Consider the following 70,224-nt stretch of genomic DNA (forward strand, 5'->3'; position numbering starts at 1 on the left):
TTGCAACATATTTGTAGTTGAAATTAAAGTCCAAAACAAACAGTAATATACAAGTTGCATTGGAGGTCATCCCTATCATAACCAATAGCTTCCTCCCAAGGGATCGGATCATCAACTGGCAATGCTGCACCTTCTAGGTCTACATCACCAGCAACTTCATTCTCCTTTTCTGCTGCTACCTTTTCTTTCTCTGCCCTCTCATCCTCTGCTCTAAGACCAAGAAATTCATACGTAGCATCTTCATCCATCAATGTAACTGCAGATTCTATATGCTCTTCTGCAATTGGAACTATCTCAAGACTGTCCCAATCAATTACATGAGGCTCACTGCTTGAATTTACTTGTCCACTAACAGCATCTATGACTGCATCGCCCATTACTACCTCTGAAACACACGACATAGAAACCAAATCCAGAGGTCTGTCCTCAACATCCACAAACAAAAATAGCTTATGATCTGTCATCCATTAAGAGAAAGCACATGCTAAAGCATTATCATCCACCAATTCCCTTTCTCCACCACTGCCCATGTCAAATTCACAAATTCTAAGCCACTGGCAGCTTCCCCAATCCACCCTTTCTGCCACTTCCTTCTCTATCATCTCCAAGTTACAATAGCGATAGTCAACAAGCCACTCATGATATTTCCGTGGCACATCAACACAGTTTCCATCAACTAGCTTGGCTGAGAACTAAGAAATCTAAACACACAATCTAAATGCTGCATCCAGATCGATCATAACGAGTACCAACAAAAAACACAAGCATACGTATCATTCAGCCGTATCCTAATCGTCTATTCGATCATGGATGCATCTTCCCAATTCAAATAGACAACTTGAGAGGAAAGGGATTAAGGATTGCTGCATTACACAGGAGGGATCTTGAAGAGGATCATCGTGCTCGTTCACGCTATTTTGGACACCCAAAGTTGCCATTCCAGTTCGGCCGGCCAAGCACTAGCGGCGGCGGCGGCTAGGGTTCTTCATTGAGAGAGACAGAGGACGGGCTCGGATGCATGAGAGAGAGGAGAAGATGCGTGTGGTTAAAGAGATGAGCTAGGGGTATTTTCGTCACGCGACTTGTGACAATAGGCAGAAATGAAAAGGAAAAGAGAGAAAATGAAGAAAATAGGAGTCCCTTGGATTGAATGAATTCGTGTGCTTGGTGTCAAATTTCGAAAGGCTCACAAATTAGATGTCAAGAGTAGTGAGGTGCTCGAATTAGGTCTCAAATTTTGAAATTTCTCATGAAAGTTAGAAAGTGACAATCCCCCATCGCCAGAGCCCGATGACGGATGAGCTGGATCAGGATGGGGCAGTCGACGGGTGGAAGAAGAGGATCTTGTCGAGCTCCTAGCCCTCCTGCTGCCCTCTCTGGAGGTCGACGATGCACAGCTGCGCCCTGTCGCCCGCGACCGCCCTGTCACCCGCGGCCGCCGTCAAGAGCCCCATCCCTGGAACTGCGAGCCGCCGGAGGGGGGATCACCCGTGGGATGGGGAGGAGCGGCCGCAAGCGAGCGGCCCGAGGAGAGCTGGGGGTGACCGTGTGACCCCGAGCTTATCCAATTGCGGGGGTGGGTTCATCGCTGGGGGAGGTTGGGAGATCCGACGAGCTAGGGCCCACGCCCCGTGATGGTGGGTGGGCGTGGCCGATAGGGTGGTTGGGGGTGGCGTGAGGTGGCGGTCGAGGGAGAGGAAGGGAGGGGAGGCGGGCGTGGACCGGTCGGTTGGGGGTCGGCGACTTGGGCGCGCGGCGCGGTACAGTGTGGGTAGTGGGACCACACCCCCTACCCCCAGTTCCAATCACTGCCGCCGCTAGCTAGGTCACGCTTCCTCTCCCCCCGCTCCGATGATGCTGCCGCCCGAGGATGCCCGCACGCTATCATCCACCTCCCCGTCGTTGCCAACTTCCTTCGCCACCGCACCCGCAGGGACCTCTCTAGGATGTTTGGGTGCCTGGTTGGGACGCAGCATGGGTGGAAGGTGGAGATCATCGACAACTTCAACCTGCCGCTCGACTCCATCTCCGGATCCTTCGATCCAACCGTGCTGGAGAAGGGGCAATGCTGTAGGGTGTTGTAGGATGATATATGTGTATTTTAGGATGTATTTATCTTTTCCTTGTACACTTGATTATTCCTTTTACTCCAAGCCATATTGGCCATGTATATAGAGGTCAAACCCCCTCATTAGGGTGCGTGGTGTTTTCCCATCGATTTCTCTATATGGTATCACGAGATTAAGATCGTGGGCCTCCTCTCACTGCGTCTTCCCCCTACTCCGCGCAACCCTAGGTGGCACCCCCCTGCTACGCTGCCGCCACCCACCCTCCGCTGCACCTCCCCGACCGGCTCCTCCCTCCCCCCGACCGGCTTCCCGACCGGTCCCCTGACCGGCTCCCCCTCCAGTCGTGCGCCATGTCCTCCACCGACTCCTCTGTGTCCGGCGGCACCACTGCTCCTGCTACTAATCCTGTGCTGCCTCCTAGACCGCCCCTGCTGCCAACAGTGGTGCATCTATGCCGCCACCTAGCACCAACGGGTCCTCTGGCGGTGTGTCCCAAGCTCCTCCTGCCGGTGACGCGCCCGACAATGGTAGCGGTGGCTTCATCGTGTACCCGGCGCCGCCGCCCGCCGTCCATCCCTACACCACCGTCTCCATCAAGTCTCACATCCCCGTGACGCTGACGATGAAGTCTAATGCCTACTCCAGATGGGCGTCCTTCTTCAAGTCCATATGCGACAAGTTTGGCCTCAAGTTGAACATTGATGGCACGGTGGTGCCCCGTCCCTAGGACCCTGATTGGGATCAAGCGGATTGGTGCGTCCGCTCCTGGTTCTTCGGTTCCGTCGATGACTCCGCCCTCGACCTCGCCATGACCGACGACGATCAGACCTCCCGGGATTTTTGGCTCGCCGTCGAGGGCCTCTTTCGTGCCAACAAGCAGTCCCGGGCGATCTTTCTCAGCCATGACTTCCACTCCATGGCGCAGAGTGACTCCTCCATGGCCAAGTACTGCAGCCGCATGAAGACCCTCGCGACACCCTCCGCGACGTCGGCCATCCCTTTCAGGACTTCCAGCTTGTCCTGAACCTCCTCTGCGGCCTCAACCCTTGCTTCTCCAACACCACCGACGACATCGCCAACTCCACCACTAGCATCCCGTCCTTCGCCCAGGCGCGGGACATGCTCGCCCTAAAGGAACTTCGCCTCACCAACGACGAGAAGATCTCCAACTCCACCACCCTCCTCGCCAGGACCTCCTCATCATCTTCGTCCTCCGGTTGTACGGGCGGGTGTCGCCCGGCGTCTGGTTCTATCCAGACTGGCGGCGGTGGCGGCAAGAAGAAGTGATTGAAGAAGGGCGGCGGCGGCTTCCAGGCGCCCCCTAGCGGTGGCAGCTCTCACGGCGGTGGGCCCTCATGGCCCACCAGCCCGTGGTTCTATTTCAGTCTAGGGGCCGGCTCCTACGGCACCACGGGCTTCCAGCAGGCTAGCGGTTAGCATCCGTCGGGCGGTGGGGCCTAGCACCCTAGTGCCCCTGGTCTCCTCGGCCCCCCTCCATAGGCTCACACCACCTACGCCCCTGTTCAGGTGCCCACTCAGGCATCAACCTGGGACCAGACGGGTCTGGTTGCTGCCCTGATCCAGATGGCACTGCAGAACAGTGGTTGGGTGGTTGACTCAGGTGCCTCCGGCCATATGTCATCCTCGGATGGTATTCTTCTTTCCCGACTCCCTCCCTCTCACTCCTCCATTACTATTGGTAACGGTCATACCCTTGCTGTCACGTGCCGTGGCAACTCCACCCTTACCACCCCCACCTCTCACTTTCATCATAATAATGTTCTTGTTGTTCCTTCTCTGATTCATAATCTGCTTTCTGTTCGTCAGTTTACTATGGACAATAACTGCACCATAGAGTTTGATGCTTTTGGTTTTTCTATCAAGGATTTTCCGACCAGACGCGTGATTCTTCGCTGCAATAGCGCCGACGATCTTTACACCATGCCTCTATTGGGATACGAGGTAGGCTATACTAGCGCAAAACAAAATTTCTACCGCATAAACCAAGAGAAAAACTGTCATTATAGATCATGGGATTACCACTCAACGCACAGGTGCGGAAGTTGTAGATACGCATCGAGGCAGCGAAGTCGATCACACGTCGATGCAGTGTAGTTGAACACGTCGACATCGAGCAGCTCCTCAGCAGCTCGTCCACGTGTAGCGACTCCCTCCTCATGTCGTGGCTCATCAGGCTTGTCGCCGGCTCGTCAGGTTCCTCGTCGGAGCTCTGGTGCAGCAGCTCGTCCAAGTGTTGCAAATGCAACACCTCCAAGGTATCCACACGTGCGGGGAGGAAGCGTCGCAAGCCGGACTGCTAGGTCCGCGAGTTGCAACAAGGCGAGTGTGTGGGAGGCGCGGCTGCTGCCGGTGTGAAAAGGGATTAAACCCTAGGGCGCCCCCCACCCCTCAATATATAGGGGTTCCTAACGGGCCTCTGGGTTCGAGGCCCATTAGTACTCCTAAACCTGGTCAAATTCAGATCATATCCGAATTGGGCTTCCAGCCCTTTAAGTGTGTGACCCTATAGGTTCATATACGTATAGATATGGCCCGAGTACTCCTACTCGGCCAATAGTTAGTAGCACCCTCTAGCAAGACATATTAACTCCTATACGCACACGAAGATCATATCAGGCGAACCATCACAACGTCACATACATGCTATTCCCTTTGCCTCATGATATTCGGTCTAGCTCCAAGCCGACCACTCTTTCCCGATGCTGTGATTCGGAATCCCTTTCTAGGTTAACTCTTAACCTCACGTAGCATGGTCATGCATTTCCGGATCCGATCACTCGAGGGGCATAGAGATATCTCTCTCAAATAGAGAGGGGCAAATTCCATCTTGACTGACCATGCCTCACAACATGCTTCTTGACAAACCCGAAAGCTACCTTTATAACTACCCAGTTATGGTGTAGCGTTTGATAGCCCCTAAGTAAGTCGATCCACATCTTGAGTACATGCGACAGTCTTAGGTCTAAGGACAAAGTGTACACGTTGTGTAAAGATAGAACTATGTAACTCGTGTTGGGTCAGTCCTAGCACATGTCTCTACACGTGCCCACATTATTAGTTTGACATCTCCATGTCCATGTCATGTGAAACATAGTCATCAACTAATACATGTGCTAGTCTAATATTCATGTGTGTCTTCACATGAATTCCGACTAGGGACAACTTTTAGAATAACCATACAAGTAAAGAGTTTCACACACAATTCATATAATTGCAAATCAATTCAAGTAGCCTTTAATGATATTCAAGGAATACATATAAAACATGGATGCAATGGAATATCATCATCTCTATGATTGCCTCTAGGGCATACCTCCAACAGTCTTCCACTTGCACTAGAGTCAATCTAGAAGATATCTAATACCCATAGCTCTTATGTGCGCATCATGCTTAGACTGCGGGAGAGGCTTTGTCAACGGATCAGAAATATTCAAATCCATCTGTATTTTGCACATCTTCATCTCACCCTGATTAATGAAGTCTTGAATGAGATGAAATCGCCGCATTACGTGTTTGTTCTTCTGGTGATTCCTTGGCTCCTTTGCTTGCGCAATAGCCCCATTGTTATCACAGTAGAGATTCAATGTGCTAGACGCATTCGGGAACACACCAAGCTCAATAAGGAAATTTCTTATCCAAACACCCTCCTTCGCGGCTTCTGAAGCCGCGATGTACTCGGCTTCTGTCGTAGAATCAGCCACCGTCTCCTGCTTGGAACTCTTCCAGTTAATAGCACCACCGTTTAGCGTAAACACAAATCCTGATTGTAATTTTGAATCGTCTTTGTCGGTTTGGAAACTAGCATCGGTGTAACCTGTTACAACGAGCTCCTCCTCACTTCCATAGATGAGGAACATATCTTTAGTCCTTCTGAAGTACTTAAGAATGTTTTTTACCACCATCCAGTAACTCTCACCCAGATCAGACTGGTGTCTGCTTGTCATACTTAGCGCATATGAAACATCTGGGTGAGTACTTATCATTGTATACATGATAGATCCGATATCTGAAGCATATGGCACTCTACTCATGCGATCCCGCTCATCAGTAGTCGAAGGATACTGAGTCTTGCAAAGGTGTATGCCATGTGACATAGGCAAGAACCCTTTCTTCGCCTCTTCCATGTTGAACCGTTTCAACACTTTATCAATGTAAGTATCTTGGCTTAATCCTATAATTCTTCTCGATCTATCTCTATAGATTTTGATGCCCAGAATATATACTGCTTCCCCTAAGTCCTTCATCGAAAAACTATTTTTCAGTGAAGTCTTTACGGACTCAAGCATAGGAATGTTATTTCTAATCAGTAATATGTCATCCACAATAAAGATTAGAAATACTACAGAGCTCCTACTAACCTTCTTGTAAACACAAGACTCTTCTTCATTCTTAATGAAGCCAAACCCTTTGACCACTTCATCAAAACGAATGTTCCAACTCCTAGATGCTTTCTTCAACCCATAAATGGATTTCTAAAGTTTGCATACCTTTCCAGCATTGTTCGAATCGATAAAACCCTTGGGCTACATCATATACACGTCCTCAGTTAGATTTCCATTCAGGAAAGCTGTCTTGACATCCATCTGCCATATCTCATAATCGAAATATGCAGCTATAGCTAGAATAATCCGAATAAATTTAAGCATCACTATGGGTGAGAAGGTCTCGTCGTAGTCAACTCCTTGAACTTGTCAAAAACCTTTTGCGACAAGTCGTGCTTTATAGATGTGAACATTTCCATCCATATCTCTCTTCTTTTTATAGATCCATTTGCACTCTATGACTTTAACACTATCAGGCGGGTCAACCAAGTTCTAAACTTGATTATCTTCCATGGACTCTATTTCGGATTGCATGGCACTCTACCATTTTTCGGAGTCTGGGTCCATCATTGCTTCTGCATATGTTGTAGGCTCATCATTGTCCAACAATAATATTTCTCGCATTTCACGAAGCCTTGCCAACCTTCGTGGTTGTGGTGATGCTTCTCTTGCCATGGGTATCTCAACTTGTTCTGCTACGCAAAAAAAAGCATCACTCGTTGATTCTTGCCCGATTGGCTCATTCTGAACTTTTTCAAGATGCACTGTCTTTCCACTCTTCTCCCCTTTGAGAAACTCTTTCTCTAGGAAAACACCGTTCCAAGCAACAAACACTTTGTCCCCTGATCGGTTGTAGAAATAGTATCCTAAAGTTTCCTTTGGATATCCCATGAAAATGCACTTATCCGACTTGGGTGTAATCTTGTCCGACTGAAGTCGCTTAACAAATACTTCACATCCCCAAATCTTTAGAAAAGAAAAACTTGGAGTCTTTCCAGTCCACATCTCATATGGTGTCTTAACTACGGATTTAGACGGTACCCTATTAAGTGTGAAAGCTGCTATTTCTAGAGCGTATTCCCAAAATGATAACAGTATGTCCGATTGGCTCATCATTGATTGAACCATGTCCAACAATGTTCGATTATGTCGCTCGGATACACCATTTCTCTGAGGTGTTCCAAGTGGCATAAGTTGTGGAACAATTCCGCAACTCTTTAGATGATCGCTAAACTCGTGGCTCAAATACTCGCCTCCGCGATCAGATCGTAAGGCCTTAATTTTCTTGCCACGCTAATTTTCAACTTCATTTTAAAATTTTTTGAACTTTTCAAAGGTTTCAAACTTGTGCCTCATCAAGTAGACATACCCATATCTACTAAAATCATCAGTAAAAGTTATGAAGTATTGAAATCCTCCTCTAGCTGTCATGCTCATTGGTCCGCATACATCAGTATGTACGAGTTCCAACAAGTCTAATGCTCTCTCAGGAAAACCTGTGAAAGGCGTCTTGGTCATCTTGCCTAGCAAGCAAGCCTCACATGTCTCGTATGATTTAAAATCAAACGAAGTTAAAAGTCCATCAGAATGGAGCTTTTTCATGCGTTTTTCACTTATATGACCCAAACGACAATGCCACATGTAGGTAGGACTCAAATCATTAGGCCGAGGCCTTTTAGCACTTATGTTATAGACAGGTGAATCATCAAGATTTAAAAGAAACAATCCATTCATAATAGGTGCAAAGGCCATAAACATATCATTCTTAGAGATCACACAACCACTGTTTTCACTCGCAAAAGAATAACCATCCTTCATCAAGCATGAAGGAGACATAATGTCTTGACTTAAACTAGGAACAAAATAACAATTATTCAACTCCATAATAAATCCTGATGGGAAGGTGGAGTTGCATCGTCCCGACGGTCAATGCAGCAACTCTTGCATTATTGCCCATGCGAAAATCAACTCTCCTCTTTCCATGCTTCTACTTCTTAACAGTCCCTGCATCGAATTGCAAATATGAGCAACCGATCTGGTATCAAATACCCAAGAATTAATAATTGTATCAGCGAGAAATATGTTGTATATAACATTAACAACAAGTGTACCTGAGGAGGAAGTACTCTTACTTCCGTCATTCTTCAACGAAGCTAGGTACTGCTTGCAATTTCTCTTCCAGTGACCGAGTTCGTGACAATAAAAGCACTCTTTGTCTGGAGCAGGTCCAGCTTTAACCTTGGGTGCTGGGTTTGGCTTGGTAGCCTTGGCTTTCTTCTTCCAAGAATTGCCCTTCTTCTTAAAGCTAGGCTTGTTCTGTATAGCCATCACATGGCTGCTACTAGCACTTTTCTTAATGTCAGCCTCTGCTGTTTTAAGCATGCCACACAGTTCATTCAGACCCTTCTTCGTCCCATGCATATGGTAGTTCAAGATGAAGTTCCCATAGCTAGACAGAAGAGACGAAAGAATAAAATTAGTAGCCAACTCTTGGCCTAGTGGGAAGCCCAGCTTCTCCAACCGTTGAGTGTAACCAACCATCTTTATTACGTGTGGTCCTACTGCTGCGCCTTCTGCTAACTTGCTTTCCACAAAGGCCTTAGACACATTGAACCTTTCAGTCCTGGCCTGTGTCTGGAACATGTCTCTAAACACCACGATCATATCGTGTGCCTCATGGTTTGTTTCGAACTGCATCTGCAGCTCGGGTTCCATGCAAGCAAGCATAAGGCAGCTTACTTCGAGGTTAGCATTACATGCTTTCTTGTAAGCATTCTTAACAGCAGCAGGTGTATCATCAACAGGTTCTTCTGGTAATGGGGTGTCCAGAACATCTTCCTTTTTCTCAGCCCTAAGAACAATTCTCAGGTTACAGATCCAATCCGAGTAGTTTGTTCCATTCAACTTGTCCTTCTCAAGGACTGAACGCAAAGCAAACGATGTGGTGTTGCTAGGTGCCATCTACAATAAAATAATAATGCAAAATACTAAGACAAACATAACCATGATACAGCAAATCACATTAAACTATTTAACAGAATCTACTCCCATTAAAATCAATATCCTTCTATTGATACTTAGTGATTCAAGATCCACAACTAACAAGTCTACTAGTGAGTTTTAGCATCACCGCTAGCAGGCAAGGTAGATCGGTAAGCAAACTTCTTGCTAATCATATCACATATGACTCCTGTTGTTGGGTGACATCTCCATATCTCGGCACCCAACCTTTATGCCCCAAGGTCCTTAACCGTTAAGATGACCTTATTAAGCAAACCAACCCTTATGCGTGTAACTATTCGATACAAACCCATCTAGTCAAGGAAAACTAGTGGCACCCTAATTTCATAGACCCACCACCAATTGTACAAGACATGTGACGGTGCAAGTTTTAATTGGGAGGGCATACTAACTTCAAATTTGTGAGGGATCGTTCTACTTCTAACATCACAGCATGTAAAAGTAAAACAAAACAGAATAGCATGCACACAGTTGTGACACAGTATGGCCCGATTTCTATTGGTGATCTCCATCTCCATAGAACTCGTTCACCACAATGATCTCCATCTCCATGATCCATGTGCGCCATCCTTCCAGTGATGAGTCCTCCAAACTAGTACACGCTATTACATCTAATAGCTAGTAAAGAAGATTACATAGTTGCTCGGATCATCACAGATTGGCACGCAGGCCATTAAATACATTAAGGTGACTATACATATAGCTCCAGCCGTATTGCCGTACGCGTGACACGCAGGTCACGAATTAGTTACACACATGCATCACATACACAGGGGCCATACCGATTACAAAATCCTGCAAAACAGAGTTAGGCATTCTAACGTTCCAAACTTAAAAGGCCCAAAACTCCATCTTCCAAGCCAAATTTGGGAAATCTAATTTCACCAAAAATGATGAAGCGGTTGAATTTGATGTGTAACTTTTTCTGTAGATCAATTTTCACATAAAATTCACCTCGATTCGAGATCATACCAAAAAGTTACGGCCGTTTTGCCGAAACGCATGATCTCGGTGAATAAACCGATCTAGTAGTTGATCTAATCGACTACTGCGCATCATATGTGTCTGGCGTATGAACCTAGGTTTTGATTGGACCAATCACATTGATGACTCGACGGGTGGACAAATCAAGGCAGCAGTACCCCTTGTGAGAGGAGGGATAACCGAGGAAGACATAGGCTGCGGAGCGAGGAGCAAGCTTATGGCCTGCTGTGGCTGAGAGGTTGGGGTAGCAAAGACAACCGAAGACATACAAGTGAGAGTACTCGGGAGGCTGGGAGTATAGGAGGCGGTAGGGGATGTCATTTTGAATGGCAGAACAAGGGCGCTGGTTCAGGAGATAGGTGGCAGTGGCGAGCGCCTCGGCACAGTATGGGGCGACCATGGAGGCGTGAATGAGCAATGTGCGAGTAACATTATTAAGGGTGCGTAGGACACGCTCGGCTTTCCCATTTTGGGGAGAAGTGTAGGGACACGAGAGGCGCAAGTGGATACCTCGAGAAGTCAAAAGGGATGTGAGAGTCTTATTGACAAATGCAGTCTCGTTGTCAGCTTGGACACTTCAAACAGGAAGACTAAACTGTGTGTGAGCATAGGCGCAGAAATCAGTGATGTGTGAGGTGACTTCAGACTTGTGAACTAGAGGAAACGTCCAACAAAAATGCGAGAAGTCATCCAAAATGACTACGTAGTAGCGATAACCAGGGATGCTAGCTACGGGAGAAGTCCAAACATCATAGTGAACTAACTCAAAAGAAGCAGAACTACGAGAGCTAGAATGTGAGAAAGGTAACCGCACATATTTCCCTAACTGACATGAATGACATAGAGTATGACAATCTTTATTACACGCAATGGATGAAGTTTGTCTAAGTGTGGTGATGGTGGCAGGACCAGGATGACCAAGATGGAGATGCTACAAACTAGAGGAGATGACAAGGCCGACGTGGTGCGCTGCAAAGCTAGCTGCTGGAGGCATGGTGTAAAGATCGCTGGTACTATTGCAGCGAAGAATCACGTGTCTGGTCGGAAAATCCTTGATAGAAAAACCAAAAGCGTCAAACTCTATGGTGTAGTTATTGTCCTTAGTAAACTGACGAACAGAAATCGGATTACGAATCAGAGAAGGAACAACAAGGATATTGTTAAGATGAAAGTGAGAGCTAGGGTGGTAAGGGTGGAGTTGCCACGGCACGTGACAGGAAGGGTGTAACAATTACCGACGGTTATGGAGGAGTGAGAGGGAGGGAGTCGGGAAAGAAGAATACCATCTGAGGATGACATGTGGCGAGATGCACCTGAATCAACCACCCAACCGCCGTTCTGCAGTGCCATCTGGCTCCGGGCTGCAACCAGACTCGCCTGGTCCCAGGTTGACGCCTAAGTGGGCACCTGAATAGGAGCGTAGGTGGCGTGGGCCTACGGAGGGGGGTCGAGGAGACCAGGGGCACTGGCACGCCAGTCCCCACTGCCCAAGGAATGCTGACTGCCAGCCTGCTGGAAGCCCGTGGCGCCGTAGGAGCCGACCCTTGGACTGAAATGTTGGAGGTATGCCCTAGAGGCAATCATAGAGATGATGATATTCCATTTGTATCCATGATTTGTATATTGTGTTCATTGAATATCCATTAAAGGCTACTTGAATTGATTTGCAATTATGTGAATTGTATGTGAAACTCTTTACTTGTATGGTTATTCTAAAGTTGTCCCTAGTCGGAGTTCATGTGAGGACACACATGAATATTAGACTAGCACATGTATTAGTTGATGACTATGTTTCACAAGTCATGGATATGGAGATGTTGAACTAATAATGTGGACACATGTGGAGACATGTTCTAGGACTGACCCAACACGAGAAGTAGTTCTCTCTTTAAACAACATATACGCTTTGTCCTTAGACCTGAGATCGTCGCATGTATTCTAGATGTGGATCGACCTACTTAGGGGCTATCAAACGCTACGCCGTAACAGGGTAGTTATAAAGGTAGCTTTCGGGTTTGTCAAGAAGCATGCTATGAGACATGGTCAATCAAGATGGGATTTGCCCCTCTCTGATTGAGAGTGATATCTCTGGGCCCCTCGAGTGATCGGATCCGAAAATGCATGGCCATGCTACGTACGGTTAAGAGTTAACCTAAAAAGGGATTCCGAATCACAGGATCGAGAAAGAGCGGTCGGGTTGAAGCTAGACCAAATATCGTGAGGCAAAGGGAATATCATGTATATTATGTTGTGATGGTTTGTCTGATATGATCTTCGTGTGCGTATAGGAGTTGGCACGTCTTGCTAGAGGCCGCTACTGACTATTGGGCCGAGTAGGAGTACTCGGGCCATGTCTATATGTATCCGAACCCATAGGGTCACACAATTAAGGGGCTGGAAGCCCAATTCGGATCTGATCCAAGTTGGATTAGGTTTAGAAGTACTAATGGGCCTCGGACCCAGAGGCCCGTCAGGAACCTCTATAAATAGAGGGGTGGGGGCGCCCTAGGGTTCACACCTTTTGGCGAAACATATCTGCCGCGCCTCCCACGCCCTCGCCTGTTGCAACTCACGGATCTAGCAGTCCGGTTTGCGACGCTTCCTCCCTGCACGTGTGGATACCTTGGAGGTGTTGCGCCTGCAGCACTTGGACGAGCCGCCGACGAGCCACGACGAGCCGACGACGAGCCGCGGCACGAGGGCGATCTTGCTGCACGTGGACGAGCTGCTGAGGAGCTGCTGGACGTTGACGTGATCGACTACGTACGACTACGTTGATCGACTACGTACGACTACGTTGATCGTCTTCACTGCATCAACGCAAATCTACATCTTCCGCACCAGTAGTGAGTCGAGTGGTAATCCCGTGATCCTTATACGACAGTTCTTCCTGGTTTTACGCGGTAGAAATTTTGATTTGCGCTAGTGTAGCGTACCTCGTATCCCAACATGAAACAGAACCACAGGCCGGTAGGCCGTGGGGGCCCACTGCCATGAGAGCTGCTGCTGCCAGGGGGCGCGTGGAAGCCGCCACCGCCCTTCTTCTGCCACTTCTTCTTGCAGCCGCCAATCTGGACAGAACCAGACGGCGGGCGACACTTGCCCGTACAGCTGGAGGACGAAGACAACGAGGACCCTCGCCGACGCCCTCTACAACATCGGCCATCTCATTTAGGACTCTGAGCTTGTCCTGAACCTCCTCCGCGGCCTCAACCCGCGCTTCTCCAACATTGCCAACGACATCGCCAACTCCACCGTTGGCTTCCCATCCTTCGCCCAGGCGCGGGACATGCTCGCCCTGAAGGAACTTCGCCTCGCCAACGAGGAGAAGATCTCCAACTCCACCATCCTCCTCAGCCGGAGGACGAAGACGACGAGGAGGTGCCACGATGAGGACGGTGGAGTTGGAGATCTTGTCCTCGTTGGCGAGGCGAAGTTCCTTCAGGGCGAGCATGTCTCGCACTTGGACGGAGGATGGGAAGCCAACGGTGGAGTTGGCGATGTCGTCAATGGTGTTGGAGAAGCGCGGGTTGAGGCCGCGGAGGAGGTTTAGGACAAGCTGGGAGTCTTGAACGGGATGGCTGATGTCGAGGAGGGCGTCGGTGAGGGTCTTCATGTGGCTGCAGTACTCGGTGATGGAGGAGTCACCCTATGTCATGGAGTGGAAGTCGTGGCTGAGAAAGATCGCCCGGGACTGCTTGTTGGCGCAAAAGAGGCCCTCGATGAGGAGCCAAAGATCCCGGGCGGTCTGATCGTCGTCGGTCATGGCAAGGTCAAGGATGGAGTCATCGACGGAGCCGAAGAACTAGGAGCGGATGCAACAATCCGCTTGATCCCAGTCGGGGTCCTGGGGACGGGCGCCACCGTGCCATCGATGTGCGACTTGAGACCGAACTTGCCGCACATGGACTTGAAGAAGGACGCCCATCTAGAGTAGGCGTTGGACTTCATTGTCAGCATCACGGGGACGTGAGACTTGACGGAGATGGTGGTGTAGGGGCGGACGGCGGGCAGCGGCACCGGGTACACGAGGAAGCCACCTCCGCCGTTGCCAGACGCGTCGCCGGCGGGAGGAGCTTGGGGCGCACTGCCAGAGGAGCCGCCAGTGTCAGGTGGCGGCACTGGATTAGCAGCAGGAGTGGTGGTGTCGCCAGACACAGAGGAGTCAGCGGAGGACATGGCGCACGACCAGGGGGGAGCCGGTCGGGGAGGTGCATCAGAGGGTGGGTGGCGGCGATGTAGCAGGGGGGCGCTGCCTAGGGTTGCGTGGATCAGGGGGAAGGCCCAAGGTGAGAAGGCCCACGATCTAATCTCATGATAACATGTAGAGAAATAGATGAGAAAAACACCACACACCCTAATGAGGGGGGTGACCTCTACATATATGGCCAATATGGCTTGGAGTACAAGGAATACTTCAAGTGTATAAGGAAAGGATAAATACATCCTAATATACACATATACTTCCAAATAGTGAGACTTTCCTAATTTGTAAACTATTAAGCATAGCACTTAACATCTTATTGAATTGCTACACTCATTAACTTCATTGTTTAGAGCAGCAAATGATTTTTTAGTGGCCTAACCTAGCCTTGAAATCATGAAGTTTGTCAGTTAATGTGTATATAAGTTAAATCCTCTTTCTACCTTGTTATTACGATACACTGCCTTTTTCTATAGATGTTTATTTATCTATTTGCTAAGTTCCTTTCCGGATGCTATTAGTTAGCCACTTGAGGTTCTATATGATACTTATAACACTAAGTTATTACCTCACAAGAGTTTTTTTTTTGCTGTAATAATGTTCTTTATATAGATTAGTTCCCTTTTGTGTATTTGTGGCTTTGTGCTTCTAATTTCTTTTTTTTTATCTTCTGCAATTTCAAGTGCCGGAGTTCTGAGCTCATATTTGTCAACTCAAACTGTACAGTTGAGGTTGGTGTTCTCCTCATGTGTCTGTTTAGCTATAAATGGTATTTGCTAACACAAGCATGTTTGATTAAAGGCTGTAGCTTCGGAGAGGATATCTATACTCTATGGTGCTGACCGTGGAAAAGGGTAATTACAAACTCTCTTTTCTTCCTCAGGGATATGGTAAATATAGGATATACAAAATCACAAACAGAACGGGGTCAGCCTCTCTGGCTTCAGAAATGATGCCAACTCATAGATATCAGCAACAGTTGCTGTTCCTTTTCTCTCTTAAATTCAGCGACTAAGATTCTAGCAGTCTTATAGGGATCTACCAGTGGTATTCACAATACAGGGGAACACAACATAGTTACTGAACCAAAACTAAATATAGCTTTATTATTTTTTTAACAGTGATTATTGGCTCTAATGTTAGGTTAGGGAAAGGGTGGGTTGTTGGAGTTTCATTGGATTGCTTTGGTGTTCTTGCGATTGCAGTGAACTTCCATGACAAAAGTATCCTTGTACATTTAGGAAGATGCTGCTTGAAACTTCTTCAGGTTTTGCCATGTTTGATGTTGCTGACAAACTGCTTATATTTCCTGAGGTACCTTGCTTATCCTCCACCCTAGTGTGCTATAATGCTATAATCCATTTTCTTTCTTTTACATTTTGGCACTGTACCTTGTCCCACTCACTCAGTTTTTTCCCTTTAACTTTTTTGCAGCAGACGTGGACATGGTTTATGAATCCAAATGACACCCACAAAGTATAGCTCCTGAATTTACTTCTTTTAATGTTCTTACTTTCCTACGTTTTAGGTGTTTTTTTTTAGTTTTTGGACTGTTGTTGGGCCTCCACCGTTTTTTTACTTTACTATTTTGTGCTTTACTGACCATGTTTCATCCTATGTCCTTAATATTTTGCCTATCTAGTTAGTCCAATGCTAACTTGTTCTCTTATGTTCTCAGTTTTCTGTGTTTTCACTAGTCTATTCGAGATTTTGGACTGTTGTTGCGCCTTTACTGTTTTTTGCCCACCATCCAATTTCCATTTTGCAGGTTGTTGTTAAACTTGGATTTGTAAAGATTGAAAACAAATCTGTTGCCTGGAATGATGAAAATGGCCCCGGCAAGGACCTTAGCAAATTTATCCAAAAATTCTCCTTTTCGAAACCATTGATTGTTTCAGACGCACAGCTTCAGTACGTTATTGAGAAAAAACTGGTGAGTTCATGTTTACCCTAATATATTCTATTGTTAATATTTCCTTAATTCTTTTATTTGTGTGGAACGATTAATGTTTATCCTAATATGTTCTATTGTTATATTTTTCCAGAGAATCAGATGTTATTATTTTGCATATCTTATTGACGAGATCAAGTGGGGAATAAACTATATGCTACCAGAATTTCTACCTCAGGAGAAGAACAACATAACTAATGAATGTTCAGTGAGCGAGCAATTGAAAAAGAAGCTTAACGCATATGGAATCAGTGTCTCATCACATGCGTTAAGTTTTCTCCCCTTCTGTACTGCTGTCCTTGTTTCAAAAGGTAATAATGCACCAGAGGTGCAAAGATGTTTATTATTATTCACTGGAGAAAGCACAACCTTAGGCTGTGCTCCAGATAACTGTGCATAGAATGCGTGAATGATGAACCGATCAGATTACTGTTGTTTCTCCAACTTAACATTCTCATTTAGTTTGTCTCTGTGTTTCGAGTTTTCTTGTGCGGGAAAATTTACTGAATATATTCTTGGTTAGTGTTAGAAACTGTAGCATCTCCACCATCATCCTAATCTGCCCATACTGTAACACAACATGGTAGAAAGTGGCATCCATGGGTACAGCAGCAGTTCAGGAGGGTCATCTTTTTTAATTACAAAACTGGCTTATCAAACCATCTCCATTAAGGGAATGGAACCCTCGCGTGGATTGCTTGCTGGCCAATGCTATTGTTCCACTTCTAATTAGCTCATGTTTAGTCCTCCTAATTAGCATCCGAACATTCGATGTGACACTGTTAAAGTTTAGCACCTAGTATCCAAACACCGCTTATTTGATAAATTTTTTTATTATATTTGTTCAGATTGACAGAGACATCATAACTGTTGCTGGTCGTTTGTACAACATAGAATTTACTTCCAAGACCTATTCCGGGATCTTGCTCTGCAAATTTGGCCACTACTTTGATGAGGCCGAAGCCATGTCTCACCTAGACCTTGCAAAAGCTGTTGCAGAGGGTCTTCGGTCCAAGGTATAGGATATGCTATAAACTGAATTAAGTGATAATCAAGTGGTTATGAAAGAATAATATATGCTTTTTTGTTCTGTCTAGAAAATGGAACCAGTTGATGACACGTATAGCAACGAGGAGATAATGTCGTACACTAACTATATTTCGTTCGAAGCTCCTGAGAAGATAAAGGATACTAGGGATCTTCATCAGCGTACAGTGGCGGTAGCAAGTGGAAGCTCCTTGCTGGATTCTGAACCCCAGAAGACGATCCAATTAAAAGCTGCCTGGTGTCGTGGGGCTTGTTAGGCAATATCCATGGATAGTAATTCTTTGTTTAGGTTGCGCAGTTCTCTTTGCAAGAAAAAGCATTTACTTCCCTTGGTGGATTTGAATTCGTAACCTTTACAAGGCATTAGGATAATCAGTGGAGAAAGGGGTAACTAAACCTTGTATGGTTTCTGAACAGCGTCTCCAGGAGATGTTAAAGCACGGTACCATTTCTGTTGAAAAATCTTGTATGGATTCTGAAAAGCATGGTACCATTTCTTTTTTCAGTGGAAGATTCAAAGTCATGAGAATTGTTGCTGTAACCCCGTGGCGTCATGGCCTTCCAGTTTCAGTCTCTTGGTAGTGTACACTAGAGGCTGAACGTGCCAACCGTGCGCCAATCTCTTGTTAAGCAAAATGTACATGCTCGATTTGTATCCTGGGGATGGATTCATGAACCAATTTGTGTTCTTCTCTACGTGGATCTAGAGGTGGGGATGGAGACCTGGAGATTCAATATGTGCCATGGATTTAGAAGTGTTATATGTTTTTGCAGTCTCTTGATAGTCTTGGAGATTTTTGCAGTCTCCTGACCGGTCGCACTACCGGGACGGCAACGTCAACCCCGGCATGAGGTCTAGGGCGTGGAACGAGGGACGGATCTCCTACCGTTCTCCTACCGTTGCTAGAGCTATGGAGCCCCTCCTAAGCCATCCTAAAATTTACATCCATTGAAGCTTGAAATGAGAGGCTAGAGGTAGAAGATAAGGGGGCGTTTGGTTGCCTGCATCAGCTCTCAATCAGGCTCTACCGATGCAAGATTTCCTGTTTGTTTGGTTTGCGCATCTGCTCAGCCAGGCTCCGTGCGTGCAAGATTCCCCCGCAGCCAGGCTCTGGAGGTACGCAGAAATTGGCCGTTTCTGCCGAGCCAGGCTCGCGTGATGCGGGTAATTAGCCATCTAATGACGTTATTAATGCATTATTAGCACATATTAAATGATATTAACATATTCTAATTAATATTAAGGAGTAATAAGATAAACTAAGAGCTATAAGATAATAGTTTTCTGATAATAAATATCATTACGATGATTATTTATATATTTTTATCTCACGCAACCCATCCTTATACGAGCAACCAAACACATTCTTGAGAGAGCCTGGCTCGTGCGAACAGGCAATCAAACATCATGCTCTTGCATGCATTGGACCTGGCTTTGGGGAGCCTGGCTGGGTGGTGCGAGCCAGGCTAAACTTCTCCAGGCAATCAAACAGGCTCTAAAGGGGAGAGCCCCTCCTAACAATTTTTTCAAGATCCGTCGCTGCGTGGGACCTGAAAGGTCTAGCGTCACGCACACACCGAGTCCTAAAGACCTTAAGCCGGTGCAGATCACCAATTCAAAATGAGTACAAATACATCAACTCATCTATGATTACAGATAGTATCTCAAGGCTTTGGTCATCGTGATTATGCTAAGCTAAGAACCTATTTAAGTTATGACATGTTAATACTAGATTAAGTGACATCTAACACATCCACCGGCCACTGCGCGGCCACTGCCACGCAGCTAAGGAACTCATCCATCGCCGTCGTCGTCTGATCGTCTACCTCGATCGACTTGCTGCCGGACCAGCGGCGAGTGCAAGTCGGTGGGTCCACGTGGGAGGGCGAGTCGCTGATTGGGGAGCATCCATACATCGGTTGTTGCTGAGAAGTGAAAAGAGTTGCAAGAGAGAAAATTCATGATGTCATCCATATGCAAAACCATTTAGAACTTAAAAAAATTATAAATCTTACCCTGAGTATCAGTACTAAATTCCAATTGCATCATTGGGTTTATCACAATAAAAGCTTCACAACAAGATCCCACTTAATTATATGTGAATGAATTTTTTTATTCATATCTTTGTTGCATATTTTTTTGCAAGACACGTACACTTGGAACAAATTCTACAAACTAATGGAACAAAACAATCATATATATCAAACAAATTATACGAATTCATGATAAAAAATGTACACCCTTAAAATAAATTATACAAACTCACATAACAAATTGTATGCGTACATACTTAATACACGTGCGCGCGCGCACACATACATACCTGAAATAAATTATATGAAATACTTGAAAAAGTTATATACATCAAATGAATTATACAAACTCACACAATAAATATATCAATAAATATATGTATACATAGAACAAATTGTACAAAGTTTTTGAAAAAAAATATATTCGAACAAATTATACAAACTTAGAGAACAAATACATGTATACCTGGAACAAAATACTGAACATCAAGAACAAATGATTGTATATATTCAAAATATTAAACAGCACGAATAAATGTGTCTTCATCAGAAACAAGTGGCTTAGTAATTGAATAAATATTTTTATATGTGTAACAAACAAGCCACATCAAGGAAAAAATATTCTTATGAATATATAATATAGAAAAGAAAAAAGATAAAAAGAAAGGAAGAAAGCAAAATCAAAATAAAAATGTAAGATAAAAGGAAAAGGAAGAGAAAATAGAATAAAAAGAAAGTTAGTATTACTAAAAAGGAAAAGAATAAATAAAGGATAAAAACAAGAAAACCTAAGGGGAAAGAAAAAGGAAAAATATAGAAAATGAGAAATAAAAGAGAATAATTACTTTATTAAAACGTAAGAGGGACAGATGAGCAAATAAAAAAAATATAAAAAGGGAGTTAGTATTGATGAAGCATTTAAATTGCTTCGTAAATCATACTAATCACAACTCGAGCCGTGCCTGCGTCCCCAGTTGAAAAAGAGCTAGAAGTCCTACGAGCCATTGGATCCAGCGAGTCGCTGACTCCTGGTCCCCATGACCCCCTGCCGTCCTGCCCGCACGGCCGCACCGCACCGCACGCGGCACGCCTGAGTCGCCGACCCCAACCGACCGGTCCACGCCCGCCTCCCCTTCCTTCCTCTCCCCCGACCGCCGTGACCGCCGCCTCACGCCACCCCCCAACCACCCTATCGGCCACGCCCGCCGCCCGCCCGCCGTCGCGGCCCCTAGCTCCCCGGATCTCCCTCCCATCCTCCCCCGGCGACGAACCCACCCCCGCAATTGGATCAGCTCGGGGCCGCGCGGTCGCCCCCATCTCTCCTCGGGCCCCTCGCTTGCGGCCGCGCCTCCCCCATCCCGCGGGTGATCCCCCCACCGGCGGCTCGCGGTTCCGGGGATGGGGCTCTCGACGGCGGCCGCGGGCGACGGGGCGCAGCTCTGCGTCTTCGACCTCCGCAGGGGCCAGCAGGAGGGCCAGGAGCTCGACAAGATCCTCTTCTTCCATCCCGCCGACTGCCCCATCCTGCTCCAGCTCTCCGTCATCGGGCTCTGCGAGGGGATCGTCACTTTCACGAGGTCGCCCTCCTCTGCCCCTCTCGCTGGGTCGCATTACTGTCTCGAGCGGATTTTCCATTTGGCGACCTTGAGAAAGTTAGTTTAAGAGAATTTGCACTCACCTTGTGGAGTTGCATAACAGCACCTAGACTTGTATCCTGAGCTCAAGATATGACATCCAGCTTAAATTTTTCAAGCAACAGCAAAATTAGGACCTGTTCTGAACTTAGTAAAAGCTCAAGTGTTTGTTCCTTTGACATTGCAGTGGTCAAAGCACTTGCATATGCATTTTGTACATCTTACACTTAAGTAGCAACAGTCGTTGTTTGTTTCATCGAGATTTCACATATTCTAGTAGAGCTCTAGACAACTGCACATCTTTTGATGATTACTCTAAATTGACATGAGGAATGCATCCAGAAGATTGGGACTCTTAATAAGCACCATTTCTTTTGTGCTGTACATTACGACTTTTGTTTAGTCTTTGCTGTCCATTCTAAACAGTGAGCTCTCCGCTTGTGCTATTCCTTGTATTGCCTAAATTTGCTGGTTCAGTCATCTTATTTCTCCTATTTTAATTATGTGCAGAATATTTTCTCCTGTAGAGGATTGTGAAGTTATAGAATCTGAGAAGCACTCCCACATTTTTTATCAAGCGGAACCTGATATTTGGATGGTTCTGGTAATGGATCCTGACTCTATGAATACTTTAATAGTTTTCCTCTGGGTTTGGATGAACTTCGGTTATCAAGTTTTTACATGCATTTCATCTAACTACTGTTCATGCACAATATTTTATTTCTGTGATGTCAGTGAGTGTGCTTCTTGCCAGCATTGTTCTTTTTACCTACATGTGCAAATTGATTACTTGATAGTTCACTTAAAGAACATAATGACTACCTTGTAGTCGTTCTTATTGAATATTACTAGTCACTAAAGCCTTGTGATATTCAATTTTAGAGTTAGGATTAGGAAGTGTATTTCTGTGCTGGCATCAAAACCTTCTCCGTCTCTTCATGTCATACAACAATGCTAATGTAGGTTTAACGTAGTTAGCATTCCTATATTTCCACAGAACCATCCTCCAAAATAGCATGAAGCTTATTATGGAAGTGCGATCTTCTCCTGAGGGAACTAGGACTTCATTTCATTACCCGTGTTCTTTTCTCTTGCAAAATTACATTTGCACCCTCCTTACAACAATATAGGTTGAATGATTGTAACATCTTGTGCTGACGTATAGTTGGTGTACAATTTAATTTATAGGTTGTGGAAAAAACCAAGGACAATGAATTGACCTGGCGTTGTGGTGCACTGCAAGGGATACTTAAAGAGGCCCATTCACTCTTCGCAATGTTCCATGGACCAATCCGAACTTTACTTGACAGACAACCCAGTGCTGAACTTGCTCGTGGTCACCTCCGCACATTTCTCACAGATTATTTGAGTGGTGAGTCTAGTTTTCCATTTGTTTTGCGGCTGTTATTATTATGTTTGCTGTCATCATTTCTTGCAGTTTGCAAGGTTACAGTAAAATTGTTGCCTGTTGAAAAGAGACTATACTATTTGAAAATATTTGGCAATCTAATCCCACATATACCTGTTGTTTTATGTTCTGGAGCAGATTTTCATGCTGGTAAAAAGCTGCAATTCCCAACCTACCGTGATTGCCTAAAGGAGAGGGGAACGGTCCAAATGCTCACAGTATCAAGAGAAGTAGCACTTGAAGTTCAGGTAAGCTGTATTGCTATTACTAACAATTTTTTTAATAGAAGCATCCTTTTTTGTCTCTTACTCCGCTGATCTGTTAAAAACATTTCCATGCCTTTTCAGATAAACTTAGAATCCCTTATATTTGTGGATGAGGGGGTACTTTATTTTTCTTAGCACAGTTCTTGGCTGGTCTATTTATATTTATTTTGGGGAAGGCTTACTGTTGACATTCATTTTCTGTGCCATAGTATTTACATTAGATAGGATTGCTTTTTATTGTAGGGTAATTGTACGAAGATTTGTTTTCAACAAATAGAAATTTGTTTTCTGGGAAAATCTTTCAGAATTGATCTGATCAACATTTACTCTTTCGATCAGCATTTATCCTTTTGGACTATCCTCCGGCAGTAGTGCACAAATGTCATGTTTGCAGTATCATCTAGAATCATGCTGTTTGCAAATTGCAATAGCTGTGCATATTTATTCTATTTATTCCAACCATTGATGTGTTAGTGTTTCAGTCACTCACCACAGTTCTTGGATCGTGTCTTGGAAACACCACCTGCCAATCGCTCGTACTATTTGAAGACCTCTTGGTGTCTACAACACTGCCCCCGGTATGGTCGCTTGAATCACTTCACTTGGAATTTTATCTGGTTTTGCTAATTTACGAGCATTTGGTTCCTTTGTCATTAAGGTTTTGAAGTTTTTTTTTTCAGGATGATACTTTAAACCTATATACTTATGCTGTCCTGAGGTTAACTCCTCGCGCTTTATCTTCCAATGCAAGCTCTTGGTCCTATTTGCGGAAAGGAACTTCTGTTAATGCAGGCCCAACTTCAAGTTCATCAAATGGAACAACTGCAGGAGAAAGGTACCATAGTCGATCTCGTGATACTTCTCCTGATGGACAAAATCAGATGCATCATAATTTCAGGCCTCTCCTGCGTGAGAAATTGTCAAAGGGAAAGGACGGTTTTGTTGCTGCTGATTTTGCAACTACAGAAGTTCGTGGTGCTGTACCCTTGACTCCAATACTCTGGTTCCAGCAGGCAGAGGAGCGCATGTACCTATGCATTTACCAGCACAAGAGTCTCACTATCCTTTTGCTGATTCCTGCTTCCTCACTAATAAACGGAGAAGAGGGCATTGCTCATGTGAAGAAGCAGATGCTTGAAAATGTGAGTGGCCCATGCATGCTTTCCATCCATTTCTGATCTCCTGATGCAGTGCTAAGCTAAAATGTACTGTTCAATGATAAAGTACACATGCCCTGTGCGTAATTTTCGCCCCTGAATGCATGCCAAGTAATTTGATCCATTTTGCAGGCATCACAGAAGATTGTCACTGTTGAACAGAAATTGACACGAGGATGGGGAGGAGAAAATGCTTATCATGTTGCTGGATATCGTTACTTGCTGGTTGATCCAGACAGAAGAATATCAAGAGCATCCCCACCTGGGAAAGTCACCACCCTGGCAAAGGTATACTATTGTGTAGTAAACTTCAATGAGTGTGTTCTCTTTTTTTGTGTATCATCCATTCATCTGAGAAATGTATATAGATTCCAGTATTATACTATAAACCGTAAGGATTGTATCTTTTTGTACGCTGTTAGGTGTTAGATTTTATATTAGGATCAACAACTTTTTTCTAGCTTGTGCCATCCTTTTCACTTGACTTATCATCTGTAATGAAATTATGCAGGATTCGCTACTTGCCCTCAATAGGCTAAGACAAGAAGTAGATTTAGAGAAGTCAAGATACAAGAGAAGTGACCCTTGTCATGATAATGATTTTGAAGTATGCATCAGAACAAAAAGCAATGCATGGGTGATTGCTAAAATTACTCGAGGGAGGGAGCTGTACATGGCTTTAGAGAAAGGTGGTGAAACACTTCTATATGCTTCCACAGCTGTAGAGAAGTTTAGCAACAGGTAACTTCTTCTCTCTTTGTATTGGCTAATCAATTTCATATTTAGGATATCCATTTATCATGAATTTGAATAAAGCCTAATGAAGGATCCCCAAATGAAGTCTGATGAAGGATCATGCATATCACGGTTGTCTCCTTTGAATGCCGCAATATAGAATTTCATAGGCCGGTTCTTCTCATTATATAGACCCGAGCTGCAAACCTTTTGTTGAAGTGACACTTTTGGCATGGCTGTGACTTGACCTCTGGCCCATCGTACTCGTACACAATCTCCTTATATTTTACATTGCGAGGCCAAAAATAACATTCTTTTACTTCGTGTTGTTACCTGTACTGATAAGCAGTTCCTTGTTCCCATGAGGGCTTTTGCACGTATGCCTAACACTGAACCTGGGCTCACTAATGTCTGCATCCCTCTTGCAGGTACTGCGAGGGAGCTTTCTCTACGGACTGAAAGCACCAGCATGAGATACCCCTCTTTATACAATTCTCAGTCTTCAGCTGGATCGATGGCTTTGTTGTAGCGAACTTGGATCACTATTTGCAAGGGGAATAAGGGATTCATATTCACATCAGTTGTACAGCTGCTCTGTTATCATGTGCTATGTGCCCAAAAAAATATAGCCTAGTCTGGGAATAATGCAGAGCAGGGTAGAGTTTGTTCTCTTACGGCCTCATGTCCTTCCGCAACGCATAGCATTGTGCCTGTTTTAGTTTTCTTGTAAACGCTGGCGGTGGACCTGGTGACTGAAAGAGCTCAGCTTAGGATTTGATCCGGTGATTCTGTATTTTGGTACTGTTGCCATGGTTTGACTTTTGATGTCAATCTCCGGAGATATAAGTGAGAATGCTGAGAACGACATGTTGAAAGAGGCTACTTCATAGTCATTGAGTTGTCACAGCGGTTAAAATCACATGGATGGAAGTTCATAAATGAGTAAAATGGTTTAAATGCACGTTGCACTCAAATGGTCATACGCAAAGTATCTCATTAAAATAAGCACAAGCAAAACGAGCTTGGTTAGCTGGTGAGCTATGTTTATGTGGCAATTCCATGCCTTTTATCAAACACTGCCTTCTGATATTCTGAATTGAAGCTTGATTGACACAGGCTAGGATTCGGGTTAGGGTGAAGCAAAATTCAGGAAACATGGGCGCTTGAAAATTTAAATACTAATCTCACTCATCAGGAAAATGCTAGGCGTAATAAGAATCGGTTGAACAAAAAAAATATTCCGAAGAAACAACTCAAAAATAAAATAACGTAGCGCATCCGGGAAATCGAACCCTGGTCAGCACACTGGGTGGGTACTATGACACAACACCAGATGCGCTAGACGTTTTACTGGTTCCAGAAAATTTTAATAATATCTGCTCATCGGTTAACTGTTTCCAAATGCACAAAACCGAGGTACATTCATACTGGCACATGTACGCTCATATACTTGTCTCCTGCAGGAGTATAATAACAGACGAATCCGGTCGCAGCAGAGAGAGCGGGAGATGGCAGATATCGTGATAAAAAAGAGTTGGAGCGTGCTACCGTTTCCGGCCAATTTCTCTTGCTCTATATGTAAGAGCTCTCTACGCATACAGATACAGTCGTGCTCAAACTTTCTGGAGAGCTTTTCAGGGTAACCATCTTACCGATTTTGGAATGCCATATTTAGTTCATAGAAGTCATCTTGGAATTTGATCTCAAGCGATCAAAATTATACAGGATATCCGGCGATCATCCACCACGTGTCGCCTGGTTCGGGGAGCTGACCAATCTCCTTCAGCTTCCGAGTGCTAACTAACTCATATTCCGGTACGCAGCATTCAACTGAAAGCTTATTACATATATACGCACACATGCGGCCATGCTTCTCCCGTACGTCTAGTAGGTTTAGGTGTAATTCGGTGGTTGCATGACAACCATATCTAATAAGATTTTTTTAAAGGATATCTAATAAGATTGACAGGGTTTGCTGCTGTATATATAAGGACTTGTTGGTCTCATGAAAACATAGCGATGGACTTAGGTTTGCAATGGAGAGATAAAAGAAAAATCACCTCAAAGCAAGAACGAGTGGATGTGTTAAAGATCTTCAAAAATCAACGGAAGGTCCAAGACTTCGAACAAATGAAGTCTTGACAACGCAAAGAAGAACAAAGACCCTGTGAACATCGTATTCACCAGAGAAATAGCCAGGAGACAAGTCCTATGAGTTTCTACTGATCAGAGATAGATGCTCACAATGAGCATCATACGCTTTAGCTAGCGTTGGAGGGTTCCCACATGGCACCAAGGCCCTATGAGTCGTGTGACGCGGCACCAAGGTTCCAGTGATAGCACCGCCGTATGCTTGTAGCAGAGAAATTGCCGTACTTACTAGAAGCTCCGATGAATCCACCCAATGGCTAGTTCATTTGCACTCACCAAATGCTGGACACTTTGTGCATCGTCGGAACATTTGGTGAGTACAATTTATCTGTCATTCTCACTTCCCCAGAATTCAAACATAATCAACTTTGAACAAATATATATAGAAAAATATTAATATTTATGATACATAATTAGTATCTAATATCATTGAATCTATTTTCATAATAAATTTATTTAATAATATAAATGTTACTAATATTTTCTACAAATGTAGTAAAGCTTAAAAAAGTTTGACCAGCACGCTTTGCACGGTGACACATATTAAGGTACGGAGGGATTACAGGATATCACTCCAGACCAACCCAAAACCGCATTAATGCATTATGGTACGGGTAAATCATGATGACACGATTCAGTACATTTGGCCAATATACATGCATAACCTTAATTGCTTGGGAATCTTGCATACAACAATTGATACCGTACGGCAATGGAAGTATTGCATCTTTACAAAAATTTGTTACCCTCGGTCTCACGTGACATTCTTTAATATAGTAACATGATATGATACTCCTGATTTGGAGTAATGTAGAGATATCCATGCATGCAAGTGTCTTAGAGCAACCACAGTGTGTAGAAAAAGAAAAGATCTTTATACAACAAATATAGTTCATAAAACATCCATAGGCCATAGCTATAGTGGAAGCAGCTTATTAGAGGATTGCAAAAGTAATCTTTAGACATAAGGAATAAACAATATTATTTTCTCTCTCATATGTTATGGTAATTGCAATAGCTAAAGACCATTAATACAGGGACCTACCCATGTAAACCACTTAGTCCATATATATCCTGTTGCCGTATTGCTCTTAGATATCCATCCATGTCGCCGTTCCCACGCTCGCGACCTGAAGGCGGAAAGGTAAACGCCATAAGCACCACGGGTACAATCGCAATCACCGTGCTCGTGCTCCTGCTCGTCCTGATGGTCGTGTGATCATCGGCGGCAGGGGGGCGGCTGCCCTGGCCCCCAAATCGCAGGGCCCCACCCCAGGTGTCAGCCTGTGCAGGACGGTCAGGTGCTAGCCTAAAGGCAACGGCCGAAATCTAATACGCAATTCTAGTCCGCACTCGAGTACCGCTAGTCCCGTAATCCGCTAGCGCTAAAAAGGTTAGGCGTGTTTGGGAATGTGGGTTAAAGTTTAACACCCACTCTCACTTTTAACACCTCACTTTTAACATCACGTGCTCCCATGTCACCGGGTCACCACCAGCGCCATTGCCGCCTTCCCTAGCCTTTAAAGCACCAAAGCCGCCGCTGTCTCCTTCTTTCCCTATCTGCTCGAGCAAAGTTGCACCACCACTCAATTCCCTGAGCCCGCAACCTCTTCCTTCCTTTGGTTCCTTCCGCCCATAGCTCTGCCACAACTCAATTTACACCCTACGACCCTCCAGTCCGCAACTCTGTGTCGGCGAGCTCACCCCCGCTTATCTTCCTGTCCGCCGGCCGCCATAGTTACCCTCTCCGGTGACCATCAGTCCGCCATCCTTATCCGTCCAGCTTCTCAGTTCAGGAGGCCTATGTAGGTGTCGTAGAGGCTTCCGAGTGAGTTAGTGGCCGGAGTTTCGCTGTCGTCGCCACCCGCGCCGGCCGAGCCCGGTCCGGTCCGCCGCCACCACTGCAAGCTCCTGCTCAGCCCACCGCCCGGGGCAATAACCCTACCAGTAGATGTGCGCTGCCCTATGGAAATCTTCCTGGCTAGGTCTTGTCATCGGCGAACCCACCGGCGGTGAGCTAGTGCCGCGACCTACCAGGGGTACCCGCGGTCAAGGTGGGCAACTGTGACTTGACCGGGGCCCCGCTTGTCAGTGGCCGTGGGTAAGAGGAGCGCGGGTGAGAAAACAGGATATCCAGGGGGTTTTCTAGGAAAATGGTTTAGGTGTTTTAGAAATTAGTTTTAAATCCAATTTTCATATTTAATTCGTTATAATTTATAGAAATGTCCAAAAATAGTGAAACCAATTTGGTTAGGTTTGTTTTATTTTCCTTTATGCATTAATTTTTTTTAAACCCTAGGAAAAGATAATAAAAATTAGGTATTTATTTAATACCTTTATTTAAGGTATTTAAATAAATATTTAACCTTTATAAAATGTATAAAATTTTGAATAAAATTTTATTATTCACAAATGCTTATTAAACTATAGGAATTAGGTTTTGAGATTAGAAATTATTTATAATGCTTTTCTAAATAAAAGAAAAGACTTAAGTTAGGTAGTTAAAAAAATTAAAATTGTGTGTTAATCTTTATTGGTAGATTAGTGTTGGCTTGCAACTTTATCATGAAGATAGTTGTATAGTCTTTTGTTTCAAAAAGTTTTGCATCTCTAACTAATGCATGCATCATATCATAGAAACAGAAGCCCCAGAAGTGGAATTCTTGGAATTCTCCGAAGACCCTCAGGATTTCGACGAGGTTGTTGAATTGGTCCCTTGTGTGGAAGAATCTCCAGAGGATACTAACTTTTTTGTGAATCAAGGCAAGCCCCGGTGCATCTTAGTCTATCTACTTTCAGAAATTATTATTCATGAGTCCAATTATTGGTTATTTCCTTTTATGCATTAAGTCTAGGAGTTGTTTGCAACCTACTCTTGTGCATAATCCCACTTTGTTTGTAGGACATCTTTGCCACCTGTTCAATTAATTAGTAACTATCCTATGCTTAGCAATGCTTAGATACCTTTTAAGTAACTTTTGTTACTTAGTGTCATGTTAATCAAGGAAAATCACCTAGAATTTTCGAAGATGTGGATAGAAGCTAGAGATGGTAGTTCTGTCTACTAAGTTTAATCTGGTTAAGGATTGTTCGTTGTTTTAACCAGTGATCAAGTGATTTTACTTGGTTGCTTACTGCCATCGGGAACCAGCAAGCCCAGTAGGTTAGTTGGCTCTTTGAGTGGAAATATCCTTACCCGTGCTTGGCGTGCAGTGGAAGGGTAGGGGCGTAGCCTGAAACTCACATGGAGATCAGACCAGACATGGAGTCCCATGTGGGGGTGCGTCCCTGGGTTCGGGTAATTATATTTCCAGTCTTTGGGTACGACTAATTGAACCCGCGCAGTTGTACATAGCTGGTGATTAGGTATCTCCTACAGGATGTAACTCGGTCCGGATCGTCGCAATTCTTGGTTACGAATGCACATCATCACTTAAGCATCGTAGAGTAACCCAGTTGAATATAATGTTTTCCTACAATTAATATGTTGTATGACTTAGTTCCACTGGTTGCTCAAAAATATTTTATTCACCTAGACTGGTTAGGTAAAACCTAATTTGAAATAAAATGATAAAACTAAGGTTCCACTAGTAGTAAGCTTTCCACAAAATTGTGAGTCAGCCAGTACACCATAAAGCTATCATATTTCTTCAAACAATATTTTAAACCTACCTATACTGGTTAGTCGGGTCAGTCTTGCTGAGTACCCTCATACTCAAGGGATCCCTTGTTGTCTTCAGAAGCGCAACAAGGATAAACTAAAGAAGAAGGCTCGAAGAATTAGAGTATTTTACGAGTCTCGTGATACCCTAGGTCGAAACCTAGAAGTATAATAACTTTACCCTCGAACTTGTTTTATGTTCAAAACTCTAAGAACTGGTCTAACTTGCACTATTAAGTTTGTTTCAATGTACAGTTTGTAATAATTCGTACTCCTGTATGTATGTAAAAATATAATATTTGTTGATGCTTTCCCTTCATGGAAGCGATCCTGATGTATGGCTACGATTCACGTCGTGGAGGTTTCGAGGCATCCTAGGGACACTCGACGGACTACCGGGCTTACACTATTTTAACTGTGTTTTGTATAATTGTTGTTCTGACAGCGATTAGGCGCACTTAAGCCAGTTAAGTTGAACAGTTCCACCACACACACCCTCTCTGGCCTCCACTCCACCTAGCCACCACACTGCTGGAATTCCAGCAAGCTGCCGACGATGCTCTGGCCGGCCGCGGCTCTACCTAACCACCTCACCGCACATGCTAGACACCCTTTCCCACTCCCACACCCAAACCTCGACTCCAAGCCCTCCCTAGCGCCCAATCCCCGCACGGCCACGCTGCCGTGACGACTCCGGCGAGCCCTCTCCATTGCTAGTCACCCTCCGGCCACCATAACACCCTATGCTAGTCCGCCTTGCCCGCCTCTATTCCCTAAGCTACCTCTTGCCCTCTCCCGTGGCCCAGTTCGTGCGGCGTGGCTAGCTCTAGCGAGAAGCTCTGCTCCTCGTGGCGGACCGATGACCAAACCCAAGCAGTGTCGCTGCTCCTTCCCCTCCCTGCACCCGGTCCACAAAGACCGCAGACCCAAGCACCACCCCGATCCACAGCCCCGAACCCATGGCTCACGTAGCAGTGCCACCACGCGGACCCCTTGCCACATCACCACCCGGGCCCGCCTGTCAATCTCTCCCATCTCTCCTCCTTGTTTTGCTATGGCCACCCAAGCTAATCCACACCAAACTTCGCAAACCAATGGTAGAAATTTCCAAAAATTACCAAAAATATTAGAATTCATTTCAAACCTAGTCATGCTTTGTTTGCACAAATCTCACATCTATAACTCCCAAATTAATTCCCATCCCTTCTCTAAAATAGAAAAGCCCATGTGTTATGAGACAAAAATAGGAAACCATTTCATAGAGCTATAGAAAAATCCTAGAAAATTCTAGGAAATTACCCAAGCCCTCTAATCCCCAATCTTACTCTTATAACTCATGTTTGATGTATTTCTTTGATTGTTTGCTTGATTAATTTTCTTACGTATAACTACGATAATGTAGAAAACGACAACACCGGTAACACATTCGACGACCCAGATTATGAGGAAGAAACTTTGAACAATCCGGACTTTGTGGAAGGCAAGTCCCACAAATCATCATCATCTTTTGATCCCAAGTCTTATTAGTGAAATGAACCAAGATAATAACTTGTTTACTTTATAAGCTTTGCATATTTCCTTTATTTCCTTACTTAGCTCATCCTAATAATTTTGAGCCCTCCTTGATATAAAAAACCCCCATATACCCTAGGTTATATCATGGTTCCCAAAATCCTAAGGAAGAGAGTGTGTACTTTGGAAACGGCATAAAAACAACTAAAGTGAATCTAGCAACCAACTAAGGCTGGACTCGCGAGTACCTAAAGCTTACTCTGGTCATATAAGGACCGGCTCATGGGAAAGTCTTTCTAGTAGAAAGTACAACCACATGTGCCAAAAAGGTACAGCTTTCGGGAGTGCCTAAACATGTGATGCCTTGACTCACACCCCACCAACTGAACCTAATAAACCGTCCCAAGGGACCACGATGGGCAGTAGATAGACTGGAGAAGGACCTTCGCAGAGTCCAAAGCCTGGTCGACACGGGTCACGAGTTGAGGTCCGTAGGACCTGTTGACATCTTAAATCAAGTTATGATGCATCATTTTTTAGGGAAGAGTCCACGACTGGACATAGTGTGACCCCTATTTAGATCCCAGCTGTATTTGTGGGTGGAGTTAGGGAATGTTGTCTAGGAATAGACACTGGTGGGTACGAGAATAGCCGAGTCTCTCGGGTAGGAGATCACATAGTTAAAGCTCCCATTGATTAGTCATAACCAACTTTATAAAGAAAGAGAGACTCGACCTTTGTTTTGAGATGTGTCTAGAAATAAGATAAAAGCCGGCTCAGGTGATCCTTGATGGATTCTGATGCTCTTAAGACTTAGGGACTAGTAGGGAGGCCCCTCTAGGACCAACAACTTATTAATATATGCATTGCATTCTTTTAAATATTACAACTTTGTTTACAATGCATATTACTAGCTTCCAGGTAAACTACCAGCTATTCCTTGAAATCCTGCATAAAATAATACAACAATTGTGGGATTTGCTGAGTACGTTCTATTTGGTGCTCACTCTTGTTTCCCCTTCCTTTCTTTCCTCAAAGGAAGAAGTTGCTGGTGGAGAGGTCAAGGATCCTGAGGATCTACCCTAGGAGACAAGCCGCATGTTGGCTTGGGACTGCTATGTAGGCCTCTGCTATATAATTAAGGTTGAGGCTACGGCCCCTCTTGTATCATTAGTAGTGTGTTTTCTCTTTTACAACCTTATATAAATTATCAATAAAGGTTGTATGAAGTATGAATGTGATACTTCTGGTGCGAAATGCCCGTATCATCTACTGATACAGGGAATGATATAAATGACATTTGGGGTCCCTTTTAAGGGGCAGCCCCCACAATTATGAATAAGAGAACTAAGGTCTCTTCATCAAGAACTCACACTTCTTCATCAAACCGAGACACTGATGATGTAGCTGATGTTGATCGTCCTCGACCACAAGCGCAGAAGCAAGCAAAAGAGCAATGGAAGGGGAAGGGGAAGGGTAAGGGGAAGTTGAAGTTGGGTAAGGGTCTAACGGGCGGCCTGGGCGGCTCGGCGCGGGCAGGACCTGCACGGCGCCAAGACCTCTCGCTGGACTTGCACTAGGGCATGCCGCGCTCGCCCATTGATGCCGCTACATCCATGGCACCGGCCGCCAGTAACGCCACCGTGAACCACAATAGCACCGTATGGACTTGATCTGCTAGAACCTTGACCTAGAAGACATGATTTGCTCTTCTCCAAGGATTAATTTTGGATCCATGGCCGGATCGGGAAGGTTAGGGAGGGAGGGAGAGAGGAGGAAAGATGGGGAACTTGCTCTTCTCCAAGGATTAATTTTGGATCCATGGCCGGATCGGGAAGGTTAGGGAGGGAGAGAGAGGAAGAAAGATGGGGAATGGGAGGTGGAGAGAGCCGTGGGGGTTGCGGCTGATTTTTCTTTCTATTCGCGTGAGCGAGGACGGTCGCTAGAGTTTTGAATTTTTTCCCCCGATACGCGGATCCCACCAATCGGCTTCTACACAGTCAGGATCGACCCGAAGTACAATTCGATTTTGTCCGCAGGAGCCGTCCGCACAGCACTGGAGCTGCTCTTGTGACCGGAAGTCAACACTATTCAACATATATATCACTCATCACAACATCAAGGCACATTTCAACCTTTTTTTCTTTTGCAAACACGGTGCAAGTCAAGCTGTAAAAACAATCTACTAATGGAGACATTGTTATTATCGGTGCCTAGGAAATGGAACGCTGAAGTTTTAAGGTGCCAATGCAAATACCCAGGCCAGCCCGAGCAGCGAGCACTAGATCGTTCATTCAGGGGCAGCTTTAGTGTGTGGTCCAACCGTCCAAGGGGGCGCAAAGGTGAGAGGGAAATGCATGGCTGGCACCTCTACTTAATGTCGGGGCGGAAGAGACGGAGGATGCACGCCGTGTGAGATTTCTTTTGATTGTTGTCTTGTGTGCATGCAAATAAAACTACTCTGTTTCTTCAGAGCAAAAAGCATGTAATGGCTCCTATAATGTTGCCAAGACTCAATACTACGGGAATCTACGTTGATGTAAACGGACAGGGCTCCTCTGCAGCAATGTTGTGAAAATTCTACACACGAAAATAATGCGGACTGAAATAAGATTCATTAACCAGTGCAACAACGGTCCTCACAATTGCATTCCATAGAAGCATTTTGAGGCGTTAAGTGCGGAACTTCGATGATACATCATTCTACCAAATTTTTTAATTTAACGGCGTATCCCGAAAGCCAAATTAGGGGGTGTTTGGCATGGCTCCACTCCAGAACTCCAGCAACTCCAACTAGAAATCCAGCAAAACACCTCAACTCCAAAACTTCATGGAGCAGCCAACTCCATGGAGCTGTAGTGCAAATAGAACTGGAGTTTTGGAGCACCTCTTTTGCTGCTCCAAAACAACCTCTTTTGAACCTCCTCGTGGAGTTGGTGGGTAATTACCCACCAATGCCACTTGTTACAAAAAAAACATTTCATTTCTTATTCCTTCCTCCCACCCGTGACTATTTCCCCACCCCCATCACTTGTCGCCCGTCGCCTCCCCGCCGCCCGTTGCTACCCCGCCTGCCACCTCCCCACCGCCCGTCACCGCCCCGCCCGCCGCCCGTCGCCGCCGTCGTCGCGCCCCGCCCCTGTCGCCCGCCGCCGCCCAGCCCCGCCGCCCTGCCCCTGTCGCCCGTCGCCGTGCCGCCCGTCACCTCCCCGCCGCCCGTCGCCACCCCGCCCCCATCGCCCATCGCCCAGCAGCCCGTCGCCTCCCCGCCACTCGTGGCCGCCCCGCCCCCGTCGCCCGTCGCCCCGCCGCCCGTGGCCGCCCAGCCCGCCGCCGGCCGGCCCCGTCGCCGCCCCGGTCCCGCCGGCCGCCCCCGTCGCCGCCCCGTCCCGCCGCCCCGGCCCCGTCGCCCGCCCGGCCCGGTAGCCACAGCAGGCCGCGCCCCACGGCGGTGGCGTGCGCGTCCTACTCAAGCAACTCTTCGCGGCACTCGGCCGGGATGCGCGCCGGGTCAGGCCGCTGGGGCCCGAACGCGATCTGGATAGTGTCGCGCCAGCTCGCGGCGGAGGTCCGGAACAGATCAACGTTGGAGAAGTACGAGACCCCGCCGGCCATGGAGCGGCCGTAGTGCGCGGAGCACTCGGCGGCCGGGAGCTCGTTGAAAGGCGCGCACGGCGGCGAGCGCCCGCGCGGGGTAGTCCTCTGGGACGCCGAGCCCCAGCTGCTGGCGGCTTCGACAGCGGTGGGCGCGGGAAGTGAGAGGTCGACGACGGGGATGAAGACGCTCGGGGGCGCGAGCGGCCCGGAGGCGTAGGGGTCCGGGTGCACGAAGAGCGCGGGGACGGAGGAGACGCCGGACTCGACGAGGCCGCGGACGCCCGTGCAAGCCTCGTCAAAGGCCTTGAGGAGCGCGGCGCGGTCGGACTGGGCTGCCGGAGCAGAGGGGGATGCCATAGCCGAGGCCCTTGGGATTGCGTGGAGGGGCAGACGCTCACTTGACCGAGAGAGATGGATGGTGCTTGGGGAGGATGACAAGTGGGGCCTAAATTGGGGGCAACAATGGCAATACACACTGAAATCGATCTTTTTTGGAGCTGAGAGCACCCATCTAGCCAAACACACCATTTTAGTTCTGGAGTTCTGGAGTGGAGCTGGCACCACCTGGAGTTCTGAAGTGGAGCAGCTCTACTCGGAGTTGGAGCCATGCTAAACAGGGCCTTAGGGTGGCAATGATCTCTGGAAATTTTGCATACCCAACGTATCGTGTGGGTCGTGTGTTTTTCCCAGCCCACAGAGAGACGGCCTTTTCCCGTTTTCTGTGGCCCGGACACCCACCGCCGGGCGGGCGGGACGGCGGCGTGCCTAGGGCGGGTAGAACTTAATCGCGCCCGTGCCCGCGATCTGATTCTTAAGAGCAACTTTATCCCGATACCTTTTTAAGGAAAAAAACGAACTCCAACAGTCCATCTAAACCTTTCCTAATTTTTTCGCGACGCTAAAAAACAGCATGCCACCACATATATTTTAGCGTTAGCGTTCCTCCCCCAATCCATCATTTTTTTCTCTTCTTTCCATCTTCCCGCCGCCTACTCGACGGTGCGCCGCAGAGCCACGGGCATGTGTCGCTGCGCCACGCGCACGCGCGGCCAACGCAGGAGTGGGAGTGGGACCTCGCCGCACCCTACGCGCGGGAGATCGACGCCTGCGTCCGCGCGCGGCAGTGGGGGGCGACGTGCGAGGCGTTCGCGTTCGTGCGCGCCACGGGGGCCCTGCCGGACAGGTTTCTCCTCCTGCCGGTGCTCCGCACCTGCGTCGGGCTAGGCGCCCCTCACCTCGCGGTCGCCGCACACACGCTTGCCGCCCTACGCCTTTACCTCCTGGAGTCCCGATCTTCCCTGTCGGCGCAGGCGCGCAGCGGAGCAGGTGGCGAGGGTCTTCCCTGTCTGTGTTTTCATATGGGTGAAATGAATGCGGGACGGCGAGGGGAAGCTACTTGTGCGAGGAATCGAATGGAGGTGGCCGGGATACGGCGGATTTGACCCGTGGTGAGTTCTGCTCAAAGGAGCGGCAAAGCTCTGTTGTGGAGGTAGAGGGGGGCTATGTAGGCCCAATTACGATGACGTGGCAAATATTGAGGGCAATTATTAGCGCTATGGATTGATATATTTTTGGGAAAGAAAATTTTAGTATAGTCCCCAATACATCAATTTGGGGAAGAATTTTTTAGGAAACTCTTAAAGTTCAAAGTTGCTCTAAGGGTCTGATTGGTTTGCTCCCAAAATTTACCCTGCCAAAAGTAGGCCAAGCTAATAAACTTTGGCACTCAATTTATTGGCACCCAATCAAGTCCTATTCTAGAATTTTTGCCCAGATTTTGGTATGGCATGTCCATATTTTGGCCTCCTCAAATTTTGGCATGGCAAATTTTGGACACCAATCAATCAGGCTCTAAACCTGCACCCGTGCCACGGGCAAGCATCTACACCCATGCTTGCCGCCTACGGGTAATTTGTGTCCGCGGGCACACTCGTCAGTTGGCTGCCAAACGCGCGAGAGAGGAAGAAAGAAACACAATAAAAAAGCTTTCATGACCTTGGTACGAAGATGCGGACTATGCCAAAATGGCGCAATGCCTAAGCCGCTCGAGCGCCTCAGGGGCTGTGGGCTTGGGTGGCGGGTGACACCTAGTGTGCGGTCAAAGGTGTGGGTATTGGGGATGGGAAGAACAAGAGGAAACCTTAAAGCTTCTCCATATACTTGTACACGGGTCCACACGCCAGAGATACGTAGCGGGTTTGCGGGTTTATGGGCACGGTAAAGGTTTTTTCGTGCCTATATTTTTTCCCGTGGGTTCACATATTAGAACACATATCAGGTGCGCGGGTAATTTGTGCCCGTCGGCGTGGCAGCGCCTGTGCCCGTGCGCCTTGCGGCCTGCCAGGTTACACCGCCAGCCGGGTCCCACCCACCCCGTTGAGCGCGACCTGCCTCGCGGCGCGGCGCGCGAAACCCCCCACCCATCTCACTCGCCACCAGCCGCGGCGCCGTCCCGTCGCTCCCCTCCCCTCTCCGAAACCTAACGACGGTCGGCGGCCGCGCCCCGGCGCCTCACCTTTCCTTCCACAGCTTTTTTCCCCCTTCACCTTTCCTCCCCTCCGAGAATCGCAGCAAGGCGACGAGCTCCAATCGACCGCAAATGCGGCGGACCAGGAGCCAGTCCGCGAGCGAGGCGAAACCGGCGCTGCCCTCTGCCGGTTCGTGCCCCCCCGAACCCCTGCCTCCCCGAGCTCAGAGTCCGCGGCCCACGCCCCCTGGTCCCTCTATCCGTTCTTCGGCTGCTGTGTGTTTTGCCCATTCCAGATGAGCGAGTGCTCTGTTGCTCTGCAGGGCCGGGCACGGAGGCCGCAACCGCCGGGGCGGGTCGCCGGAGGGCTTCGCCGGCAGCGAAAGGGAAATCTCCCGCCAAGGTGAGGCTTTTCTTTGGTGCCCCAATGCGTCTGCGTGCTAGTATTACCTTGCACGTCTGTGCGCATCGATATGGGAAGGTTTTTTTTTTTTTTGAGAAGATCGATATGGGAAGTTAATCAGGCATTTGGGGCCCGGGAGTACAGAAGATTAGGAGACCGAGTGTTCACGGGGACATTTTCAAGCTGATATAATGTGGATTGGCTTTCTCCTTTGGCTTGGATCAATTTATTGTGTTGATGGGGATATTATCAAACTGCTGTAATGTGGATTTGGGTTTCTCCATGGCTTGAATCGATTGTTTAGGGAGGGGCACGCATTCAGCGCCTTCAGCTCAAATGAAGCAGAGCAAATTTTTACTCTTTCAAGTGTACGGTTCTGCTGCGCTAGGTGATACATTGTGGTCCAGACATCCAACTGTATCATCCTAAAGGAAACTATAGTACTCTACAGCTGTTCTGGACGTATTGTGTAAAAGTTAATAAACTCATGGTACCGTTGTTCAGAATTAGGATAGAAAGTGTCACCTTTGGGTATGAAGATTAGTCGTGTAAGTGTAAAGAAAGCTTAAATGTTCAACGGTTAGATATACTTACATCGGCTCTCTTTAGGTGGAAACAGGATCACCACTTGGGAATACACGGAAAAAGGGCAGAGCCAAGGCAGAACCAAAGGATAATGCCAGCATGGAGAGGTGCAGTGGAGGGAGCCGCGGAAAGAACAATTTGGAGGAACAGATGGAGGCTGTTCGTGACAATGATGCTGTTGACATGGACTGGGAAGAGGGGCATGTAGAACAAAATGAGTATTCCCATGACCTTGGAGAGACTGTCACTGTTGAGTTTGCTGATGATGTACCTTCTTCCACTAGCAAGAAGACTGTTCGGAGGGCTACTGCTGAAGAGAAGGTAATTCCTTCATGACTGTTAGAAATTGCTAGTCAAGGTATCCAGAATGGATAGACACATGAACATGTCCTCTAATCTTTAACCAGTTGCCACAACTTTATGTCAATCAAACTCTTATTGCCAATCTGGCCTTAATACTTGCACTCTGGATTGCCAGGCACCAACTTGTGTGATGAGCAAAATTTATTATCTGCAGTCTAGCTACAGGCAAGCCTTTAACTATATCTAGGGAACATTATTTCACGCAATACCACTCTTTGCGTTGGAATTTAGGAATCCACACTAGTAATGACATCTTCTATCATGTTATCTATAGACAAATCAATAGAAAGCCTCTGTGATGCACACGCACTAGAGATAAACAGACATTAAATAATCTTTCCTTCTCTGGTAGGTTGGATCTTGTGTTCAAACTATCTATTATTTTCTAGCGGACTCCCATTTCTTCTCCTAGTAAGCATCTATTTGATGTGGCACAGTTTATAGCCTGCTACTTTTATTTTCTGATTTACTCAGGAGTTGGCTGAACTTGTGCACAAGGTCCATTTGCTCTGCCTAATAGCAAGGGGTAGGGTGGTTGACAAGGCTTGCAATGATCCTCTTATTCAGGTGCGTTACAGTGGTATATATCATCCCCATCTCTTTGTAATATGTTTATCATATATACACCATCCCATGTTCCAAAACAATGAAACTAAATGTAAATTTAAGGAAGTACTATATCTGTGGGTGCCTTTGAAGCTAAATCGTACCTTTGTTGTTTCTAATGTTATTTGCAGGCCTCGATTCTCTCTCTTGTACCGAACCATGTATTATGGAGTTTTACTGATGTTACAAACCTGAGAGCTGTTAATCTACGAAATCTTGTGAGCTGGGTAAGACACTTCTCTACTCATTTTTTGTTCACCTAAATAATTGGTGTTCATGAAATGTTTCTTTTTCTAAATGTTGGTCTTTTTAAGTTGCCTGTATTGTACTTGCAGTTCCATCGTACTTTTTGTGTAACCGCACAATCCACTGACAGGGGATCTTTTGTATCAAATTTGGCTTTCACTATTCAAGATCGTGTAGGCACTGCAGAAGAGGTATTGAATATTATCCCTTTACTGAAGAAATCAGCTGGCCTATGTTATCCATCTTTTCTTTCATATTGTATATGAAGCCGCAATAATCTCTTTTTGTAAAGCTGTCACATAAATGGTCTGCTATGCAGGTTTGTGCACTTTCAGTGGCATTGTTCAGGGCACTTAACTTAACAGCAAGGTATGTATTTTGCTGAATAGATGTGCTTGAGTTTAGGCATATATTAAATGTTTGCAAATGGGAGTAATACATCATTTTGCTTCCTTATTAGTTCGTATCGAATGCTGCTTGCTTTGGTGTGCCATGCAGATGCACAATGAAATTAGACAATATCCATGATATGTATAATTAGTTTTTTTACACTGAAGACTGGATTTGCTAATCTATTTGAGGAAAAGGAAATGGTGGGGCAAAGAGTAAATGGATTTAGGTGGCAATCACAAAATTAGGATCAATAGTCACCCAAGATATTTATACATGTTATAGTTTCTCTTCCACCCCCATCAAAATAATCTTGCAGATCAAGCAATCATCACTTGCTATGCCATGTGTCTTATGAAGTAACATGGTTGTGTCCCTAGGAAAATGGTTTTTGCTACAGACCTATAGTGTGCTATGTTTCTGTTTGAAATCATTGAACCATCCATAAACATACATGCCCTTGTAGGTTTGTTACGAATCTGGATGTTGCTGGACTAAAGCCTGATACTAAAGTGATGGGAACACTCAATCAAGATGCATCTAGGCTTTGTACAAGGTCACTACCGTATAGTTCTCCAGCTGCTGATGGTAATGTGGTTAGTTCTCCTGCTCTACTGAAAGATAATACTCAAGATAGTGTCAACATGAATCAACAAAGAGGAGGTCCTGGAAAATCAAAGCAGACCTCTTCCTGCAAGAGAAGTTTATCTAAAACTTTGTCAAGCATAAAAGCAGATAATGAAAGTAGTTGTATATCAGCCAGCAGCCAACTTCCATCCACTTCTGGTAATGCTGAAGTGCCAAAACGAAAAGGGGATGTGGAATTCGAGTTGCAACTGGAAATGGCTCTTTCAGCCACAGCTGCTGAAACCCAAAATAATAATCAAGCTACCCACATGAGTCAGTCGATTAGTAGCTTACAAGATTCTACCCCACCAATGAAGAAATTGCGTCAAAATACAGAAGCTACATCCACCTCCAGTGCAGTTTGGTCAAGAAGTGCTGGAGCTCCATTATATTGGGCTGAGGTATACTGCAGTGGGCAGGCGTCAACTGGAAGATGGGTGCATGCTGATGTTGTGAATGATCTCCTTGATGCTGAACGAAAAGTAGAAGCTTCTTCAGCTGTTTGCAAGAAGCCTTTAAGATATGCTGTTGCTTTTGCTGGAAATGGAGCCAAGGATGTAACAAGAAGGTTTGCCTTTTGCACAATTCCTAGCCATGTGCTTCCGACAATGACATACTAGTGTTACACCATCTTATGCTGCTTATTAGCCAAATCAATCACAGAAAAACTACGTATGGGTTAAAAGTAAAAATACTGTTGTCATGATTAATGAATATTTTTCCCCAATGCACACTTCTTCTAAGTAACAAGTATCATTATTTTATTAATTGAATGACCTGGAGCACTGGATTATTTTATAGAACATCAAAAGTACCAAGTATCAATAGTTTTTTGCTTTGTCCAGCTGAACTTACATTTAAGTATCACTACAAAATGTGAGGCTCCTTTCTTGGTTTGGAACTTCTTGAAAAAGTGGTTTCTCTATTGTCTTCCACATGTTTCCAGGTATTGCTTGCAATGGCACAGAATTGCACAGGGGAGAGTGAATCCGGAGTGGTGGGAGGATGTTTTGGCACCACTAAAGCAGATGGAACTGACAGCAACGAACAATTCTGAAGACATGGAACTTCAAACCAGAGCCCTAACAGAACCGCTTCCTACCAGTCAACAGGTACATCCCGTGCAGGATTTAGGACAAATTAGTCTAATTTCTTGTTGTCCCGTCTGCTTCTGGCAAAATTTCTTATTGGTTGGCTTTAATGATTTATGCAATTATTTAGGCCTACAAAGACCATCATCTATATGCTCTTGAGAAGTGGCTTCACAAGAACCAAATTCTTCACCCCAAAGGTCCAGTTCTTGGCTTCTGCAAAGGGCATCCTGTTTATCCAAGATCCTGTGTTCAAACACTGCAATCAAGACATGGATGGTTGCGGGAGGGCCTTCAAATCCGAGAAAATGAGTTGCCTGCAAAGGTTCATAACAGAAGCACTGATTTTTAGTTTTCTTAGTTTTGAACTTCTGATACTGATGTAATGCTTCCATTAGGTTGTTACACGTCCAAAGAGGGCTTTCAATGCTCAGTCAGTTGAATCAAGTGCTAATGAAGATGCTCTTAAGCCAAACTTGGAACTATACGGTGAATGGCAACTGGAACCGCTGCAACTTCCTCATGCTGTAGACGGCATTGTGCCAAAGGTACTATTAACTCACTTTTAGTATAGCTCACCATTCATAACCTTCAGTCCTTGTTTTCTTGTGTTCCATGCTGATTGATGTTAAAATGTCACCAAGAATGAACGAGGCCAAGTTGACGTATGGTCAGAGAAGTGCCTTCCACCTGGTACAGTACACTTGAGGTTACCAAGATTATTCCAGGTTGCAAAGAGACTTGGCATTGATTATGCTCCTGCCATGGTTGGATTTGATTATCGAAGTGGTCGGTGCCTTCCAGTTTTCGATGGAATTGTTGTCTGTACCGAATTTAAGCATGCTATCCTGGAGGTATGTTGCGGCATACCAATTATTTTTGGAATATTTGAACCTTTGATCCTTTTTTACCGTGATTTACCTGATATGTCAAATGATTTAGTGATGCTGTCTTATTAGGAGGTGAAGTTATTTCAGTTACAGAGACTGATAAATTATTGTGACTGTAAATATGAAGCCTGGTAATTTAGGAGATCCTTGTGATACGTGCACATTTCTGAAAACGGCTTGTATAAATACATGTATTTTTTGTCCAAAGTAAGCTAAAAGTGTATCTTTTCCAGCACCAATCATATAAAATTGATGCGATGCTTATGCATTCATACCTCCTACTAGGCATATGCAGAAGAAGAGGAGAAGAGACGAGCTGAGGAGAGGAAGCAGGAGGAAGCTCAGGCACTCTCCAGATGGTATCAGCTGCTCTGCTCCATTGTAACAACACAGAGATTGAAGGAGTCATACAAAACACCTTCACACGGGCTTGGTCACGAAGGGCCGCCCAGAAATGATAATAATATCCAGAAAAACAGTTACAGCAGTCGACGCTCAGAAAGAGAGCCTAGTTCAAGCAAACTGCAGACAGATCAAGACCATGAGCATGTGCACGAGTATCCGGAGGAAGACCAGAGCTTCGACGAGGAGACCTTTGTGCGGACGAAACGCTGCCCATGTGGTTTTTCAATCCAAGTAGAGGAGCTGTAGCTTGAGTACTAGAAACAGACCAGGTTCTAACTGTTTGTAACATATGGTCCATTTGAAAGCTGGAACCCAGTACATTCAGCTAGGTTAACATTAGTAGTGTTGTATCTGAATACAATGCTGATCGTGGTGCGCTTATTATTTTACATAGTACTCCCTCCGATCTAAAATGTAAGATATTTAAGTTTTTGTCTTAAGTAAAACTTATCAAATTTTGACAAAGTTTATAAAAAATACTAACATCTATAATACCAAACAAATATTATATAAAGCTATATTTCATGGTGAAGTTAATGAAATTGATTTGATGTTTTAGTTTGACTTAGGTCAAAACTAAAATATCATGCATTTTGAAATTAGCTTGAGGGAGCACTTCAGCTCTCAAACTTATTGAATTTCGAATGAGCAACTTTATTGCATTTGAGTAATGCTTAATGAAATAGAGGAAACGAATGTCACAAGAAACAGTTGTGCATGAACTTATGCCACTGCAGAATCCGCAGCCAAAAAACATGGAACATGAACAAATAAAGTCTAAGCAGAGATGGCTTCGCTTCAAATGAAAAGTAGCTTGGGACGATGCCGGGTGATCGGTCACGCCGACACGCTCCGGCTGCCGTCGGTGCTGCTGAAGTCGGCTTTCCGGCACGCGTTCTCGACGATGCTCTCGATCCTCGCCTCCACCTCCGCCATGGACAGGCGCCGGTCGGGATGTTGCTCCGTGCAGTCCATGCCGAGCTGCAGCAGCCGCAGCATCTCCTCCTCCACGCGCGGCTCGTTGGCGATGGCGGCGTCGAACACCTCCGACGTCCACTCCTCCTGCACCACCGACCGCACCCACCGCGGCAGGTCCACGCCGCCGTTTCTGCCGCCGCCGGCGAGTATGGGTGCAGCGGCGCGCCCGGGAGCGCGGCCGCTCAGCAGCTCCAGCACCACCACTCCGAAGCTGTACACGTCCGCGCTCTGCGCCGGCGCGGCGCGCGCGCCGGCCAGCAGCACCTCCGGGGCGTGGTACCCAGCGTCCCGGCGTGGCTGCTCCGCGGCGGCGGCGCCCGCGAGCTGCGCAACGCCGTAGTCGGAGACGTAGGCGCCGTCGCGCGCGGCGGTGACGACGATGTTGGACGACTTGATGCTGCCGTGCGCCGACTCGGCCCCGCCGCCGCGGTGGATGAACGCTACGCCGCGCGCCGCCGCCAGCGCGATGCGCGCCCGCGCCGTGAAGTCCAGCCGCGCCCGGCCCTCCGCGCCGCCGTCTGCGAGGCAACAATAGCAATCTGAACACGCCTGTCTAACTAGGTGGCATGGGAAGTTGATGGCCGGTAACGAACCGTGGAGCAGGGCGGCGAGGCTGCCGGCGCCGACGAAGTCGTAGACGAGGAGCTTCTCCTCCTTGCCGTAGAAGTAGGCGCGGAGGCGGGGCAGGTTGTCGTGGCGGAGGGCGCCGATCGTCGCCGCCTTGTCCTGGAACTCGCGCTCGGAGAGGCGCACCTCGCGGAGGCGCTTGACGGCGAGGACGGGCTCGCCGCCGTCGAGCGTGGCGCGGTACGTGGTGCCGAAGGCGCCCTTGCCGAGCACCTCGGCCGACGCCCGCAGCAGCGTCTCCAGGTCGTACGGCCTCTCCGGCGCGCTCCCCAGGAACACCAGCTTCTTGCCCTCGCCGACCATTGCCGGCGCGAGCGGCGGGGCGTGCGACTGCTTCACGGCGGCGTCCCTGTCCGTCCTCGCCACTGTCACCGTTATAGGCGCGGTGCCCGCGTGCACGTTGGCGGCGGCGGCGGCACCCGCGGGCCTCCCGGCCGGCGCCCGACGCCGGCGGAGGAAGGCGACGAGCCCCATGACGAGCAGGAGGAGGAGCGCGGCGCCGACGGTGATGCCGACGATCGCCCAACGGGATAGTTTCCTCTTCCTGTCACCCGACGGCGGTGGCGCGCACGCGGAGAGGGGGCCGTCACAGAGCCCCGTGCCGAGGAACGCGGTCGCCGGCATCCTGGCGAGCGACGCCGGCACGGGGCCGGCGAGCCGCGCGTTGAACGACACGTTGAACCGCGAGAGACCGGGGAGGTATAGCCCCGCAGGGAGCTCGCCGGCGAGGTCGTTGCCCTCGAGGAAGAGCGTGCCCAGCTGGTTGAGCCGGTTGAACTCCTGCGATACGCCGCCGGTGAGTCCGTTCAGGGCGAGGTCGACGTGCTTGAGCACCGCCAGCGAGAAGAGGCCCTCCGGCACGGCGCCGGCGAAGCGGTTGTTCCTCAGGGACAGCACCCTCAGCTCGCCGCAGCTGCCGACGTCGGCGGGGATCTGCCCCGAGATGGCGTTGTGCCGGAGCGACAGCTTCCGTAGCGCGGTGAGGTTCCCGACCGTGCCGGGCGGGATCGTCCCGGAGAGCCGCTTCCCGGGGAGCCGGAGCTCCACGACACGGTCCCCGCCCTGGGAGTGGGCGGCGCACGCGACGCCGCGCCACCCGCACGGCGACGCCGCCGCGGGGTCCCACGGGAGGAGGCGGCCGCGATCCAGCGCGTCCCGCAGCGCCAGCAGCGCCGTGCGGTCCCTCGCCAGGTCCTGCGCCACGCAGCGCCCAGGCACCGCGGCGGCGAGCAGCGCGGCCACCACCACGAGCGTGACCGCCGCCGCGCGGGCACCGCCGATCGACCGCCGCTGCCGCGCCATTGCCGGCGCCGCTGCAAGGTCCGCGGCTTCCAGGCTAGGGACTGGGAACTTAGAATCCACGATGCTAAAGCTAAACTAATTAAGCACACGGCAACAATGAGAGGGCGGACGGAGCTTTGGAGGCAGCCTCGCGTTCATCGACAGCGGCGGAGGAATCGGTGGCGGGGAGGTTTAAGCATGGCGGGAAATGACAGAAGCCTTTTATAGTCCTCTGGTTGTCATCATTCAGCAAATCGAGCCGTTGGATTTATCTCTGCGTGTGAGAGATGAAGCTGATGAGCTCGTCCAGCTGCGCCGATGCAGATCAGCGGCACAGCTCGGATTAACACTGCTAGTTAACTCGATTACAAAAACTAAAGCACGGTGGCCATGGAGGGCAGATTAGGAGTACTGTAGTATATAGTATAATGTGGTGCTGCCAGAACTGGCAACTCTGGATGTAGTGACACTCCTAATCGAGGTTCCTCGAGCTCGACGTGGATCGGGGTGAACGAGAGTGATGATGAGACGAGGTGAAAGAACTGAGGTGTGGCGTTTTGGATGGGAGCGGGCCGGCGCGGCGGCGAGGAACGCGCCGACGGGGGAGGCCTTGTTTTCTCCTCCTGGTCCTCCAGGTTGGTGCTGTTGTGATCCCGCTACATGCTCATCTCTTTTCTCTGTTTCATGCTGCGCACGCAAGCATCCCACAGCATGAATATTTCTGTGGGAAATTGTATCCATACTCTTTAAATTATTTATTTAGGTTCGAAACGTCCGAATTGCATGAAAAAAAATAATGAAACTAGCTTTTGTGCTACTCCCTCTCCGACTTTAAACGTAAGTCTTTAGTCTTCTCGGCTACTTTTCTCAAAATGTACAAACTTGATATTGTACATTCACACATTGACACCGCGTATATTGACGGGCTTAGGAAATAGGATAGTCCACCTGTTTCTCTGAAAGGAAACAAAGACAAATTAGTAGCTTTCACACATCCTTATGCTGGAGTGGGCTCAATTTCAGTGGACCGATGGAACATGCATACAGGCCCATTAATGAATTCAATGGGAGACTAGAAAACTTGATGATGGACCTTACGGACTTCATTCGTTCTTGGCCCATAATCAACTGAAATGTTATTCTTTTTCTGAACTTGGAATGCTTTTATTTTTTTATTAGTAGAAGTAGTAGCTAAGCAACGGTAAAATGTTTAACCCTTGCATTGTGTAATAATATTTTTATAGTTTGTTCAATCAAATTTTTTACTAATTATTTGTATGAGAGCATCGTGAGTCACTAAGCGCTTCGCAAAGGAATAATACGAAGAACATAGGGATTTAGATAGATTCAGACTGTTGGGAGGTGTAACACCCTATATCTTGGGGAATTATATTGCTCTGTTAGCCTTGATAGGAGACAAACAGTACAGTGCCATCTTAGACAGAGTTTATGGGAAGGAAAGCAATTATTCAGCGGTGAAAGAGAGCTGCCCCCGCGTCGCTCCCCCCGCGAGCGACACAGGCGGCGCCCGAGCCGCCGCTGCCAACCCCCCTCCACCGCCTCTTGTCCTCACCTCGCTGCCACAGGAGGGGGCTGCCGAAGCCCGTCCGGCTCTCGAGGATGGCGGCGGCGGGGCAGACCGGCTGGTTTCGGGTTTCGTGCGTCGGGTAGGGCGGTGCAAAAGATCTTGGCCGGCGGCACGCCGGAGCGGCGGCGGCCCAGATCCGGCCCTACCATGGGCGGATCAGGCCTCCCCGCACTCGGATCCGCCGCCCACGACCCACCCCGGTAAGTGGCCGCGCGAAGGTGGCGACGGCCCAATTCAAGACGGCGGGAGCTCCTGTCAATGACGGCGCGGCGGCGGGATGGCGGCCGCCCTAGGAGCGGTGCTGCGGATGGTAGGATGACGGCCGCCCTGGGCACGGTGCTACGGCAGAGGACGAAGACAGTGGGTGGGGTGCGTGCTGGGTATGGCGGTGCTGCGATAGGCTACGGCGCGGCTCACGGAGGCCGGCTGCGCAGGGGAAGGAAGGGACCGGCTAGCGATGGCAGACAGAGGGCAGCCGGTTCGGCGTGTGGCTGCGCGATATCAGCCAAGTGGGGAGAGCGACAAGCCGGGACACGGCAACTTCTGTGACTTCAATGGTGGCAGCGTGGTGCCGCGGTCAGGGTGGCCTGTGCAAGGTGTGCCAGCAACGCCATGGAGGCACGGGAAGGACACCTGGCACATGGGTGTGCTGGCAGCACCCAGGTGGGGCTGCGGGCGTTGTCGGGACACCTCTCCTCGGTTTGAGGAGTTGCGGAGGCGGCGTCGGGAGAGAAAGGCGGCTGAGCTTTGGTTGGGGCTCGCGCGACGTGGAGGAGGCTGCAAGGTGTGGGGGCTCCAGTGTGTGGCATGGAGACGCGACGGCAGGAAAGAGAAGGTGGAGGCACAGCGGCGTGATGTATGGATGTGCAGCGGCGACGCTGCCCCAGATGGGCTGTCTGACTGTGGTTGGGAATGCCGAACCGTGAACATGCAGTGAGGGTTGGGATGCTCCGGGCGAAAGCCCTCACCGGCGTTTGCTAGTGGAGATGACGACGGTGCCCTAGGGCGTCGTTCTCCCCATTGGGGGCATCATGTCTGAGCTACAACCTTGCTGCACGGGATCCTCTGGGTGAAAACCCCATCCAGACCCTGGACGAGCGACGACGGCGCCATTGGCGTCGTGCCCTCCTTGGAGGCGTCGTCTCTAGAGACCCATCTAGGTTCGTGATATTGCTGGTCCATTGGTCATGGGTGGCCGCAGCTGGTGGCGGCATTCCCGCCGCATGGAAAGATGGATGGGTGTTGCCAAGGTCATGTGGAGGCGATCGCAGGTATGGCAGTGGTCAGGGGTTGTCGCATGATTGTCGGGTTGGCTGCTTGCAGCGGACCGCGGTGGCTGGCGTTGCTTGGCAACGGTCAGAGCGGCGTGGGACTGCGTCGGAAGACGGCACTTGCGGCAATAGCATTGTGGGACAACTAGGCTTGCAGCGGACTACGGCGGGTTGATCAGCTTGGCTGGGATAACCGATGCGGTACATCGTCGAAAGGTGGCGCAAGCGACTTCTCTGGCTTGCTGACTTGATGACGGAGGTTTTTGCGTGGGTGAAGCAGCGAGGTGAAGTCGATCTGCGGCAGCGGCTTGGTTGATCGATGGAGATCTGGTGGAGTGGGGCAGCATTGCTCACCACTCTAACGGCGATAAAAGAAACGGATTTGTGACGTGGAGTACCATGGCGGGCGAGGCAAGGCCCCAGTGCGTGGTGTTTCTTCAAGGCGACGTGAGCGAGGTGGAGTCCAACGACGGATGTGGTGAGGCCCCCGCGCGTTGTGTTATCATGGTGGCGACTGCGAGGCAGCTTGTGAGAGGTCCAGATTTGGTGGTATCACTCCGTCAGGTGGAGCATGGTGTTGCAGTAGCACTACGGCGGCGGGTCCCGCATGGCGATGGTCTTCTCGGTGCAGTGCAGTCTGCTCCTATCGGTTTCCTGTCGACACAGGGCCACGCCTGGAGGTTTCGGCAATTATATGAGCGTGAATGTTGGTGGGTGCCGCCGTGGTGAGTGGAGTGAGGAGGCCGCGTTGATGTCCCAATCCAACCGGTCGGGTGTGCGTCTTTGAGTTGAGTGGTGACCCGCATTGATGCCCCAATTCAACCGAGCGAGTCTTTTTATTTTTTTCTTTTCCTTTTCCTGCCTATGACCTCGCTGGGCTATAGTCTTATATTTTCTACTATATCAATGAAACACACATTATCTTTATCTTGTGCGTCGTTCTTCCGAAAAAAAGTTTATGGGAAGTGGAAAAGTCCCTCCTTGATCTTGGCCTTTACCTTATATACTACACTAGGATCGGCCCAGAAGAGATAATAGCTAAAAATAATAAACTCTTGTAGCCGGGGGTGTGCCCGCCTTGATGCGCCCGTTCCAAGGATGTCGGGAGCCTGTGACACTATTCCTCACCTCCATGAGTGCGCCTTGGATCCTCAAGCCACATGCCACAGCGGTCACCCGACCAATGAGCGTAGTTAAGATGTACAACACGTGTGCTATGTCAAGCTCCATGATGGCAAGGACCCAGTTGCTAGGTGGGGGCGCAAGCCGCTCTCCCCTTCCCCCAACAATTAACGGATTGCCCTATGCTCCTTGTCTGGCTCCACCCCCTTCGTTCGTGACAGGCATGCGACAGTGGAGACGGGATAGTCGAGCTGACTCGAACCCAAGTGTATTTAGGAGAGCAATGCATCCTTTCCTTTCTGTATCCCGTTCATTATCCGTCTTTTACCCGTCGCATCTCTTTACCTCAACTAAAATGCTACTACCTATACTAATCTTCCTGGGATCGGCGCCATTTCGGGCGCGGTAGCACTGTTCGCGGGCTCCGCAGGTTACTAAAAAACAGATAAAACTCAACAGACTCTCTGCTATACTCGTGTTGTGCCCCCTGCTCTTCCCCTGCATGGCGCGTGTGTGCGTGCGAGGCAAAGAACGACGCGTCGACGCCCCTGCCCACTGCGTGCGCCCACCAATGCAACGCGAGCGACCCAGAGCTGGTGGGTCCCATGTGTTACATTTTATATTTTGTTTCTTCAAATAAAATGCTATCTAATGGTTCTTAATTTCTTTTTATCAAGTGTCATTGTATGTGATATTCTAGCAACCTTTTCAATTTTGTTTCCTTGAATAAATATAATTTTGCAAAATTATTCTAATTATTATAACCAATTTTGCTTTTTATTTCTTCTATCCCAACCATGCATCAATGCAACATATGTTAAACATCTAAAAACCTGTGAATTCATAGTTAAGAAAATTATTATACAACAATCGAAAAAACGGTACGACGTAAAGGAAGCTAAGAGCGTGCTTGGATGTCTTGCCGCACCTTGCTTTGCTTGGCTAGGCAAGAAAGTAACGGTTGGTTTTTTTTAGCAATGACTCCTCGAAGTTTGCTTGCCGTTGCTGGAGAGCGTTTTCCGCTCGCCTGGGCTGGCAACGCAAGGCTTGCTCCTGCGAGCGAGCCGAGGCAAGCCTAGGAACAAGCGCGCCCTAATTTATTATGCAACTAGATTCAAATATCATCAATTATTTTTATTTATTTCTTGATTTAATTGGACATATTAATTTAATGGCACTTTTAACATAGGTTAATAGTTTTTATAGAGGCGTGCATGGCGCCCCATTCTGACCAGTACATATACTAAAGCTCCTAGGTTCAGAGTTCCCTCATGAATCCTGCCCCAAAACTTCTAGGTTTGGAGCTCCCCTATGAATCCTGGTGCCACGTGGGACTCACGTATTGTTCAGGTGGGATCCATGTGGAACCCATACAATATTTATGTGGCACCCACACCCATTCAGGTGGGACCCACTATTCAAGTGGACCCATGTATTCTTCAGTATTGGAGCTCCCTCAAGAATCCCAGCCCCACGTGGGACCCACGTATTGTTCAGATGGGATCCATGTGGGATCCACACAATATTTATGTGGGACCCACACACATTTAGGTGGGACCCATGTATTTTTCATTGGAGCCCACACATTGTTGGTGGGACCCACTATACTATTGAGTGGGTCCTCCGATAATTTTTTAAAAAAAATTACTGGTGGCAATTTTTTCTATTATTTGCCGTTATATTGTATGGAAAGTATAAAATATATTTAACTTTTTCTTATGTATGGAAATAATAACTAAACTTTGTATACTATGTTTCATGTGTGGTAGCAATACTATTTTTCGACTTTGCTTTCAATTCATAAACTCAAAAAATATGATTGAATTATTCATTCATTGCTAATTTTATCTTTTATCTTTATGAAAACTAAGAATCAGTGTAACATAGCAGATCAATCCGTCAGCTATTTATACTAACACCCAAAAGAAAAATGAATTCCTAAATAAAAAAGGTTATACAGTGCTCAGATGATCATTATGATAGAAAAAAATGTTTGAATTTAATTTTGGATACAATCAATTTGATTTTAGATTATGTTTTATTCTTTTTATTTGGTTCAATGCATCAATGCGATGCTACTTTGAGTATAGTGAAATAATAAATCTGCATTTCATCATTATTTTATATTAACATCTTTCGTATAGGCGCGCGCCAACCTAAATAGTCCTTTCTAGTTTCTACTCATCGCTTTCCTCGTGTCCTCGTGTCCTCGCTGCCCGTCACCCGATCAGCTTGATGCAGCCTCGCCTGCCATTCTGCTTCTGTCGTTGTTGAGATTAGCGGATCAAGACTACGGCAAGTAAATTTCTTTTATGCGCGTAAGGCTTCGGATGGTGGCGCGAGAGGACATGGGGTTAGACTGGTTTGGGCAGAAATAGCCCTACGTCAAGTATGAGGAGCGGCTCGTGTTACTCACGCGAGGTCTGTAGTAGGGGTTACAAACGGGCGAGAGAGGGAGCTGGTCCCAAGTCTCTTGGGTGTGCACTGATGCTCGTGAGGAGAGGGTGTGGGTTCTGTTGGCTTGAGAGTCCTCCTGGTCTCGGGGCCCCTAGTCCTCCTTTTATAGCGTAAGGAGAACACAAGAGTTACAGGCGAGCCAGGCCTTTGGAGAAGTAAAAGAGATAAGCTAAGTAAAGTAAAAAATAGCGAAAAGTACCGAGTCCCTAGGTCGCCGCCTTTCTCTTCGGTCTTCGTCTCTCGTCAGCGTGGCCACCGGAAGGGGGCGGCTACCGTCGGATCCTGTCGGCGATCCTCCAGTCGACCGTCGTTGCCAGGCATGATGATGGTGTTCGGCCGCCGCAACTGTGCTTGTCGTGGGGGACGGCTGACCCCTGTAGTCCTGCGTACCATCCGTGGAGCACGAACGTCATGTCTCTGTCGCAGGACTGAGCGCGAAAACGGCAGTGCTCCCTCCTGAGCCGGGGGACGCATGTAATGAGTGCCCTACGGCGCACAAGGGAGGCCGCGGCCGCTATAGCCTGTGCGGTCGTTGCTACAGTGTCCCGCCCGAGTACTTGTGGCGGGTCACGTCGAGGAGCGCGGGCGCCTTTCTGCACGCCAGAGCCGTGGCGCATTTATGGCGAGATTGGTGGGGGCCCACGAGATCCGCACCCTCGTCTATTTGTCTGCGCCCGAGGCGGATCCTCGTCTTGTGGGCCTAGATGAGTCTGACACCCTACGCCCGGGGTCGGGCGAGGCGGAGCCTGGTGGCGAGGGGTCGGGCGCATCCGACCCTAGGACTGTGGGTCGGGCGAGGCGGAGTTTTGCCAGTGAGGGGTCGGGCGTGTCCGACCCTGGGACCTTGGGTTGGGCGAGGCGGAGTGGTATGCTCCTCGCCCATGCCGGATCGGCGGGGTTCGCTATTACCGCAGGTGGGCCCGGGCCTTTATGATTGTTGTTTAAGGGGTATAGGGAGGTCATTAATATTTCCCCCCAACAGTAGCTCCCGAGCCTTTGGTGGAGCAAAGGTGCTCCTCCAGAGGCTACTTTCACCGTTCGTCGGGGATCCTTGTTCGTCCTGCAAGCCGCAGTTGATCAGGGATAGGGAGTGTCATTTGTTCGGCTTGGTCGGGGAGTTTGGTCAGGCGGGGTGTCCTGTGGATGGCTTGGTGCGGGAGGATTCCCTATTGTTTTGTAGGGCACTCCCACCTCGAGACCCCACATCGCGACCACACGTGTGGTCATTGGTTGCGATGCTAGCCCCCGAGCCCCCGCGCATTGCAGGAGACTGGTCGGGAGGCTAGATCGACTTTTGATCGTTACCCCTCAAGCGTCCGTTCGCTGAGACGGAGGGGGTGAGCCGTGCCACGCTATCCTTGCTGAACGAACCGTGGTGCTCGTCGAGCTACGAACGGGTCGGTTCGAGTGGGGTCCCGGTCCCCGTTCGGGGGGGGGGGGGGGTCCGGCTCGGGCCAAGCTGGTGGCGTACCCCAGATTCCGACCAGCCAGTTCATATAGTTCCCGAGTCCATTCGATCGGATCCGGGGGCTCGTTGCCTTTCTTCGGGGAAAAACCATGAACTTTGATGCCAGTCCGGACTCGAACGTGAGGTTGGGACGCCCTAGGTGTCGCTTGCCCGGGTGATGGCCGCTAGCGGACCCGTCCCTTCTCACCCCTCGCTCGGGGGAGTCCTGGGGCGGTTGTCAAACCTGTAGTGGGCCAGCCTTCGAACCCCTGGATCGTAATGGGCCGTAAGGGCGTTTTCAGCCCCGTATCCCTTTTTTATCTGTTGGTGGACCCTGGGCCGGACGTGGAGGAGGTCGCGCGCATGCATTTTTTGGGAGGCGAAGTAGTGGAGGGTGCTGGCCCACGAAACGAGGGAGGTGGAGATGTTCCCTGCAGCAGATCATGCGCACAGTTTCCCGAAAAGGTGGGGGTGACGGCCTTCACCCTTGTCCCGGCTGGTCTCGACCCCAATGCGTGGGGTGGGCCGACCCTGCGCTGGAGGTCCCGTGAGGACCCGCAGAGGCCCCTCTTCGTGCTGGACGATGCCGAGGAGTGGGGTATGTGGAAGGCGGTCCAGGGCAGGCTTGCAAATGTCCGCGTTGCCCTGTCTTCCGCGATGGGGGAGCTGGATGGCATTGTCATCCCTGGTGGCCAGGTATGGTGCTCTCCTTGGTGGTTATTTTCCTCCCGTTTCTCCGTCTCTCCCGACAGTTCCTGAACGTAAATTGTTTTGTAGGCCCTCCAGGAATGCAGTTGGGGGAAGTCCAAGTTCCTCCATTGTGAACGGGGGCTCTGGGATTGTTTCTCCGCAGAGAGGCAACGGACCGGGGAGCTAATCGGGTAGCTCGCCGCTGCCCAGCAAATCATCACCGACCTGCGCACACGCGAGCTGGAGGCGCGGGAGGGCGCGCGGCGGGTGGAGGATAAGTTCCAGGCCATCATCGAGAAGACTCACCTCGATCTCGAGGAGTTCCAGGCCATTACCGAGAAGCCCGCCATGATGCCGAGGAGCTCGCACGGTTGAAGGGGGACCATGAGGCCCTTCAGAAAACCGTCAATCGTATTCGGCACGAGCGGCATAAGGCTTGGCAGGAGCGCGACTTCGAGGCGAGCCGGAAGGCTGAGGCCGAGAAGATGGCGGCCGACCTTGGAGAGGAGGTCAGTCGGCTCCATGTGCAGGTGCAGGGGCTTCAGACTGCCGTGTCCCAGGGGCTCGACCGGGAGCGTCAGCTGAAGGCTCAATCTGAGGGTAAGGCTCTTCTCGTTCTTTTGTTTTTACAGCGTTGCGGTGGTTTCTGACTTGGCGGACTTTTCTGGACGGGCCTCACAGACGACCTCGCTCGGCTGAGAGAGGTCCTCGATGCGGAGCACACCGAGCACGGCAACCTGCGGGACGCGATCCACACCGTTTGTGACGGCCTCGGTGTGGTCCAGGGGGAGGGGACGAGCTCGTTGGCGGCTCGTGTCCTTGGGGCGTACCGGCGGGCCTGTGAGATCGCTCAGGAGGCGCTCCACGTCAGTGTGAGGCGGGCTTTCGGCGTCTTCAGCTCCCACTACTCCGGCATCAACTTCGCTGGGATGAGCGGGGGGTACGCCTCCGGCTACTCCAAGGCCGAGCTGGACGAGATCGATGCGTCGGTGCTCAACCCAACGGAGGCCTTGGCGAAGCTTCTGGATGATGAGGCCGTCTTGCTGGAGGACCCAGGGACAAGTTAGCTGTATTGGGCTTAGATGCGCAAGAATGTGTAAATATGTTAGTTAGTTTTGAACTTGCTTTTGTGATGGCCGTAGAGGCCTTTTCTATAATTTGTCAAAAAAAGTTTTCGATCCTCTTTCTGTTTTTTGGGTTTGGAAAGATTAGAGTGCGGGCCGGACGCGTCAGTAAGCACCGATGAGCGAAGGCATCGTAGCCGCTGGGGCGTAGGTTTTTCGCAGTCCGATCAGTCTTGCCTGAGCGTCGTTCGCGCATTCTTTCCTTTTCATGCCCAAACGTTTAGGAAGAGGGTCAGTTCGGAAAAATGGTGTTTTGAGAAGACGCCAAGTGACTTGGGCCGGAGCCCTTGATAGCCCCCGAGGGATATACGACCTTGGGGCAGAGCCAGGGTCAGATATCCCTAAGCTCAGGACGAAACTCAAACGGAATCGACTCAAAACTACCCTTTTCCGTGAATTAAAAGGTGACAGAAGTATGTATGTACAAACTTGGAAACAATAACTAGGGGTAGAAACATCTTAGTTGCTCTATGTTCCAAGCGTTGGTGAAGATCTGCCCGTCGGGGGTCGCCAGCTTGTACGTGTCTGGCCGCAGTACTTGCGCGACGATGAAGGGGCCTTCCCACGGAGGCATCAGCTTGTGCCGGCCTGTGTTGTCTTGGACGAGGTGAAGCACCAGGTCACCGATGTTGAAGGCTCGGCCTCGTACCTTGCGGCTGTGGTACCGTCGTAAGGCCTGCTGGTACTTGGCTGAGTGCAGCAGAGCCACATCGCGCACTTCGTCGAGCTGGTCTTGCGCGTCCTCGAGCGATGCTTGGTTCCCCTGTTCGTCGTACGCCCTGACCCTCGGTGACCTGTACTCCAGGTCGGTAGGGAGGATCGCCTCGGACCTGTAGACCATGAAGAACGGGGTGAAGCTAGTTGCCCTACTAGGGGTCATCCTCAGACTCCATAGGACCACGGGGAGCTCTGCGACCCATTGACCGCCGTACTTTTTGAGGCGGTCGAAAATCCGTAGTTTGAGACCCTGGAGTATCATGCTGTTGGCCCGCTCAACCTGTCCGTTCGTGCGGGGGTGCACCACGGCCGACCAGTCCACTCGGATGTGCTGGTCGTCGCAGAACTTGAGGAACTTCTTCCCAGTGAACTGCGTGCCGTTGTCCGTGATGATGGAGTTGGGGACTCTGAAGCGATGGATGATGTTGGTGAAGAATTGTACCACCTTCTCGGACTTGATCTGCGCGATCGGTCGTGCCTTGATCCACTTGGAGAACTTGTCGACGGCGACAAGCAAGTGGGTGAAGCCCCCGGGCGCCTTCTTGAAGGGCCCGATGAGGTCCAGTCCCTAGACCACGATGGGCCACGTGATCGGGATGGTCTGGAGCGCCTGGGCGGGCAGATGGGTTTGGCGCGTGAAGAATTGGCACCCTTCGCAGGTGCGCACCACGCGGGTGGCATCGGCGACCGCCGTTGACCAGTAGAAGCCTTGTCGGAAGGCGTTTCCGACGTGGGTTCTTGGTGCGGCATGGTGGCCGCAGGCCTCGGCATGGATGTCCTGTATCAACGCCTTTCCCTGCTTGATCGGGATGCAGCACTGGAGGATGCCGGTGTGACTCTGCTTGTATAGCTCCTGGTCGACGATGACGAAGGATTTGGCACGGCATGCAATTCTTCGCGCCTCCGTCTTATCCGTTGGGAGCAACTCGCAGATGAGGTAGTCAAGGTACGGGACTCTCTAGTCAGGCGGAGGGTCAGGCCCCTCTATTGGGTTTGTGTCGATCTCCATGACCTCGGGGTCAGAGGGATCAGCCTCCGGGTCTAGGATAGGTGGCGGCTTGCCGACCTTTCCAGGGTCGGCGCCCGAGTCCGGGACAGATGGTGCGTTGCCGACCTCTCCTAGGTTGGCGCCCGAGTCCGGGACAGGTGGCGCGTCGCCGACCCCTCCCGGCTCCTTGTAACGGATCAAGGGCTTGTCTTGGTCGCTGATGAAGACGCCGTCGGGGACGTGCTTTCTGCCGGATGTCGCCTTTGCCAGCTCGTCCGCTGCTTCGTTGAAACGTCTTGCGATGTGGTTGTGTTCCAGACCGTCGAACTTGTCTTCGAGCTTGCGGACTTCATTGCAGTACGCCGCCATCTTGGGGTCGTGACAGCTCCACTCCTTCATGACTTGCTCGACGACTAGCTGAGAGTTGCCCCGTGTGTCCAGCCGCCGGATGAATAGTTCGATGGCGATGCGAAGCCCATTGAGAAGAGCCTCGTACTCAGCGACATTGTTAGAGGTAGGGAAGTGGAGGCGGATACCTCATGCACACGCCAAGAGGAGAGATGAAGACCAGACCCGCTCCGGCGCGAGCCTTCATCAACGACCCGTCGAAATAAATCGTTCAGTATTCCTGCTTCTCCGGCGATGATGGTGTCTGGATCTCCGTCCACTCTGCAACAAAGTCAGCGAGTACCTGGGACTTGATGACTGTACGGGGGGCATAGGTGATGCCCTGGTCCATAAGCTCGAGCGCCCACTTCGCGATCCGTCCTGTGGCGTCTTGATTCCGGATCACCTCGCCGAGGGGGAACGACGAGACGACTGTCACCAGGTGGGAGGTGAAGTAGTGGCGCAACTTCCTCTTCGTGATGAGGACGACGTAGATGAGCTTCTGGATCTACGGGTAGCGGGCCTTGGACTCGAACAAGACCTCACTGACGAAGTACACCAGGCGCTGCACTTTGAGGGCGTGTCCCTCCTCTTCCCACTCCACCACTAGAGCCACGCTAACCACCTGGGGTGGTCGCTGCGATGTAGAGCAAGAGTGGCTCTCTGTCGGTCGACGGGACCAGGATCGGGGCCTTCGTCAGGAGGTTTTAGAGTCGGTCAAGCGCCTACTGGGCCTCGGCGGTCCACACAAAGCGGTCGGTTTTCTTCAGGAGTCGGTAGAGAGGGAGCCCCCGTTCGCCTAGGCGTGAGATGAAGCGGCTCAGGGCCGCAAGACATCCTGTGACGCGCTGAACTCCCTTTATGTTTTGGATCGGCCCCATATCACTGATAGCCGCTATCTTCTCCGGGTTGGCTTCGATGCCACGCACGGAGACGATGAAGCCAAGCAGCATGCCCCTCAGAACTCCAAAAATGCACTTTTCAGGATTGAGTTTGATGCGCTTGTCTCTCATCCTTTCGAAGGCTAGTTCAAGGTTGGGGATGAGCTGGTCGCCCTTCCTGGACTTGACCACGATGTCGTCTACGTAGGCCTCAACGGTTCGCCCGATGAGGTCCCCGAAACACTTAAGCATACATCGCTGGAACGTAGCCCCCGCGTTTTTGAGGCCGAACGTAATCTTGACGTAGTAGTAGGGCTCGAAAGGGGTGATGAAAGAGGTCGTGAGCTGGTCGGACTCTTTCATCACGATTTGATGGTAGCCGGAATACGCGTCAAGGAAGCTAAGGGTTTCGCACCCTGCGGTTGAGTCGACTATCTGATCTATGCGTGGCAAAGGAAACAGGTCCTTGGGACACACCTAGTTGAGACCTGTATAGTCAACACACATTCTCCATTTCTCATTCTTTTTTCGTACAAGAACAGGATTGGCTAACCACTCGGGGTGGTACACTTCCTTAATGAATCCGGCCGCCAAAAGCTTCTGAAGCTCCTCGCCGATGGCCTTGCGCCTCTCCTCGTCGAAGCGGTGCAATCCTTTTTTCACCGGTTTGGAGCCGGCCTTGATGTTCAAGGAGTGCTCGGCGACTTCCCTCGGGATGCTTGGTATGTCCGAGGGTTTCCACGCGAAAACATCGCTGTTCGCGCGGAGGAAGTCGACGAGCGCGCTTTCCTATTTGGGATATAGGGTAGCGCCTATCCGTACCGTCCTGCCGTCGGTGCTGCTGGGATCTGCCCGAGAGGTATTGCCTGTTTCCCCGGCACGACGCCGTGGAACAGCACCTTGCTGGGGCAGAGGCGGGAGCGGTCGATCCCCATGGCGTCGAGTCTTGGCGTAGAGGATGTTGAGGCTGCTGCCTCCGTCCATGAGCACCTTGGTGAGGCGCGTCGTGCCGACGACGGGGTCGACGACGAGCGGGTAGTGTCCTGGCTGCAGGACGCGCCCCGGGTGGTCGGACCGATCGAAGGTGATGGCGGATCCTGACCAGTCGAGGAAGGCCGGCGTAGCAGGCTCGGCCGCGTAGACCTTGCAGCGCTCCAGCTTCTGGCGGCGCTTGGAGTTGTAAGCCGTCGGGCCACCGAAGATCATGAAGCAGCCGTCCACCTTGGGGAAACCGTCTTCCTTCTCTTCGCCGTCCTTCTTCTCCTCGTCGGGCTTCCATCTCTGGTCACCCTTCGCAAGGTTGCCTACAAAGTACCTCTTCATGAGGTTGCAGTCCTTGTAGGTGTGCTTCACGGGGAACTCGTGGTTCGGGCACGGTCCCTCGAGCAGCTTGTCGAAGAAGCTGGGGGTGCCCTCTAGGGGCGGCTGTCCCCGCTTGCGCTCAATAGCAGCCACGAGGGGAGCCTCGCGCCGTTGCTTGTTCTTCTTCTTCTGCTGACGGTTGGAGGTGCCCTCGTCGGCGTCCTCCTGCCGCTTCGCCTTGCCTTTGGAGCGGTCAAAGATCGCTCCCACGGCCTCTTCACTCGAGGCCAAGCTGGTGGCGATGTTGAGGAGCTCCTCTGTGGTCCGCGGGCCTCGGCGCCCAAGCTCGTGGACGAGGGGCTGGCAGGAGGTTCCTGCTAGGAAAGCCCCTATGACGTCGGCGTCTGCGACGTTGGAGAGCTCGGTGCGCTTCCTGGAGAAGCGTCGGATGTAGTCCCGGAGGGACTCGTCTGACCCCTGGCGGCAGCCCCGGAGGTCCCAGGAATTGCCAGGGCGCATGTACGTGCCCCGGAAGTTTCCCACGAATATCTCCTTCAGGTCGTTCTAGCTGCGGATCTGACCGGAAGGGATATGTTCCAGCCAGGCTCGCGCCAAGTCGGCCAAAAAGAGTGGAAGGTTGCGGATGATGAACAGGTCATCGTCCGCCCCACCGGCCTGACATGCAAGCCGGTAGTCGCTGAGCCATAGCCCGAGGTTTGTCTCCCCGGAGTACTTGGCCACGTTCGTTGGTTGCCTGAAGCGCGGCAGGAACGGCGCGTTCAGGATGCGCGCGGAGAAGGCCCAGGGCCCCGCTAGGTCGGAGCTCGGGCTGCGATCTTCTTTGCTGTCGTAGCGGCCACCACGGTGGACATGGTAGCCGCGGTCCACCCCCTCCTCCCTGTCCGCACGGGAGCGCCTCCGCGCGTCCAGGGTGTCGCGGGCGTCGCGGACGGGACCGACACGCCGGGGAACGGACTGAGCCCTGCCTCCTGCGGGCGGCGGCGTCCGTCGAGCGGGCACGGCCTGGTTCGCCCTAGGAGGAGGCTGGTGAATAGACTCCTCCCGCCTCTCAGGGGGTGCGGTGGGCGCAGCCCTACTGGCGTTTTGCTCGCATCGCCGGGACGCGGAGCTTTCCGCTTGCTGGACGGCGGCGCATTCGAGCAGGTTGCGCACCTCTTGGTGCGCCTGATGCTCCTCGGGCATCGCCGGCTCGGGGAGTCATCGGAGTAGGGCCGCCGCAGCGGCGATGTTCTGGCTGGCGCGAGCGAAGAGCTGAGGGCACTCTTCGTCCGCTCAGATGCGCTGCTGGACGTCGCGCGCCCGTTGTCGGGCCCCGCCTTCGTTGCGGGGGTGCTCGACCTCCTAGCGGGGCGTCGCGCGTGCCTCTGGCTGTCGGGGTCGCACTGGGGCCCTGGCAAGGGCTCCGGTCGTAGCCGCGGCGCGCGGTGGGGGAGTCCTCTGCCTCCCTTTGATGCCGTTATCATTGGACCCCTCGGAGTGCACGTCGGCCACGAAGCACTCGCGCGAGGGGTGGTGGCTCTCGTTGTTGGAGCCGGCGTCGAAAGTCGTCCTCGCCACGCCCACGAGCTCGTTGCTCGCAGGCGGCACGGTCTTGGACCGCGCCAAGAGACGACCATAGGTCACCGCGACATTGCGCATCCCGAAGAGCCGCCCCTCCGAGGGAGGCCCCTCGGCGTGCGCCCGGCCGCTCGCCGCTATTCCGGCGGCGGAGCCGGAGGTTGTGGGACGAGCGGGCAAGACGAGGAGAGGGATCAACTCGATCCCCTCCCCGGTGGCAAGGAAGTACAGACTCCCGAAGCGGATCAGGGAGCCCGGATCGAAGCTGGCATCGTGGTTGGCCATCTGAAGCCGGTGATGTACGTGCAAAGGTCCCCTACCTGACGCGCCAACTGCCGTTATTGAGATTAGCGGATCAAGGCTAAGACTAGTAAATTTCTTTTATGCGCGTAAGGCTTCGGATGGTGGCGTGGGAGACACGGGGTTTAGACTGGTTCGAGCAAGGGAGAGCCCTACGTCCAGTATCGAGAGCTGCTCGTGTTGCCCACGCGGGGTCTGTAGTAGGGGTTACAGGAGGGCGAGAGGGGGAGCTGGTCCTAGGTCCCTTGGGTGTGTACTGATGCTCTAAAGGAGAGTGTGAATGTGTTCTGTTGGCTTGAGAGAGTCCCCCGTCTCAGGGCCCCCGATTCTCCTTTTATAGCGTAAGGAAGCCATCGGGGTTACAAGTGAGACCGGGTGTGAGGAGAAGTAAAAGAGATAAGCTAAGTTAAGTAAAATACAACATAAGGAGAGGGACCAAGTTCCCGGGTCGCCGACCTCCTCCCCGGCCTTCGGCTCCTATCAGCGCGTCCGCCGGAAGAGGATGGCTGCCTTCGGATCCTGTTGATCATCTCCTTGGTGGCCGTTGCCGCCAGGCATGATGATGGTGTTCGGTTGTGGCATCTGTGCCCGTCAGGGGAGGCGGTTGGTCCTGTTATCTTGCTGATGGCCCGTGGGACGCGGAAGTCGCATCTCTGTCACCGGATGCACGGGGCACGAGCACGGGCAGAGCTTCCTCCTTTGCCGGGCGGCGCAGGCCATAAGTACCCTGCGGCGAATCGGGAGAGCCGTGACCACTGTAGCCCGTGCCGTACGGTCGTGCATGAGTACTTGCGACGGGTCGCGTCGGGGGCGCGAGCGCCTTTCTGTGCGCTAGAGCCGCAACGCATTTATGGCGAGGTCGACAGGGGACCCACGAGATCCGCACCCTGATCTTCCACTCTGCGCCCGAGGTGAGTATTTGTCTTGTGGTCCCGGACGAGTCCGACCCCCTGCGTCCTGGGTCGGGCAAGGCGGAGACTTTCGGCGGGGGGTCGGGCGCTCCCGTCCGTAGGCCCGTGGGTCAGGCGAGGCGGAGCGCGACTCTCCCCTCCTGTGTTGGGCTGACGGTAGTCTTTATTACCTTAGGTGGGCCTGGGCCTCTATGATTGTTGTTTTCATGGGCTTTAGGAGGTCGTTAATATTTCCCCCCAACAGGCTGCGATCTTCTTCGCTGTCGTAGCGACCACCACGGTGGACGTGGGCCGTGGTCTGCGCCATCCTCTTTGTCAGCGCGGGAGCGCCTTCGCGCGTCCAGAGTGTCGCGGGCGTCGCGGACGGGACCGACGTGCCGATGGACGGATTGTGCTCCGTCTCCTGCGGGCAGCGGTGTTCGTCGAGCGGGCGCGGCCCGATTCCCACCGGGAGGAGGCTGGTGAACATACTCCCCACGCCTTTCGGGAGGCACGGTGGGCGCTCCCCTGCTGGCATTGTGACCGCATCGTCGGGACGCGGAGCTTTCCGCCTGCTGGACAGCGGCGCACTCGAGCAGGTTGCGCACCTCTTGGTGCGCTTGATGCTCCTCGGGCGTCACCGGCTCAGGGAGTCATTGGAGTAGGGCCGCCGCTGCGGCAATGTTCTGGCTGGCGCGGGCGAAGAGTTGAGGGCGATCCTTGTCCCCGCAGATGCGCCGCTGGACGTCGCGCACCCGTTGACATGCCCCGCCTTTGTTGCGGGGACGCTCGACCACCTAGTGGGGCACCGCGCGTGCCTCCGGCTGACTTGGCACTCTGGGGCCCTGGCGAGGGCCCCGGTTGTGGCTGCGGCGCACGGTGGGGGAGTGCACTACCTTCCTGCGGTCTCATTGTCGTTGGACCCTTCGGAGTGTACATCAGCCATGAAGCACTCTCGCGAGGGGTGGTGGCTCCCGTTGTCGGAGCTGGCGTCGGAGACTGTCCTCGCCACGCCCACGAACTTGTTGTTCGCGGGTGGCATGATCATGGACCGCACCAGGAGACAACCATAGGTCGTCGTGGCATTGTGCAGCCCAAAGGGCCACCCCTTCGAAGGAGGCCCCGTGACACGCGCCCGGCTGCTCACCACCATTTCGGCGGTGGAGCCGGAGATGACGGGGCGAGCGGGCAGGACAAGGAGAGGGATCAGCTCGATTCCCTCCCCCGTGGCGAGGAAGTCCAATCTCCCGAAGCGGACAAGGGAGCCGGGAGCAAAGCTAGCATTGCGGTTGGCCATCTGAAGCCGGTGATGTACGCGCAAATGTCCCCTACTTGGCGTGCCAACTGTCGTTGTCGAGATTAGCGGATAAAGACTACGGCAAGTAAATTTCTTTTATGCGCGTAAGGCTTCGGATGGTGGTGCGAGAGAACATGAGGTTAGACTGGTTCGGGCAGGAATAGCCCTACGTCCAGTATGAGGAGCTGCTCGTGTTACTCATGCGAGGTCTGTAGTAGGGGTTACAAACGGGCGAGAGAGGGAGCTGGTCCCAAGTCTCTTGGGTGTGCACTGATGCTCGTGAGGAGAGGGTGTGGGTTCTGTTGGCTTGAGAGTCCTGCTGTTCTCGAGGCCCCTGTTCCTCCTTTTATAGCGCAAGGAGAACACAGGAGTTACAGGCGAGCCAGGCCTTTGGAGAAGTAAAAGAGATAAGCTAAGTAAAGTAAAAAACAGGGAAAAGTACTGAGTCCCCAGGTCGCCGCCTTTCTCTCCGATCTTCGTCTCTCGTCAGCGTGGCCACCGGAAGGGGGTGGCTGCCGTCGGATCTTGTCGGCAATCCACTGGTCGACCGTCGTTGCCAGGCATGATGATGGTGCTCGGCCGCCGCAACTGTGCTTGTCGTGGGGGACGACTGACCCCTGTAGTCCTGCGTATCGTTCGTGGAGCATGGACGTCGTGTATCTGTCGCCGGACTGAGCGCGAAAATGGGCGGCGCTCCCTCCTGTGCTGGGGGACGCATGTAATGAGTGCCCTATGGCGCACAGGGGAGGCCGCAGCCGCTGTAGCCTGTGCGGTCGTGGCTAAAGTGTCCCGTCCAGGTACTTGTGGCGGGTCACGTCGAGGAGCGCGGGCGCCTTTCTGCGAGCCAGAGCCGCGGCGCATTTATGGCGAGATTGGTGGGGGGCCACGAGATCCGCGCCCTCGTCTGTTGGTCTGCGCCCGAGGCGGATCCTCATCTTGTGGGCCCGGATGAGTCTGACCCCCTATGCCCGGGGTCGGGCGAGGCGGAGCCTTGCGTCGAGGGGTTGGGCGTGTCTGACCCCGGGACCTTGGGTCGAGCGAGGCGGAGTGGTATGCTCCTCACCCATGCTAGGTCGGCAGGGTTCGCTATTACCGCAGGTGGACCCGGGCCTTTATGATTGTTGTTTAAAGGGTATAGGGAGGTCGTTAATATTTCCCCCCAACAGCTCCGGAGGTGTATATTTAAAGATGCTTTTTGCTAAGATCATATCTGTATTGCTTTGCTATCAATACTTAGAATTACAACATATGCATAGTCTAGGTTGCTCAAGATTGGTTACCTCTGCTCTATCTTTTATCTATTTGTGTATGCTAGATTAGATCTGAATCACTCATCAACAAAAGATTCATATTGAAATGATAGTTGAAATAGATCTTGTATTATAAGTTCCACGGATTGATAAACCTTGGGGAAGTACTATGAGGGAAGAGCTATAACTAAACCATACGCTTGTGGTTCATAAATTGGCGCGCTAACTGCCATCAACAACGCCTAAGCCACCTTGCGTGATAGTGCCGAGCCTAGTCAGGCCGGGCCAAATTGAGCTAGGGTTAGGCTAGTGCCGGGCTGCCCATTTGACCATCTATAGTTCTTCCACATAAATGATGCCCATCCACTTTTTTCCTCTACACCTCATTCTCCGCCCGTCTGCTTCTCGCTCCACTTCCGCCGCCATTGTTGCCCATTCAACGTGAACCACCAAGTGTGGGAGGGGATGTCGAGGAAGCACCAGGATGGCGGGTAAGCTCAGCTGGGGGTTAGAGGCGGAGGATGAGTGACGGACGTCGGAACGTGGAGCGGAGGTGAGGATGGCATTGGGCTAGCGGCACGTGAGGAAGGCAATGAGTGGTGAGTCCCTCCCTCGCGAAGAGATAAGGCATAGAGAAAGGAAAAATAGAGTAGAGTGAAGGATCAAAACGGGGACCAGAGGGGGGGAGAATGGGAGCCAATTCAAAAACTCCGCAAGAAACTTGACCTAAGTCCCAAAGTATTCTTTAACCCTCTCTTCTAGCTATTGTCAAGATCACGTAGTCACAGCGGACCTACTAACCTTAGGAATGATGCTAGGAAGACTCAGAAGCAACACGGAAGCAAACTGTCATACCCGGTTTCTGGACAAAACCGAATGCATAGCATATGTGTGCCAGGATCCATTCTCACACATATGTTGACTTCATAAGTGAATACATCAAAGATAGTGTTCAAAAACGTAAATAAAAATGGTAGATAACTTATTACACTCCAAAAGGTAGACATAAAGGTCTTTAATCGTTCACCGATAACTTAACATGCACACACACGGTGAAGCTTCTCCACAGGCTTGACTGGTGAACGCCCACCTAGAACTCCTCAAAGTTGTCGAAGAACTCCGTGTCGTCACAAGCTTCTGAACAGTGTTTGGGCAAAGGTGAGTACACTTATGGTTGGTACTCAGCAAAGGGGGGAAACATGCAAGGCTTAGGACTTGCACTGGAGTTAAGGATATCTTCAAGCCTTCATATGCGGTGCGTGAGGGATCACTGGCTAATTTTTTCACATCAACACAAGATGAGTTCGGGAGCAAAGAAGATCAAGCGAAGATTTGGAAAGTTATCAAGGATCAATCTTATCCCGAAGCTATTGACGTGTCAGACCCACATGCAAGTGAAAAGAAGACTCCAAAACACTTGAGAAGACTTGAAGATGAAGGGATGCGCGAGCGAGCAAAAAGAAGGCCCGAGCCGATCTGCCTGGACCCACCTAGGCCAGTTGGCCTAGGGTGTTCCTTTACCCCTCACCTTCCAATTTCTACCACGGGTCCACTGGACTATAAATACCCCCTTTCTCCAATGAGGATGCAGATTCATTTTGATGCAATCGACGTGAAGCAACAGAGAAGTAGAAGGAGCTTGAAGGACACCACTTCGGAGAGCTGAGGGTCGTGCAATTGTATAGGGTTTAGTGAAGCTAAGCCTAGCCAACGTGGGACCCCTATGATGAAGATCCACGTCAGAGTTTTAGAGCTAGAATCATTAGATCAAGGTAGGATACCGGTGGAGATCTGGCGATGTACAATCATTCATGTTGAAGTAATAGATATGTTCTTGTTCTTAGCGATCTAAATATCTCCTTCTATGGTTTGATGCTCTTTTGGGTTTGCTTGCTTTTCAATCTATGATCGATGATAGATTGCTTAGGATGTTTATGTGGTCATGGTGATTGGATTTGCATGCATGATCTAATGATGCGTATGATATGTTCTTATGATCATGCCCTTAGACTACCTATGCTGATTGAGGGGATCGTGATGGGTTATTCCTTGTGTAAGATGGGGCTTTTCAGGAGCCAAACCAGCGAAGACGGCCAACTATTGGTAAATTTAATGAATGCGAATAGATCCACAAGCGCATGCATACCGTTGTAGCTTTCACCTTAGAGTATTCCAAGGGTATCGAATCCAAGGGAACGTGTGGACACTAACTCCTAGTTTAGTCGATCTAAGGACACACAAAGATAGGTGGCAAGGATAGAGAGGATTTCTAAAGATAGCTCTATAAGTGAGTTAAAGGTCAATCTTTCAGGTAAGAATACTCGTTTCGAGCATCGACTTACCCTGAATTAGTTAGGCACCTTCGGCTAATGGCTCTATGCTATATTCGAATGTGGAGGAATACGAAGGACCAATAGGGTTGTCACCACCTACGGCCTACCTCAACGGCCCGTGGGAAATAAGGCAAATGAAGGATAACCATTAGCCTACACACCACGTCTACGCTACTGATTACTACTACAGTCTAACTATGTTTGACATCCCATAGCGAACGTACAACACTTCGTATATATGGAGTGAGGAACCCACAAGTAAGAGATCTTATCTCACTCAACTATAAGAACTATATAAGAAAGGAATCATGAATACGAACTTACTTCATACAAAAGGAAGCCAGCATCCGTAGAGGTACAAGCTTGGAGAAGGACGCCGATAGACCCAGCGCTTCCCCGAACTACCTCTCACTCTCTCCCTACTCTAAGCACTAGCTAGGTGAGAGACCAAGTTGAAATGTGCCTTGGTCTATTTGTGATTGACTAGATGATTTGAGACTTTACCGGTTGAGTCCATATTCCATATGCGCTTGATTATGCTAACGACTAACCGGAGGTATGAGTGGTGTTGCGGTGTTTGTATAAAATATATCTTGTGTGTTGTGTCTTTTAGCTTATAATGTACAGGTGTAGGATGCGACATGGCGGTCGACGGCATGAGGTGAAGGTCAAGCGAAAGGTCCATGCCGATGTACTAGGGCTGTGAAGGGTGGACATGAGTAGGCTTAGACCGAGGGACCCGAGGAATCCGGGTGGAGCCATGAGCGATGCACATGGTGCACGAAAGAGCAAGAGTACACGGACGGTGATGGAGATGGTGTCGGTCGAGTCAAGCGGGACAGAGGCGAGTCGAGTAGGCAGCCCGGGAGCGGGAGCAAAATACTTGGAGGCGTCGGAGGCTTGGCAGAGGTCGAACACGCGTCGACATTGGTGAGTCACGTCGGGTGCGGTGTGCAAGAGGGATTGACCGGTTTAGCCTTAAAACCGGGGATGAGTCGCACCTGTGGGGTGTGCAAGAGGGTTTGATCGGTTTGGCCTCAAAACCGGGGGATGAGTCCAGTGCGGCTGGACGGCGTTGAGTCAGAGGATGCGTGGCACCATCGCGAAGGTTGCGTCGAGGCGACGCAAAGTCGTGAAGGCGCCGGGTCCGTCCGATGTACGAGGAAAAAGTTGGATGATTTTACTCCTGGGGAGTATTTGAGATGTATGATTCATGTAAGGACATTCTGATCTTTTTCCGGATGTCTATATAAACATGGGAGGGCTGTCGGGGCAGCCACCTCTTTGGGCTAGTTGGGTTGTGGGCTTCTCATTTGTTTGTGAGGGTCTTTGGGTGTGAGAAAGGGAGAGAAGAGTGGATCTTTGATTTAATCTTTTTGCCATCTAACTTTAATTGTGCTTAGAAGTGGCTTGTAACCGAATATGGTGGAGTAATCTAAAGATCAATTTCATGCTATCTTGTTCCATTCTCTTTGAATCTGAAATTTATCTTCTTCGAATTTTTCGGAGGTATTTTTAGGATTTTTTGTTCTTCACATTTGGCTTCAAATTCAGTGAAATTTGTTGGTGAGTTTTGTTGTTAGGATCCTTGTGAGCAACTTTAGTGTGATACTCCATCCCTCACGGATTCGAAGTGAATTTGAAGTTTTCCCCAAAACCATATTCTTGGTAGGGTTTCGGTTTTCTCCAAAGTCCACGATGAATACTTGATCTTTTCGAGATCTTTTCCATGACCCGTTAGCTCTTGTGGTTGTGCATCTACGGCTCAAGTTTTGTTTCAATCCATCGCGTTTTGAGGGAGGACTTTTCGGTTGAAGTTGGAGGCGTTCTTGTGATCTTCGCTCTGTTCTTCTGTTCTTGTTCGTGCAG

At 49.7% G+C, this 70,224-nt stretch overlaps 4 protein-coding genes across 5 annotated transcripts; 2 read left to right on the top strand and 2 right to left on the bottom strand.

Moving 5' to 3' along the window:
* The first annotated feature begins 20,792 nt into the window (after nt 1-20,792).
* Nucleotides 20,793-25,735, top strand: LOC117861265 (vacuolar fusion protein CCZ1 homolog). 2 transcript variants are annotated; one of them, XM_034744796.2, is made up of 10 exons: nt 20,796-21,230; nt 21,798-21,891; nt 22,476-22,659; nt 22,834-22,943; nt 23,444-23,539; nt 23,642-23,796; nt 23,860-24,103; nt 24,251-24,406; nt 24,630-24,859; nt 25,282-25,735. In XM_034744796.2, the coding sequence occupies exons 1-10, from the start codon at nt 21,052-21,054 to the stop codon at nt 25,310-25,312; spliced, it is 1,479 nt and encodes a 492-aa protein (XP_034600687.1). In that variant the 5' UTR covers nt 20,796-21,051; the 3' UTR covers nt 25,313-25,735. The 2 variants fall into 2 exon arrangements, with proteins under 2 accessions (XP_034600686.1, XP_034600687.1); XM_034744795.2 differs by having other exon boundaries at nt 20,793-21,230; nt 23,642-24,103.
* Nucleotides 25,736-35,642: 9,907 nt separating this feature from the next.
* LOC117861873 (1-aminocyclopropane-1-carboxylate oxidase homolog 3) lies at nt 35,643-36,131 on the bottom strand. The gene has a single exon (XM_034745396.1). The coding sequence runs from the start codon at nt 36,129-36,131 to the stop codon at nt 35,643-35,645; it is 489 nt and encodes a 162-aa protein (XP_034601287.1).
* Nucleotides 36,132-38,192: 2,061 nt separating this feature from the next.
* LOC117861283 (DNA repair protein RAD4) lies at nt 38,193-44,236 on the top strand. The gene is made up of 13 exons (XM_034744811.2): nt 38,193-38,431; nt 38,565-38,644; nt 39,254-39,550; nt 40,067-40,159; nt 40,330-40,425; nt 40,534-40,635; nt 40,764-40,813; nt 41,301-42,029; nt 42,408-42,573; nt 42,683-42,877; nt 42,951-43,100; nt 43,197-43,406; nt 43,728-44,236. The coding sequence occupies exons 1-13, from the start codon at nt 38,374-38,376 to the stop codon at nt 44,091-44,093; spliced, it is 2,592 nt and encodes an 863-aa protein (XP_034600702.1). The 5' UTR covers nt 38,193-38,373; the 3' UTR covers nt 44,094-44,236.
* Nucleotides 44,237-44,368: 132 nt separating this feature from the next.
* On the bottom strand, nt 44,369-49,434 carry LOC117861874 (probable inactive receptor kinase At1g48480). Its single transcript, XM_034745398.2, has 3 exons — nt 49,369-49,434; nt 45,419-46,829; nt 44,369-45,343 (listed from the first exon to the last, which is right to left on the bottom strand). The coding sequence occupies exons 1-3, from the start codon at nt 49,432-49,434 to the stop codon at nt 44,685-44,687; spliced, it is 2,136 nt and encodes a 711-aa protein (XP_034601289.1). The 3' UTR covers nt 44,369-44,684.
* Between the last annotated feature and the right edge of the window lie 20,790 nt (nt 49,435-70,224).

Source organism: Setaria viridis, chromosome 6 (assembly GCF_005286985.2).
Source record: "Setaria viridis chromosome 6, Setaria_viridis_v4.0, whole genome shotgun sequence".
Taxonomy (NCBI): Eukaryota; Viridiplantae; Streptophyta; class Magnoliopsida; order Poales; family Poaceae; genus Setaria; species Setaria viridis.

Bases quoted from the DNA above. Each gene is read 5' to 3' on its own strand.
- LOC117861265 (XM_034744795.2), top strand. From the start codon at position 21,052: ATGGGGCTCTCGACGGCGGCCGCGGGCGACGGGGCGCAGCTCTGCGTC. The intron at 21,231-21,797 runs GTCGCCCTCCTC...AATTATGTGCAG, and splicing joins GGGATCGTCACTTTCACGAG to AATATTTTCTCCTGTAGAGG. The intron at 22,944-23,443 runs GTAAGCTGTATT...TTAGTGTTTCAG, and splicing joins AAGTAGCACTTGAAGTTCAG to TCACTCACCACAGTTCTTGG.
- LOC117861873 (XM_034745396.1), bottom strand. From the start codon at position 36,131: ATGGCATCCCCCTCTGCTCCGGCAGCCCAGTCCGACCGCGCCGCGCTC.
- LOC117861283 (XM_034744811.2), top strand. From the start codon at position 38,374: ATGCGGCGGACCAGGAGCCAGTCCGCGAGCGAGGCGAAACCGGCGCTG. The intron at 39,551-40,066 runs GTAATTCCTTCA...TGATTTACTCAG, and splicing joins GGGCTACTGCTGAAGAGAAG to GAGTTGGCTGAACTTGTGCA. The intron at 42,574-42,682 runs GTACATCCCGTG...GCAATTATTTAG, and splicing joins CGCTTCCTACCAGTCAACAG to GCCTACAAAGACCATCATCT.
- LOC117861874 (XM_034745398.2), bottom strand. From the start codon at position 49,434: ATGGCGCCGTCGTCGCTCGTCCAGGGTCTGGATGGGGTTTTCACCCAG. The intron at 46,830-49,368 runs GTTGTAGCTCAG...GTGCTTAATTAG, and splicing joins AGAGGATCCCGTGCAGCAAG to TTTAGCTTTAGCATCGTGGA. The intron at 45,344-45,418 runs GTTCGTTACCGG...GTTGCCTCGCAG, and splicing joins CCTCGCCGCCCTGCTCCACG to ACGGCGGCGCGGAGGGCCGG.